Below are 71,815 nucleotides of genomic sequence, written 5' to 3'. Positions count from 1 at the left end.
CCCTCTCTCCTCCACGCCGAAACACCGGTAAGACGGCGACCCGCTTTGCAGCCGCCTCTCCCCAGAAGGCACATCAGCGTTATTCAGGGTTTGGGTCTTTTGTTTTTAAGAGAGCAAAGTTTGCAATTGCTCGCTTTCCCTGACAGCCCACATCCCTTCTGCGGTGATGGCAAAGCGACTTGCACGGCGGCCCACCCTCCCCACGGCGACCGCGGGCTGTGGGGAGGCCAGGGCAGGCTGCGGCGCTCGCAGAGGGACAGGAGAGTGATTGACAGGCGCCTAGGGAGGGGGCGGGAGGGGACCCTGAGCTGAGGGTCGCCTGTATTTGTTACTTGTTGAAATTCCCATAAAATTGAACAAGACCCCGCTCTCATAGGGGTTAAGTCAGGCTAAAATCCTCTTCGGTGTGGTCCAGCCCAGACTGTCTTTGTTTGCTTAACCTCTGGGACCCACGTTTAAAAGGGCTATTTGGAAAAATTCCCCGTAAGAGCCCAACATCTTTTACCCATTTTTGTGCTCGGATTTTTCTGAGCAGACATTGTCTGTAATCACCGGCCGGGGAGGGGGTGAGGGGGTGGGAGACAGCGACCAGAAAACTCTTTCCCTCCGGTTGCAGAAAAATACTCGATCCCCTTTAATCTCCCTAGCATTTTTTAAGATAAGCGGGTGGGTTTGGTGTTAGAGGTTGTTTTTTGTTTTGTTTTGTTTTTTTAATTCCCTTTTTTCCCCCCGTAGGGTATAGAGGGTAATATTTGATGCCTTTATTTGATTACTCCCGCGGCGCGTCTCCGCGGAGCGCGGTTTACCGAGGCGGCGGCGATGCCCGGCGGCGCTCCCCGCGAAGCGAAGCCGCAGCACGGGGCGGAGGGGCCAAAGCCGCTGCCGCCACCGCGCACATGTCGCTGGCACCGGGAGGGGGACGCGCGAGCCAGGGCGGAGCGGGGACGAAGCCGGGCTTTCCTCGGAGTGCTCCTTCTTGGCACTGGGCAAGCAGAAGGGATGCTCGCAGCCGTGCCCACAGCCGCCCCCCTCAAACAGCCCCCCTGTCCCGAAACAGAACAGCTCCAACCCACGCGTATTTTTTTCCCTCTCGCAGACAATGCACCTCTTTTTTCCGACACTGTGGTGGTCCGGGCTTCCCCGCGCGAAACCTTTGTCGCCGGCGAAAACCCCCTCCGGCGCCGCGCTCCCCGCCGCCCCCGCCGCCCCTCCGCGCCCTACCTGAGAGGTCATCGCGGGGGCTCTGGTGCAGGTATCCCTGCTCCAGGGAGTAGGAGGGCACGCTGGAGTGGATGCCGGAGGAGGCGGCATTGGCGGCGGGGAGGCCCTGCTGCTTTATGTAGGGCGAGGCCCCCGAGGCTGTCCAGTGAGCCGAAGGGCTCGTGTAGGGCGAGTGGCACTCGATGGCGCTCGCCATGGCCGGCGAGGAGGGCACGGGGCTGCTGCTGCTGTCGGGGCCGTAGTCCCCGTTGGCAGTCACCGGGCAGCTGGCCATGTAGGTCGAGCCGGGGTTGGGAGACATGTGTGGGACGTGGTGGCCGCCGCTGAGTCCCTCGTAGCCGCTGGCCATGGCGTTGGGCACCATGTCGAGGTTGTAGCCGCTGGAGTGGCAGGCGAGGGAAGCGGGGGGCGCCTGGAAGTCGAAGCCCTGCGGGAGGATGGAGGCGCCGAAGCCCAGCCCGTTCATCATGCGGTACATGGGCTTCAGCGCCTGGCATTTCCTCCTGAAGCCGCGGGGCCGCCGTCGGAAGGAGCCCTCCTCGAACATGAACTCGCTGGCCGGGTCGATGGTCCAGTAGTGGCCCTTGCCCGGGCGGCCCAGGCCCTTGGGCAGCTTGATGAAGCACTCGTTGAGGGAGAGGTTGTGGCGCACGGAGTTCTTCCAGCCCTGATAGGAGCCGCGAAAGAAGGGGAAGCGGGCCTGCAGGAACTGGTAGATCTCGCTGAGGGTTAGGCGCTTGGAGGGCGAGCTCTGGATGGCCATGACGATGAGGGCGATGTAAGAGTAGGGGGGCTTCTCGGGCCGCCGCAGCCCCGAACTGGCCTTCTTGCTCTTGGAGGACGCCGCCGCCGCCGAGGAGGAGGAGGAGGAGGTGGAGGTGGAGGAAGAGGAGGTGGAGGTCTCCAGGGCGGAGGAAGGCGGCCGGCTCATCTGGAGAGCTCCGGGAGCCGGGCTGCAGGAGCGGAGAGGGACGGGGGGCTCCAGCCGCTGCTGCCCGCTCTCGGTGGTCATCTGGCGGAGGGAGGGGAATGGGGCAGGGTGGGGTGAGGCTGGGAGGGAAAGGGGGGGAGCCGGGCGGGGTGGGTACCGGGGCGGGAGGTGCCCTAAGGGGGAGGGGGGGGCGGTGGGAGCCGCTGTCCTCCGGGCACCTCCTCAGCGCGGCGGGCGGCGGTGGGGCTGCGGCAGCGCCCTGCGCATCCCTCCCCACGGTCCCTTGCGCAATGGCTCCTCTGCTTTCCGCCGGAGCCAGACACTGGGCGGGATGGACCGGCCCGGCCCCGGCCCCGGCCCCGGCCCTGGTCCGGCCCCCTCCCTTCTGCGCCGCGCCGCCCGCGGAGGCTCCGCTCAGCGCCGCTCCGCTTCCTCCTCTGCCCCCCACCTGGGGACCATCCCGCTGCCTAATCCGGCAAGAAGAGGAAGCGCAAGAGCCTGCCCCCCGCCCCCCAATCTCTTCCGCACTGTTACTCTTTCATATATACTTTTTTTTTTTACGTAAAAGGCACAGCGCGATCGCCTATCAGTTCCTTCAATCTTGCTATTATTTTTTTCCCTTTCCCCGCAGACCCCCCTAAATCCGGCCGAGAAATCAGCAGAGATAGAGAGAGGGAGAGGGGGAGCGAGAGGGGGGAGAAAGAGACCACCCCTTTTCCAGCTGGCCTCTGTCCACCCGTCATCTGGGCAAGAGGCGCTGCTGCTGCTGCTGCTGCTGCTGCTGCTGCTGCTGCTGCTGCTGCTGCTGCTGCTGCTGCTGCACCAGTCCCGGCTCGCTCCTGCTGCCGGCCTCGCACCGGTCCCTCTTATCGCCTTCCCGGGGTTCCCTCGGCCCCACAGGCACCGCTTTGCTCTCTACTCCCGACACGGCCCCGAGGCGACGCGAGCGGCTGCCAGCCCTTAGTTCCGCCGGTGCGTGCCGGGACACACGGGCGCTGATCCGCTCGGGTGTGGGTGTAGATGGGTGTGAGGGGGTCGCCCACCCTGCGGAGCCCGAGGCAGCAGTGTTTACTGCTCCTCAAGCCTGCAAAACATCTGTTTTTTAAGGCTTTTCGCTCCCCCTTGCCACCTCCCGTGGCCCTGTAAAATGTCATTCATTTTATAGAGCAGCAGGGGTAGAGTCCGAGGACCAGGGATGCGCCCTCCCTCCACGCCCCGGGGACGTTCCCCCCGGTGCAGCGGGTGGGTCACGCGTGCTGGCAAACGCCGTTTGCCGGAGGAAACGGGGCGCCGGAGGGGGCAGGCCGGCGGAGGCACAGGCCTGCTCAGGAATGATGGAGGAGGCTCCAGAATCAAACTGGAGACTCAAGGAGAACGGCAGCAGGACAAGAGGCAGAGCAGACAGGGATGCTGGAGCACAGGAACGGGGGTGGGAAGGACGCGAGCAGAGCGGGACGCCGTGTCAGCGTGCCTGCAGTGCTCTGTGTGTGTCTGTGTGTCCGTCTGTCTCCAGTGCAGCTCCGTGCTGAGAGCTCGCTGGTGGGTACGGGCAAGGAGGGGGTGGGGCTGGTCCCAGACAGTGACCTGCAGTTGAGTGGAAGCAGGCTTTTTCCATCAAACTCTGCCTGGATACCACACACAGAGCCCAAGTGTCAGTTTACTGCCCTGAGCCCGGCTCCTTTTCCCTAAGCTCCACAGTAATTAGACAAAGAAAACCTAAATTAACTGAACAGGCGTCGACAGCTTCCTCCAGATCACCACTGCTACATACATGGGAATGTGTCCGAAAATGGCTTGATTGTATCTGAGGATAAGCTAAGAAAAACACTACCAAGCCCGGCAATGTTTACGACACATTTTTAATAGAAAAAATAATCGCTCGGTCCATAGACCATGTTTACCTTTCCTGAGGCATCGATTTAAATTGTTCCCATAACAAAAAAAAAAAAAAAAAAAAAAAAAAAAGGAAGAAAATTGAATTTTATCTCTCTATCTATCTATCTTCTTACTTCTTATCTTTTTCTTTCTTCTGTTGTTCCCTGGAAAGGCAGGGAGGCCGATGTGCGATTCCTGATCTCGTTGTAACGACTTATTCTGCCTTTTTTTTTTTTTTTAAATATCCGTGGTTTTATATATAAACATCTTTCCTTGCTCTAGATAGGCGAGGGAGGGTGCTTTTTCACCTTCCTCGGCGGGATGTCTGTCTAAATGTCATCTTCAGGTGACGCGTCCAAATAATCTCTCCGATCTTCAGGAGACCAAAGGAATTAAAGGCAAGGGGGAGGATCGTTGCCTGTAAATCACTCTATCCTGCCCCCGATTCAGACAGTTCGTTTCGATCATCACTTTTAGTCGAGCGGGAAAAACACTCCCAACACAAGATGTCACGATGTACCAGGGTGTCACGGGTTTCTCCGCGGTGCGAGACAGGACAGACAATGAAGCAAAGCCGGGAAAGACAGCCGTGTGGCAGAGCCGCGTGCTGCTTCAATCCTGACTCGACACAGCTCTGATACGAGAATCGGGGCTAACACATTCCATCTTCTACCTGTTAGCAACGTCCTCTTCTTCGCAGCAGATGCTTGTTTGAAACACACCATTAAAAAGTCTCCAAGATGTGATCCTGATACTTTAAAAAATGATTTAAATTGCCTGTGATTAAACAGAAGTGCATTTGCTGTTTTGTGGAGATGTTTATTTTGGTTGGTGTATCCATTTCTGAGCTGATCCTAGTTGCGGAGCACAACTGGTTTGTTTTACCAAAGTATACGGAAATTAAACTTTTTGGCAGATTTGGTTACTCAGATGTTGTTGTATAATCATAGTTTTTATTCTAGGAAATCTCTTCATTATTGCGGTTTCAGTTTCATGTTCATAACACAGTTCCCTCTGCTTCGTGAGCTAAATGAAATAAGTTAGACTAAACCAGTTAAGAAAATGGGAGACAAATATGAAAGATAAATGTTTACGGTTATCTTGGAGTCCCTTTCCCCCCCCCCCCCCTTTTTGTTCTTTTTCTGTTCTTTTCCTCCGTTTTTTAACTGCGTGCTCCAGGCTCTTTCCTCTCCTCTGAGGTTCTGCAGATGAGAAGCGTTTTTTCAATTAAAGCCGAGACTGAAACTTAAACAAATCCCTCCAGTATTGTAAAAGTGCGTTTCCTTAAGCCCTGGAGGACTTTCCTCCAACTGTCAGTTCCAGGGTGCCTGGATTTAGATCTCGATCTACAGCGACTGACAGAGATCCCTTTCCGCATCAGGGGCATGCGGGCATTTTAACGAGCTGGAAGGAGCCTTGCGGCCGCAGTGAAACGCCCAATTCCCTGCCCCGGCGGCCCGGGGCGACCACCTGGAGGGTGTGGAGGGGGGCAATCCCACCGCGGCGGAGGGAGCAGAAAGGCCGGGATGGGAAGGGACTCTCAGCGGTCTTGTCCCGTCCTTTGTGCTGCTCCCGGGACCTCTTGACATCTCGGGACCTCTGGCAGTAGCCGTGCGATCCCGCTGTTTGTTTAGAGAGGTTTTTCCGCTTTTTTTTTTAACGTCCCCCCTTCCTTTTTTTTTTTTTTTTTCTTTGCATACGCAATGGGCAGCAGGCGTGACTCTTTTTATAGACGTCTCCCTGAAGGCTGCCATCAGGACCCTTCTCCCCAGGTCCTGTTGGAGGGTCGGTCTCTCCCGAAGCAGAGGAAAAGGGGAGATGATCACGGCAATCCGAGGTGTTGAGACACCTCCCATCTCAAGGGCAGACAAGGACATTCAGTGCAAACGCACTACATTTTTGCATGTGGAAAAACCCAAAACGCCAGCCCGACTCCAAAAGCTCCAGACACGCTCCTTGCACACAACGGGCGCTTCTCGTGGCGTTTTACAGGGGATCACCTGGGGTATCGCCACATGGGTTTGGTTGGCTTTCCGTGAAGTACCTTAAGAAATCTTTCGGCAGTATCTGAACATGGGAGAAAGCTAAGCCTGGCACAGAACATCTACATGAATGTGATAATCGTAAAATCGTAGGGGCGCACCTTTCCCATTCCTCCCTGCTGCACAACTCTCAGGGCCGGGGCAGCTTTGTTCAGTGCCCGAGGACGGAGAGAAAGACCAGGCGGGAAACAAAGTTTGGGCGAGAAGCCAGCCGAAGAGCAGAATCTATTTGCCTTTAGGGGGCTGTGTTCCAGGGGAAAATCGGCCTCAGCAGGTGGGAGAAGAGACTCCACTCAACTCTCCCACGCTGGACCCGCAGGACCCTGGCTCCTGGGGGCGTCCCGCAGGGAGCCGGGACTCCACGGGCCTCAAGGGCCGGAGGACCCCGCGGAGGGGAAGTGCAAGCATTGAACACCGGGAACGAGAAATATCCGCCCCCCGCCGCCCACCCCATCCTCCCCCTCCGGACAGGTCTTGCTTTCACAGAGGTTTGGTCTCTTCAGCGGGCTGAAAAAGAGTTTCTCAGCGTTTAGACTTTCCGGGGGACACCTACGCCTAAGGTTTTGCCGCACTGTTAACCCCCCCAGCCCTGCCTTTCCAAGACCGCCTGCATCCCCTGCATCCCACCCCAGCCTCATCACTGCCCGGGAGCCGTAGCAGACAGACACCCTTCGAGTCTGAGGTGCCCGCGTTCCGTCTGAGCTCCCTAAACCCAGGATTCAGCCAAGTTGAATTCCACCAAGTTGCGGGGCTGTGCCAGGGGTACCGCCGGTGGTCTGCTGGGTCCCAGGGAGCAGCTTGTCCCGCACGCCCTTCTGTGCTTTCCCCACCATCCCAGGATGGTGGGACACGGGAGAAAAGGGGCCCCCAGATGCAGGGTAAAGCAGGGGCTCCGACTGATGGAGGGGACCTGGCCGCCCTGCAAATAACTTGGGTGTTTCTGCCGGCCGGGACTGCTCGAACACCGCGGTGAATAAACCTGCACAGAGACTCGCTCCGCGTGTTATAACAGCGTTGGTTTTGTGTCAGCCCCGAAGTACTTCCACCGAGTGATTTTGTGCGTAGACTTTGCGTTTCCTATACCAGATGACAATGTTAAAGTTTTTATCCCCTCCCATCTCTGCACAGCTCCAACTGAACTTCCCGGAGCATCAAAATAAACCCCCTACAGCGGTCAGGATATAGGTCACCTCTCTAAAAGGAAACACAACCCTTCCAAAAATATAAAACATCTTTGACGTAGAAAAAAAAAATACTCTTTTGTCTCCGAGCATCCTCTGTCGGTGTAAATAAAACGTGACAGGCGCGGGGTAAAATAAGAAGCGGGATGTTTCGAGATCAGAGGAGAGGTGAGGTCCTGGCGCAGTGCGGGCAGCCGGGCGGCGGCAGCAGAGCAGGCGGCTCCGGGCAGGTGGAGGCTCTGCCGCGCTCCCGGGAAAGAGGCAGGCTGAGGGCTCGGGCAGACCTCCGAAGGAAGGCTGCAAAAGACACGGGTGCGGGATGCGATACCCTCCACCCCTTCACATCCTGCTCCGCTCTCAGTGGTAAAGGTCGCGCAAGTGCCAACAGCGCCAGTGCAAAAAGTGTTAGCGGCAGCCCTTGTAGGGATTCATCGTGTCTCTGCAAGGCTGTAGGGAAAGGCCCCCCCGTCTCCCGATCCTGCTCTGCATACCCCGTTGACAGCCGCGAATATGGGCAAACCCGCTTTGGCCCGAGATCTGAACACACGGCACCTTTTTGACTGGCTTCTCCCCCGCCCAAGTTTACATTCCGATCAAATGAGATTTCTAACTTTACACATTGTCAATAATTTTCATACATGCGCCGACCTTAATTACTTTCCATACCATTTGCAGCAGACAAATAGTTTCAGTGGGGCGAGGGAGCCAGCGGTGCCCCCGGCCCTGGCAGAGGGCTGCGCTTTTCTCCCTGCTCCCCGCCACCCCCCCAGGAACTCCCCCCTCACGCCGAGCCCTTCGGCCGCCGCCGCCCCCGGCGGGCCGGCATCCTCTTCCCGCAGAAATCCGCGTGAAAAGCTCCGCGGGACGCCCCCGGCGCCAGACAGCGGGGCCCTTCGGGTGGGCAGGAGGGGGGAGCCATCGCGGGGGCTGGCTGGGACGGCAGGCGTATCGGCAGCAGCCGAGGGTGTGTGAGGGTGTTTTAATTTCGGAGGAAGAAGGGCTCGGAGCGATGCGCGCAGCCACCAAGGCGGCCCCTCCGGGCGACCCTGCGAGCCCCTCACCCGCGGCGCGGCGGTGCCCGGGGGCCACGGAGAGCGGCTCGCCCGCAGCCCCGGCCCCGCTGCTGGGGAAGGCACTAATCAGGAGCAGGTTTCCCCGCTCTCTCCTTTCCTCCTCGCCGCCTCCCCCCCGTGCCCCGCTCTCCTTTCGTGAGAGGTTTGCATTAATTTTTAAGTAAAGCCCATAAAACATAACGACCCACTCAAAGGTAGGGCAGAGTTACTGAGTGCCGGATTATTACATGATTTACGAACATAGTTTGGAAAAAAGTAATAATCCAAGATCGCACCTCAGGAGCGAGCCTGCTAGGGCCGGGCACGGCTGCTGTGGCCGCGGTCCCGCTACCTCCCGCCTCGGCGACCCTCAGCAGGACCGATTCGAGGCGCGGGAGCAGGAAACCATAAAACCGATTTTAAACTTTTTAAATTTTAGTATTTTTTGTTTGTTTGTTTTGGGTGTGCTTGGATTTACAGGATGCATCTCCTCTCCTCTCCCCCCTCCATACACACCTTTTTACACCAATACCTCCAAAGCCCCGTGTCTGCTACGATCCCCCCCGCCACCAGATCAAAGGGGAAGGGGGGAGCAATAGTGCCTCCAGGGTCCATGTCCTCCCCACACCCACCACCCTTTCTCGCTTTCCCTCCTCTATCCGGGAGGCTTTTATTGATGAGCTGCCTCCGAGCCCCCGCACGAAATGTCCCTGAAGGGTTTAGACAATTCATCAGCCATCACTTTCGGTATCTGCTTCCTCCCTTTCAAATACAATCCTCGCACACCACGCTGGGAGGGGAGGGGAGCAGACTTGAGACCAGAACAGCTACATAATCAATGTCAAAATTATACCACTGACCTTGCGGCTCATGGAGTGCCGGCCAAAAAAACCCTCCTCACGATTTATTTTTCATTTTTAAAATTTTTTTTCTAACTTTCACTCCCACACCATTTACACCATTACTGCTTACTTTCCCAAATTCATTAGGGCTTTGCAGCTTGGCAGATCCAGCTCCTCCACCGCACTAGAGGAGCAGGAAAAGGAAAACACAAAGTGAGGTTTCAAAACGATGTCCTTGCAAGCTGTCCACCTCCTCCCCGCAGTGTGTCCGGGCGGGGAGGGAGGGACCGGGGGACCGCCGGGGCACCCGACCTACCCCGGGAGGGGACCCCCGGCCCCGCGGCGGCGGCCCGGCCTCTCCGCTGGGTGGCGCTGGGATCCTGGGAATGGGGGCTCGGGCGTCCCTCCCCTACCGGGACAGGGCGCCCGGGGACCCCTGCCGCCCCCAGCCCACTGCTCCCAGCCTCGCCCCCGCTGGGCACCTTCACACAACAGCTCCTGAGCCCCACCGTTTTAAAGATACGTCTATATCGATATTTTTTGCCCCCTATTCAGATGAATTATGCCACTCCATGGAGAGGAAGAGCAGGGACCCCTCTGATTTCAAATGCCCCCTTGTTTGGCTCTCATGTCATCCCTACCGATAACGCCAGCCATGCCTGCTTCTTGCCACGAAAATAAATTCCCAAGCTGACAGGCGGAGAGGGGCGGCCCCCACTCGGGTCCCGGTCCTCCTAGCCGCCAGGCTGGGTTTAAACATCCCACATCACTCCAGAAGTGAAAACTCTCGCCTCGGATTTGTCCCAGGGCAGAGTAATATCCTCTGCTTATAAAGACCTGCTATGCCTTTTAAACACGAGGCTGACATCACACATACGCTGTATGTTCGTCTTTATTAAAACTGCGAGGGAAGTTTTTATTGTTTGGACCGAAGGGAGAGGAAGGGTGAGATTTGTTGGGAGGAATGGTGCTGGTTATGTGGACCTAAGCAAACCTCTTACTCTGGATCTGGGTGGTGAGCAGGGAGCCTGGGGCTCCTTCTGCCATCGCCAAAGGGGGAGTCTGGATACCAGGCACCCTGGGCACTGCACGGCCTGGGCAAAGGCTGCTTCTTCCCCAAGGTCTCTCAGGGGCAGCCTGGCACCGACTCTGGCTGGAAGGAAAAAACGCTTGTGGCTGCTTGGGTGCAAAAAGCCATTTGAATGGCACCAGAGAAGAGGTAAAAAAATGTCCAAGTCAATGAAGTCATGAAGGCATTTTACTACACTTCTGTAAACCCAGACAGCCTTTAAAGCTGCATGTGACATGCAAAGCAGTGGATCTCTTCCAGCAGTTAAATTCCCTTCTCTTCCTTCTCTTCAGTCTTCAGAAAAACAAAAAGGCAAATAAAAATAGGATAAAATGGATTTGAGGGACAAATTTTCTTTACCCTTTCTTTATTTCCTTTTCCTTGTCTTCAATCTTCCTCATGAAGAGAAAAGAAATGAAAAGAAAATACTTTCATCTTCCCACCCTGCTTGAGGGTTGCTGCTGAGGGAGCCTGCAGACGATGAAGACAGACCTCCCCAGAAGCAAAGCAGGGTCTGCATCAGAAGGGGCAGCAGGGTGGGCACCCACAGGCATGCTGAACTGAGGGAAAATGTCAGGCTGAGTGACACAAGGAGGTGGCCAGAGGTGTGGGAAGGAGGTCTGGCCAGCAGATCTCAGGATGAAGGGTTAGCTCTCATGGTCAGAACCTGGCTCCATCTCTAGCTGTCACCCCAGAAATCCAGTATCATTCACGAAAGAGGCTAGGAGGGCAAATTAATGCTCTGGGAGTTTACAGCTTTCTGGACCTCATCACAGTGCTTCCCAAGCCATGTCCAAGGAAATACACTCCGTACTCATCATGTAGAGGAGTCCTCTCCTAGTTGTATGTCCAGCCACAGGGCAATGCAGCTACGGAGAGCAGCGGGAAATGACAGATGCTTTTGTAGCACAACAAATACACAGTGGGAGAAATTGCTTGGAGTCTCTGATTCAGTCTGCACATGAAAACAGATCTCTGTCCTGTCCCCCCTTTTCCAGAGACTCTGCATTGGAACAACCAACCTTCATGGCTTAGTTTCCTGCATTCTGGGAAGACATTACCTAAAGCATCTTATAGCTAACCATGCACGTGATTATTTCAACATATCAGACATACTGGCTGGGAGGCTCTGAAGATATGTAAGAGAGAGCCAAGAAATAAGTGAAACAACAGCCGTGAAGAGGATGAGAGGTAGAGATTTCCCCCAGGGAAGGCAGCTCTGCTGCGTCATGTGGTACAGAGGATAGAAAGTCCTGTACTTATTCAAATTCAGTTATTCAAATCTTGCTTAATTTTAATTAGGCTTTTCCCCCCCTTCTACTACTAACTCTTCTATTCTTTCTGTTCTCATGAAAGTGACAGAAAGAAAAGAAAAAAAAAAAAAACCATGGGCCTTAACAGAGCTGGAGTATATCTGTTTGACAGAAAACATCATATCTTTTGCTCTCCAAATTGAATCTTATTACAAACTCACTCCAAGAAACACCAGACCCAAGAGGACATGGCCTTTTCTCCGGGATAGAAGAATGCTAGTGAAGCAACTGATTGGGAGATGAATCTGTTGCCAAAGTTGTCCTGCCAGTAACTAATTTATTCTCCAAAGCATAACTTATTCCAGCTCTTGAAATCTGCAGCGTAGATCCAAGGGGAAATTGGCTCACAGGAGGCAGCAGGTTCAAGTCTCTGAGCTGCACACAGAAACATGGATCTGGTGCTGAGGGTGAAGACATGTCATTTTCTTTAAAAACTTGAGCACTTGTATCACTCTGGCACATTCATCCCACCAGAACATCTGGGTGTAGAAATAACTAGCAGTGATATTTGTGCACATCCGGATCATGTTTCAATGGCTATCTTTTCAACCTCTCTCTAATTTTATCTTAAAGTTATTTGTTCTCAGAGACTGGACCTAGCCCTACAGAGTGGCACATTCCCAGCTGAAAGTCATGAGCAACAGGATTGTTATCAATTACTATGCTCCTAAATGGAAAACCATAAAAGATTTTATATATACTGATGTAAACACATACGTCTGCATGCACACACAACCTTTACCTTTGTATCTTTATATAGGCATACTTACAGCATATACCTAAAACATTTGTATAAACTCACCAGCAAGTGCAGTCCAGACAGGCCAGCTATGTGTTAAAGGAGCAAGTGCCATGTACAATTATCTTTCTTTCCCTGATGTTCCCCTCAGCTGTGGCTCACTCCAAATCCAACAGAACTACTGAGTAATGTCAGAGTGACCAACACCAAGGTGAAATCTTAGCTATCCCATTTTGAAAATGGTATTCATGCATGAGGTGGGCCTGATATGACTGCATTTGTCTCAGCAGACTGGATGCATTGGTGATCTCTGCTATAGGTGAATAAGATGTGGCAGCATAAGTATTTTCTGTGTAAGTGAATGGGTGATGACTTCACAGGGTTGGAGGGATGTGATAGAAACTTGCCTGCTTTGTGCCTTGATCACCTTCTCCATGCATACTCTTGCCTTTTGAGACTTCCATGTTTTGATGGAACAGAGGAATTCTCAGATCTGAAGGACTTTTTAAATCTTGACTTTCATTTTCTGTTGCCATCTGAGTGGATCACTAAGTACCTTGAATTGCTGACAAATTGCCTGCTGCCCCTGGGTAGATCTGGCGAAGAAGGAAGCCCAGCAGCAGAAGGAGGGAGGAGAGATCAAAGACTAAGAAAAGAGTGAACTTACCAAAATGGAGAGCAAGGAAAGGTGTAAAAGCCTATGTGACCAAAGAAGCCAGTGATAAAACTAAACCTCAGTTCTAAAACCAGAGCAATCTTGATGGACAGGATAATAGGATTGTTTCTTATCCTGTTGACCTTGACTTTCTGGTCAGTCCTGCTGCAATAAACAAGGAGTAATCCAGATAAATTAATGAAGCTGTGTTGGTGCTAGTCTGGTACACAGAGCTTATTGAAGCCGATGGAAATTTTACTGTGAACATGAGTAAAAGCAGGAAAAAAAAGAAAAAGAAAGCATAAAGCTTTCCTCCGTTTTGCATATTATTTATACAGCAGAATTAATCAGTAGTAATATCTCAGTGTGATTGGAACAATGCAGGCACATTGAAAAGAGTGGAAGTGGTGGGGTTATTTTTGGGCTCCTGCCATTGGGTGCAGTCCATTTCTGAGGCTGTGAGCTGGTTCACCATGAAAGGGTGTTCGATTGGCCTTGCTGTCAGGAGTTGGGGTGGAGTTTGAAGTAGCTGACGAGTGCATTAGAAAAAATAAATATAACTGGAATGCTTTGGAAGTTACCTCATCCAGAGCTAGAAAATAATTTGGACTGCTGCAAGAAGGAATATTTGAAAAAAGATTATTCAGTAGGGAAATGCTTGGATTGGTTAATAATCCCCAGTGCTGAGCATATTTTTCTCTATTTCTGTAATTATATTATTGCCAGCTACTGTGGGACAATTGACAAATAACATCTGGTCACAAAGCCTGTTCAGGGTGATGGAAAAATCACTATAGCAGCAATTAAAATGCTTAGAGCCAAAGAATAAAACAGCATGCAGCAATCAAATGAAACAGAGCATACTCTACAGTCAACAGTTTTTCTCCCTCAGTTTTAAACACAGCAGTGCCAGCCCTGGTTGCAACAGACCCAGACTCACTGCTTTCTCAAGTGGTTCCTGCAGACTCTCCTGACACATTAAACTAACCAGCACTTTTGCATCAAATTCTGCTTGATCCTAGATGGGGCTTCATGCATCCACAGTTGTTCTGTTAAGAAATACATGCTTCAGTCTCTTTGATAAAATTCCTTTAGATTCAGAAAGCTGAAAATATGTTTGCTTGTTTGTTCGTTTCTGGGTTTCATTCTTTGCTGTCCCTCTCTTTTCTTGATTTACTTCTTTTTTTTTTTTTTAAGTGTGTGAATGGGGAGTGAAAAGTGGCCAGTGAAAATTGCTTTCGGTTTGTCTTATTTCTAAACACCTTATGCATATGCTTAATTTATAAGTTAGCAGATAACTTGTGCATAAAAATAAATATCTCAGAGTTACCCCTGTAGATATATATAATTCTATACGTAACACATATGAAGAAACATGAGTAGATGTTTACAACTCAAGCCATATGATTTTTTCAGTTTACAGGAACTGTTTCAAAGATCTGTTCAATAGCTGAGGTGTATACATCAGTAGAATGATTACCTTTAAACTTTTGAAACAATATTTCAGCAACAATTTCCTTGTCTACAACTTTACAAGGCTGTAAATAGCCCCCGTGTGCATAATGAATTCTGACATCATAGGCCAGGGCTCTTATACACAGCAGGTTTTCCAGGACTTTTATGAGTAAGTTACACCTTGAGGCAAAACTAAACCCCCCAACTTCTATTATAAATGCTACAATAAAATGTTCCTTTGAGTTTTCCTAGAGCTCAATGTTCGGTCTTTCTTCCCGTTCCAAGTCATTCTTTCTGTGTCGTACACGGATTTGATACATGAAAAATGTGTTTTGCTGCAGACATATTGGATATTAGGTATTATTACAAGGTGTTTTTTATGGCTAGGCTTGCAGGACCAACGTAACAAGGTGATAAAGAACAAAATCTCTTGCTCTTACAGTACTGTACTCATGGCTGTTGCTGTTCCTATATGATCCATTTGTGGTGATTTTATTTATCCAAATACTGGATGTAACAAAGCCCCAGTATGTCACAAGCAAGGACTGGGAGAAGAAGGAGTCAAATGATTTTTTCAAAAGATTGAATAAAGACAGGCAGAGATAGGCTTGCAATGAGACTATTCCTTGTAGCCTGTGTTTCTCTTCACCCACTACTGTGGTGAGCCCACCTAACAGTGCTGTTCTAGGTTCCCTCATATTTCACCACAAAGCTGATGCAGCTGTAAAGCTCTTTCTTTCTCCTCAGTTTTCCCACAGTAAGTCCAGGCTTTAAAAACACAAATTGAACTAGACAAAATACTGATGTTTGCAATCTCCTTTTAATCACTAGAGCCATTCCCAGCAGCTAAAAGTGATCCTGGTTTGAGAAAATGAAGGAACATCCCTTCTGTCCGCTGCATTGTCACTGGGCAAGTCACTTCAACATAGATTTCTGAGCAGTAGACTAGCTAAAGGGTGGGGACAGTTGAATTAGCCGAGAAAGCACTTCAAAAAATGCAAAAAGACTGCATGCCTAGGTGAAAAATGCAAATGGTATCACACCCTCACTGTGTAGCATCCCCTCACAGAAAGGCTTTAGTGTACAGTGTGACCAACACCTGACTGTGCACAGGAGAAAGAAACCTAGGCAAGGTGAACTGAAGGTATTTATACAGTCAGGTGCTTACTGAATGTGTGCTGCTGTCAAATAGCCATGCAAACAATGCCATTCCTGCTTTTCACCCTAATTTCCCCTTCACTTTCAATTCTGCGTCTGCACTTACATTTCTGGTATCCCCTGGTATGAATTACCATATTCCACACAGGGACTGCATATCTAAGGCAGAAGAGCTTGATTTGCACGCTCCCTCTGTGCCTCCAGGTTGAAGAGCTGTGGACAATGTGGAACTACTTTTCTTTGGATTCCATTTCACCTTGGTCTGTGGAAAAGCAGAGTTCTCAGGTAAGAGGATCAAGGCAAGTGGAGGCAGCACCACTTCTCAGTGATAGTGCTGCTAGGGCAGAAAAATTCACTGCAAATTTCTGTCAGGAAACAGCTTTTTTAGCAAGCTGATACTCTTCTCCTTTTACAGACTCATCAAACGAACATCAAAATGATGACAGAGTTTTCCTTGGCCCATTTCCTATGGCAGCAAAGCATCTTCCCAGTGTTGCCTCTCCACCTCCCCAGCACACTGTAAGTCTCATTGTTGCTGAAATAGGTTATCTAGAGGTCAGTAGGCTAACAGGGTGTTTGGATTTCCTAAAATTGTGCCTGTCCTTAAACGTGGCAAATTGGATTGTTTACACACCACTCCGTGAGCCTGGACTGCACACTAAAAGCTGCATACAATGCTGCTATTTCTGCTTCCCTGCTCCCTTCCCCCTCAGCATAGGTATTTTGGCTTTCTGTGGGGGGGCTCATTAAGGTTCGTAAAACACAGTAAAGAACCTGGCTGGAGACACTTGTAAATCTACAGGTCCACCATGTGGGATATGCAATAAAAAAAATTGCATGGCTGGGAAGAGATGTCCTCAATGAAAGACTTAATTGAAAGCAGCCCTGATGGTCAAAGTGGTATCAAGAGGAAGGAACTACCATGACACTAAGGTTTGAATTTGTTTCCTCTGACACTGATTTCCTGTATGGCTTTCAGCAGCAAGGCACTTAACTTCTTCAGAGCTCTGTTTCCTACCCATAAAATGGGGATAAGAAGATTGATTTTGTTTTATTGCATTTTGTCTTACCTATTTGGACTGTGAATCCTTCAGCACAGAACCTGTCTCTAGCTAGCTAACATTATCCATGTGGAAGGCTGTTTAAGGTGCCAGCATTACACTGTCAAAAGACAGGCAATATCTCTCTTGTCTTCTGAAATTTTGAGGTTCAAGAGGGTTTTATTATGATGTGCAGGAGTGGGTGTTACATTCTACTCTTCTTCCTAGATCAGCAAAAAAAGCCCCTTTGCAAGAGCTCACTTGAATTATTGAGGGCCCTTTTGGGACTTCATTAAGAACACTTTGTTCCTATTTACCCCAGTGTACTTCCAATGAGATAATTTCACTGTCTTCACAGGTATTTTACCTTCTGTTTTTCGTCAATAAAAATATACTCATAAAAGAGAGACTTAATTCATATTCTAAATTGGAAGCTTTCCATTAATCTCAACAGCTTTAGACTGAGTATAAGAAACAAGGAAGAACCTCCAACAATAATTTTTTACTTCTAAAGTAGCAATAATAATAAAACAGTCCTAGTTCTGGTTGAAGGGAGCGACATTTCTATGGCTTTTTCCTCTTCTTAAACACAATATTCAAATTAAATCTTAACTTTGGCTGCTGTTCACTGAAAATACAGCATAGCATGAACACTTAATACTCCTACTACATTTTCTTGCCCATTTGTGTCATGTGGATAATATTAGAAATCACACGTTACTTTGCTTACACATTGACAATAAAACATTAAATGTAAGACAGGCCTTAGGTGCATGGTGAAATTTTGGGCCCGAAGAGGACAGTTTTAGAGAGGCTGAAAAACCACACAAATTTTCAAAACTTTTATGTCTACCTCAAGGGTACAGAAAGTCAAGGAACTCTTACTGGAATATTAAAATATATATAACAAACTGAACTTATAAAGTATATACCACTCTGTCTTTTTGTCATGGCTTCATATTCTCTCCCTCCTTCTGTGCATGCCTGGCACCCATCCTGGAAACCACCACTGCAGCAACTAGTGTGAGGGATCCATCCACGTGTAGAAAAAGTAGACAAAACAACAGAGTAGAAGCCATTCCAATAACTAATGCCCATCACACCACTTCCAATTGTGCCTGTATCAGACATCTACAGGAGAGATACCACGGCACTAAGAACTACACTGGGGACAACAAGCCTGACATCCATCCCAAACCCATGCTTGTAAAAACATGAGAGACCACCTGAAGGATGACCAGAACCTGCCTGCTGCTCTGAGGGAATGTGATGCCAGGCTGAGTGCAGCAAATACTGCGAGCCTCAGCAGCACAGTTATTTTCAATATACTGATGATTAAGGCAACCATAAAAGCAAGGGTGGCCCCATAGGTTGAGGTAGTGGTGATAGTTGGGTGTTTTCTGTGGCTTGCACATAGGGAGGTTGCTGTAGCACTTGCTATGTGGTTTTTTTAGAACAACTAAATATTTGATGAGTAGCTGTAGTGTGAGTTGTTCCAATCCCTTTAGGGAAAGCTGGGAGAGAAAGAAGAAAAGGAGTTGTCACCTTTAGCAGAAAGCAATCTGATGTATGCTTGAACCTTATTGGTGTTTGGCTCTTGTAACCCATGGGTTAGATCTTGGTGTCTTTGAAGTTAAAGTTATGTGATTTTTTTTACCAATATGCTGTTAATTAAAAGCAATTGAGGCAGAGGGCATGGATAATACAAGTTGCGATTTTGTATATGAGCCTGTGAATGACTTTTTCTAGAAGAAAAGGCAGAAGGTACCATGAGTGCAGTGTCTACAATATTGAGAGATGAGAGGTCATTGGTGGTCAGAGAAGTTGTTGATGATCAGTGGCAGGCTTCTGAAGGGCACAGAAATGGTCCTCAGATTGCTTCCCCTGTTGATTTGTGCAGTAGGAAGTGCTTAAGTTGGAGACATCATGGCAAGGTGAATTGTGACAGCATTTCTCTGACTGCTTTTTCTTCTGTCAATACAGAGGAGCCACAGCCAGGTGTGACCTTACCCAGACGGAAAATAAGTTTGGGGCTTGTGGGAGTCACAGCTCCTGTCACTGCCATAAGTAGAGAGATAGGTTGGTGCCAGAGGGGAATGTGTGGCTGAGCAAAGGGATTGGATGGAGTTTCTCTGTGTCTGCTGGTCATGAACTTTGTGTGCTTTGAGAAGGAAGAAATAAAAGATGATGTCCAGTTGGTTAAGCAGGGAGAAAGTATTTCTAGACAGAAGTAGGCTTGAAAAGACTTGGTGAGAGTCCACCAATAAATGAGTGTCCTTACACCTGTTGAGGGTAGAATAAAAGCCATCAGAGAAACAGGACTGAGAATAATAGGGCAGTGAAATGAGCACTTGGGATCCCTCTACACTAATGCTAAGGCTGTGGCAAATAAGAAAAAAAGTATCCAAAGCCTTAGACCATAGCCAAAGATAAGTTATAAGAGGTATTGCAGAAACCTGGCAGATGGATTCCATGACTGCTATATCAGAAAAAATTGCTGTGGAAGGGAGACAGGGAAACAAAAGAGAAGGATTGCAGTGCATGCCAAGAATTTTAGACTTTCTCCAGAGAAGAAGAGATGAGTACCTACTTTAATGGATGCTTCTGGGAAATAAAAATAAAGGTCCATAAGCCTTCAGAGGTCACAAAATTGAATGGAGGGGTTAGAAGAGAATCTGGTTTTGAGTAACTACTAGAAGGATTTAAAAGGCAGTTCATGGAGGAGTTTTTAATAAAAAATACTATAGGACAAAGCTAGTCAAAATTTTGGAGTGTGCTGAGAATATTTAACTTAAAGTTTAAAAGTAAAAGAAGATGCTCTTTCTGACTTTTATTTGAAGCTGACAAAGGATCTGAAGTTCTGAGGTAATTTAAGTGAAGAGGATTACCTGAAATAGCTTGAAAATGGTGGTGGTAAAGCACCTGAGCTCCAAGGAGAGGAATATATTAAAGCAATGGAGGGAGACAATAGACTTGAAAAAAGCTGCCCTCACCAGGCTGCTTAATGGGACCTTAGCAAGGTATCTGGCTTCTAAATCAAAGAAAGGTAATGAGTTTTAGCTGGTTTGGTCCCCACTTGTGTGTTCTTTTTCAGTCCTAAGTCTCTATTTCTCTCTTATTCTCCCAGTTCTGTGTACAATTACACTTATTGCTCATAATCTTGAGGTATTTAGTGCTTCCCATACACATAAACATCCAAGGTTAAATACAGAATTCTACAAATAACCTTCACCAAGTCCTTCAATTATTGAGAAAGGCAGAGGGGTGGGGAAGGAAAGGTAAATAATGATTTCCTTCTAGTTACGAACACAGCCTGAATAATTTATCGTGGTGTACTTAATACATAGCCCATTAAAGTGACTTCAGAAGATCCTCTAGTCTGTCACTGCCAGTGTGCTGTTCTCTGGGAGTGGAGAACAGAGGAGTCTCCAGGTGTGTCCTGGTGTTATCTTAAAAGACACCTGCAGGCTGCAGTGTTGCCTTGATTATCTGCACACCTCTACGAAGGCCCTGCCTTGCTTTTGCTCTTAATGGGGTGCTGATCACCGGCTGTAGAAACTGAAGTCAAGAGAAAGCCAGCAACCTCACTCCAGGCTAAGACAATACTAGTTAGACACTTCGATCGGAGTTGCTAAGGCTAATGGTGGAGAAAGAATAATGTGGGTGTTTTGTCAGTTCTGATAGTAATGTGCCTCTTCCTATCAAGTAGATCTAAGAGACACAAGGTTTGTAAGGGCTGCTGATCTTTCTATTGAAAGATAAACCCATCTTGGCTTAGAAAGTGCCTTTTCCAACCAGTACCTACAAATTCCCTCGTATTAAAAGATGTTTAGCTTTGTGTCCAAGAAGTAATATAAAATTCTGTCTTATCCTTTCATTTGAAAGCATGTGTCTCAAGAATAGAATGAGGGCCAAATATGTTCTGCAGGAATAGTTCCTCCTTTTGTAAGGGTGGATGATAGAAAAGGGAGAGTTTTGAATCTGAGATTTACAGTCTGTGTAGAAAAGGGTTAGGATGTCCGGGGACTGTTGCTGAAGAAGAAGACAGGCTCTTAGGAAAGGCAAACTGACATGCTAATTATTTGGGTAGGGGGAAGAGAAGAATCTCTTCTTAATTGGGGTTTATGTGGGTGTGAAGTTTTTTGGTCTGATCCTTGATTGTAAAGTGACTTTGCCTAGTGCACGACACAGATATCACAATTGCTGGGTCAGATTTGGGCATCACAGAACCAGAAGATGGGGCACCTCCAGTGCCTCTATGGAGGTGGGCTCTGAGGCAAGTCCTTGGTAGATTCAGTTCCCAGACCTACTGCAGGCATAATTCAAGGCATGCAGACCAGTACCTCCTTGTGTTACTGATCTCTGCTGAGTTCCTTCTAAAAGGATTTAGAAACAGAGTTTGGATGCTTTGGCAGGACCCTTGGCTGTTCAGAGCTATGAGTCCTTCTATCTAGAAAGCAGTTAACAAGAAATTGTGCCCTACTGAGAGGTGCCCACTGTTAGTGTTGACCTGATTAATTAACCAGACAGTGTGTCTGTGGAAGGACAAAGTGTGTGTTGGAGAAACACTGTGCAGCTCTTGGTTGATGCTGGGCTTAGGGCTACAAACTAGGCTGACAGAGCCATGGGCTAAAGGAGAATTATGAGCCTGGAGAGACCAAGGGTGCTCTGTCAGTCCTGGGTGGTGTTACTGTCAGATGGGGACCTGGAGATGTGGATGTTGCAAACAAGTTCAAGGCACAGAAAACAAGCAAAATTCCAGGTTAGTCTGCCCACAGGGACTGTCCTCAGTGGCAAGGAGACTTCTCTGGGATATATTAAACTTTTTCATTTTTTCTGGAAGAAAAAAAGCACCTGGATCCTGCAAGCCTCATTTAATGGTTGTTAAGTTTTTAGGAAAACTTAACAATTAACAACTGGGCCGTGTCCACATTCACCCCTCATTTCAAGACTCTGTAGATTTCTGTTGTATTCTGAGGTGATTTTTCTCCCCCACCCATTTGTTGACTCTGGGTGAATTATGTTTAACTGCTGCAGAGCAGCACTTCCACAGTGAGATATTTTTGAACCTGATCCTGCAGACTGTTCCCTGTCAAGTCAATTCAAAGTCTTTGTTTTGCTTCTTACGCAGGAGTCTTATGTTTCCTAGGTCAATATATATGACTATATGTGGGAGAATTTTCTTATTTCTTTTTCTTTTTGCTCATAGTATCTCCCCACTGAGTTGTGTGCTCTCCACAATCCTTTAATCTGCCTGGAGGAAGTGAACAAGTAGAGTCCTCACCTGCAGCTTTACAGATAAACTGTCTCACTAGGGTGTCTGCTCTTATCCAAAGGGACTTCCTGATGGATAGAGCTAGTCTTCCAGCTGAGGACTCTATTCCCATGCTACAGATGTAATTTTCCTCTTATAACAGTACAGCTGGTCATGTGTTTTGCATTTTTCTTGACATAAAAGTGCCTAGGGATAGATATATCCACTTGTATCTGAACTGCTTCAGATGCTGCCTGCAAGTCTTTCTAGGGCTGTCTGCATAGGTCAACATTTCCAGAAGTGAAACACCTAGAAAGAGTTCAAACCTATATTTGGGATTCTGAATTGATGGCCAGCTTTTTTTTTTTCCCCCCTGGAAGGATGTCAAACAGATGCTACCACCACCAAAATCATTGCCAGCTTTGATTTCTCAGCTCTGACAGGAACATATGCCTGCTTTAATTTGCTCTGCAGTTCCAGTCCTTTAGTTCCACAGAAGCAAAAAAGGGAACATGGAAAACACTCAACGTCTGATCCAAAGCATGTCGAAATGTATGCAAATCACTATCATGGGCTTTGGATCAGGTCCTAAGTAAACTGATTCTTGGATTGTCACCTCTGGTCATAATGACCCTTTGTTTTGCCTTTTTAATGATAAATGATTATGTTATAAAAAGACTTATGTAATTTCTGGCATGGTTAGGCATCATAAGCGAGGTGTGTAATCTTAGAAATGCACTAGCTAGTTTCTTGGGTTGTGTAACAAATAATTATGGAATCTCGCTGAGTCTTGCTTTATTATTATACAGCTCCAGGCTCTTACCCCCAGTGGCTTTACATGCTTGTTAATATTTATGCTATCTTGTAGCTTGGGTAATTTGTAATGAGCTTTTTTTTGTTGGTGGTACTGAAGCTAATATTAAACAAAAGTAGTTGTTGGGGGAAAGGGGGAAAAGTGTGATGGATGATTTGTTCTTCTGAAAGTGCTTCTCATTGTTTTAATACCTTTTGGCTCATTCACAGATACAAATATGAAATAGAAAGCTCTTCCAAAGCCTTCCTTTGGTGCTTCTCCAGCTAATCAGGAACACACAGCACTGCTGCTTCTCAGCAGATTGGGCAGTGGTGGGCATGAAGGTTTGACATGAAGAATACTTCTGTATAAAATATAGGTCACTCTTAAAGATGGTGGTTTTGCCTACTAAGACTAAAGCTCTTAGACAAAGACTGTTAAAACAGAGGAGGTCTTCTGACTACAGACAGTATTCAGTCTCATAGAAAGGACACAGAGAATTTGGCCAACCTTTGCTGTGAAAAAGATGGACACAATAGCTCTTGCTCCTGATGTTTTTGCTCCATCCTGCATAACCATTAAATCTTTGCCAGCTCTAGTCAAAAACCAAGAAATTTCTAGTTACTTATTCAAGACATCTGTGGTCTGTCTTTAGGATCAGAAGAACAGATCAAAACCAGGAAACTTTTGTATAGAATTGGAGTTAGTCTTTGGCAGGCCAGTGCCTCTGCTTACATATGTGATAGATGAGGTTTCAAGAATGGAATGTGCTACTCCTGGTATGGATGGAGCAGTGGGGGATCGCCTGGCGGGGTTTCAAGCATGACTTATTGTTAACCTCACCCTCTTCTACCAGCTTTTGTGGTCTTCACAGGGACCTGAGGACAGTGTGTGCTGCATGATCTACACGCTGCTTACTCAAAGGAACAGAGCTACACAGCCTAATACTGATGATGTACATAGGTCCAATCTTACCTACCAAAGCTGGAGTACATCTGGCTTTTTGATATACAGCAATTTTAATGGTGAAAAAAAAAAGCTTCAGGTAGGCTCTGAAGCAGCACTTACTGCACAGGAGTGCTGCTTTGATTTTTCTAATGAAAAACAAGTCTCACCAGATTGAGCTGCACTCAGAGAAAACAGTAGCAACCAGTAAAGATATTTTGTTCATGACTACTGGTTCACTTGTGTTTGGATAATATGGGTCCATGGTATACTCAGTTCTCAAATCCTGTTTGTGGTTGGAGGCCTCTGCCCCCCGTACACTTGCCAACCACCTCTACTTCACAAAGCAAGGTAGAGGAAAGGCAGAATAAGGTTCACAAGTCTGATCAGGATAAGGGATGAATTTATTACAATTCTGCAAGAGATTTCCCATAAGCGGATTCAATGCAGGTCTGAAGTTGTGAGTGAAGGGCTTAGGGCAATTTTCTCCCAGATGACTACTACTGTTGATCCTGTGGCATCTTATCAAGAGGCACTTTCAAAACAAAATAGCAAGAGGTGCTTCTTCACATGACATGAATCTGACTGTGAAATTGAATTGAAAAAGTTGGCATGGGCTCAAAAAAGTGACAGGACAGATTTGCTAAAGAAAAATTTTTCAGGGCTATTAAACAAAAATATCCTGTTTTGATTTAGGAATATCCTAATCTTCATGCAGAATTAGGAAATACTTTGGGACTGTGTTTACCTGTTGTTGACCATTTCCTAAGCTATGGAGAATAGGTGTACTGGAGGCAGGACCTTGGGCAAACCAAATTTTCTCTTTGATATAGGACAGGCAGATTTTCATATCGGACATATCTGAAGGGATTTTGGAATTACATGACTTCCTATGAAAAGATGCATAACAATCCTCACAATCTGGCTTGGTGTTCCTCATGATATTTTTCCACCAATTACAGGTCAGTTGGAAAGCTCTATATAGGTTGGTTGTAAGTTTGGATTTTTAGTAAGATGTATTTGAGCTGCATGGAACGTGCTGGAGTTCTGGACAAAGCAACCAGGGAAGAGGTAAATCACTTGGCAGGGCATGCTGGTGGTAGTCCAGCAAGCCTGTCTGCCCTGCTTGGGTCTTTCAGCATCCCATATGGGTACAGGCTGGGAGATGTCGCCAGAACTCACCGGTTCAAGTGAAGTTTTTGGGCCCCTGGGGTGGTGAACAGCATAGTCTCCCTTTCATTTGTGGTGCAGGTGCATGCTACTGTCCAGAAAGAGACATTCCCTTGCTTTCCCACATCAAAAGGATGGATTCCTTTCCTCCATAGCGTGCAGGTCTTTCTCTGATTGCAGAATCAGAAACTGGCTCTACAAGTCTTTTCATACAAAACCTTTATTTTTCATGCTCCCATTTGCATCAGTGAAACTTCGAGGTGTAAGACCTGTTTTTTTCTTAGCTTTGAGCCCTGTGTTCATAGTGCAAATGTGGCCAAATGTAATCCATATTTCTACTCTGTCATATTATACAGCTTTTCACCAAGACACACTTGTTATTTCAGTGAATACCAATATGCATTTATCTCTGCAGCCATAAAAAAAGTTGGTTTTTTATATAAGTGTAAATGGTAAATTGCAAATAATTGAGGATTTTATTTGTAGATAAAATTTTGATGTACTATTCAGATTGCATATTGAGTGGCCCTTTGCTATCAATTTTAGCAGATGATATCCATAAAAAATTTTTTTCTCTTTATTTTGTGCTGTTACTAAGTAAAGCAGGTACTGGAGCAAATCAAGCAAATGAAAAGCAGTACTATGTTTGACAGTGTTGATCAGGTCTCTGAAAAATAAACCAAATTAAAGTTGAAATGTGAATAATTTCAAATAAGATTTTTTTTTTCCTTCCTGATTGAAAATCAGATTCTGGTTTTGTTCTCACTATAACTTAATTTTAATAAAAAATGATGAATTCTAGTTAAATATTGAGGTTTCCTGTATGTTCAGTCTGTAGAACTAATAGAGTAAGGAGAGAGCCTTATGCAAGCAGGGCCACCAGTCAAACTTCTCTACCGGTCTGTACACATAAACATCTTGGAGTTCAGGTATGTTTTCAGCCTGATATGGATGATCAACACTGTATGATTATCATGCATCAGTGCAACTTGAGCAGTAGTTGAGTTTACATGATAGCAAATGATGATAACATAGCTATGCATTGATGGGCAGAAGGGAACCCCGGGGCTCAGAGCTATACATGGTGATAAGAGTGTTTAGGTTGGAAGCTTATAAACCTTTAGACTTGTGAGTGATACGGTGTCAGGCAGAGCTGCAGCAAGGCCTTCAGGAGACTAAGTTGTTTCCTCCTTCTTTCCCAGGCTCCTTCCAGTTGCTGCTGAGTTTGCCAGTTGATCGTCCTGAGAGGCAGCAGGGATTGGCAGGGCTTGGACAAAGCTTCTATCTCTGCAGACATCCTGTGGAGTAGTTTTGGCTGGAAGAACATGAATCCATGACTCTCTGGACCTCAGGATTGTCTCCAAGGTCCCAGTTCTCATAGATGTGGGAGCAATTTTACCCTACTTTACTAAAGAATAATGTGCCCTCGTCCACGAGTATCTGACTAACTCCTGCCTATCATGATCCTCCCTGAAGAAATAGTGTGTATTTTGAAGGCTTAAGGGGTTTTGTTCTGCCCATTAAGGGGATGTGCCCTTGCAAGACCTGGTCTGTCAGACATTCCAGGTGTTGCTCATTGATTTCACCTCCCACTGGAGTGAAAATGCTTCTTCTACCTAAGGTAAGGATGGCATTGCTTGTAGTTCTGGATGGCATTGTATGAGACAGAATTCTCTGTTGCATGCTGAGAACCTCAGAAGAACTGGATGCTACCTGGTCCATGGCAAGCTGAGCACCCTGAAATTCCATTGGACCCTCAAAACTTACAGCAGCTGTGGCCTTAAGGTTCTTTGAAATAAGTTGAAGATCAAGGAAAACAGTTACTATGCAAGTATTCAGCCTGTTCAGTGTCTTAAGATCTCAAATATGGCTCTTATAAGGCAAGGTTAAAGAAATGCACTGAAAAAAAAATGGAAATACACAACAAACTATCAGATGAAAATGAGTTTTATGATTTTTTGGCTTTATGCCAAAATAAGCCTCTTGCTCAAAAAAAGAGTTTGATCTCAGTGTTTGAACCTTCTAATTTGAACACCTATTTGGCCTTTTAATAATGCAGGGGACACAAAAATACCCCTTCATGCCTCTGGTTGCTCAATTTGGCTGGGGTTTCCCATTACCTTCTCTGCAGACTATTTATAGAATAGCAATTAAGATTAATGTATATCTGCTCACATTTAGTTCCTGGCTCAGCTGGGTTTTGAGCCACTCCCAACAAGAGCTGAATGACTGAGATACTTAATGTCCATGAGAACTCCTGCTGAAATCAGCTGGAGCCATCTGTCATGTAGATAGATATGTACGTATCTTGAAAATAAATAGACCTTTTATTTTTTCTCCATTGTGAAATGAAATTTTGAGGCTGAAGTCAAACAGAACATACTTCTCAGTCAATATATGGAAATATGTTTTCAGTTTTTCTCAGTCTGTTCTTGCCATTGAATGGGAAATTTATCAAATAAATAGGAGGGAGCCTATTATGTGCATCCATTCCTAACCCAGCCCTTTTGAGCGGAAATATCCATACAATTGAAGCATTTTACAGATTTTATGAAGTGATGAAATACAATGATTGGTTTGTGAGATTTTCTTTATTGTCTGCAAGCTTTTTTGGCTTGTATTATGAGCTCAGATGTGACTGGTTATCAGTAGACACTGGTATCACTGACTGGTATCAGTGTAGGCATGGTCTGAGGGCTGCATGCGCCACTTTGAGGAACGTACTCTAGTAATAAGTGTACAACACCAACCTTCTTTTTGTGATGGAGATCCCTGTGATACTCCTGTGTTGCACTTTGTGTAGTGGTGGCTGATAGATCCAGGCTGTTGGCACAACCCCTGATTGTAGGATGTTACTTGCTGGCCTTGTGTCAGAGGATGTGGATGGATGGTGCTTACAAAAGCAACCAACCAAAAGAAATTGAACTCAAGCAGTGTTCAATCCTGTTTTGCAAGCAATTAAATAAGAATGAATATGATGATATGGTTTTGTCAGACCTCATCACATCTGGGAGACCTGTAGGCACCAGCCTGTTAAGCCAGACTTCTTGTTCTGGTAAAGAAGAGGAGAACTGTGCCAAAGGGAAGGGTCCCACGGCTTAGATTATTATCTGAGTTAGATTCAAGTCTGGGTGCATGTGACTCCTCAGAAATTGCAAAACCTCATTTCTTAAAGGATACTATGACAGGCTGTGCAAGTCCACAAAGAGTCCTGCTTTTCGATTGCAGTGTCCTCTGTATTAGAATAGATTCGGGTAAAGTAACAACTGCCTGTGTTGCTAACAAAGCTAACTACCAGAAGTACTCCAAATGTGAAAAAAAATATGTCTTAGTTTACTACAGGTTTATATACATCCTGACACCGAGCTGGCTGAAAAGAATTAAAGACTTTAGTTCTCCTGTGTACATGCACATCTATAATACTATGACTTAAAAATTTAAAGCATTTATTCTTTCCCAGAGATTCTTCTTCTCACTTGGAATAAACCTCCTGACTTCCACTGAGTCAGGGTCCTGAGAACAATTTTCCTTTTAATTGCACAAGACAGTTGCCTTTCCAAAACAACTAGTTATATTGGATGATGCAGGAATCCTATAGGAGGAAAAAGATTGTGGTACTTTAATTTAAATAGTTCACTATAGTGATATGTGCACTGAATTAAAGGTGCTAAAATAATGGTGTACAATGGTCCAGTTTTTAATTTATTTGCTTTAAGATGTTTTATTGTAGGGGCTTTTTTTAATGTAATACACATATATGTGAAAATAATTACTTCTTGCTAATACCACACTGTGACCTGAATAAAAAGGCTTTTATGGTGTCTTGGAGTAAGACAGTAAACTACAGCTTTGGTTAATTAGCACAAGCACCAGCCCTAGAACTATATCCCATGCTCTTCTCTGTTACATAGATTGACTCCTCCAACTAACGGGCCTTTGGCACTCTTGCAGTATTCCCAGACCTGTGGGTGACCTGATTGACTTCTAGCTGCTTCAGCTGTTTCCCAGTTTAAGGAGTCATCTCGGCCCTGTAGGAAACCCCAGCATAATTCCCCAACATCTAAATCAAGCTATGAAAATGTATACCTTTCACTTTCTTTTCACACAGAGGGTCTCTTGGTCTTGAGATTTCAGTTGTACAAGGAACAAAAAGGTGTCTAACATAAATCTTCCTGATGCAAACATTAATAGAAGTTTGGGTAATCTTACAGTCCTTGCCCTGGTTCTTTGCAGTGGAGAGGAAGATACTATAATTACAAGACGATAGTAGGTGCTGAGCATGTCAAGTCCCCTGCTCAGATTTGAACCTCCCATCTGTGGTGCTAGAAATAATAATGCAAAGGGGAAATTCTCCCTTGTAGCCACTGGTAACAGTATGAGATAGGGAAAACTTATTCCCAGCAAAGAATAAAGCCAATCTCTGTTGTATGGAATAAAGAAATTGGGAGAAGTCCTTAGTTCCTATGAAACAGGAAAATTCTAACCTGATTTTTCCTTGGGAGCTCTAACAAGTATTCTATCTTGCCACCTGTGGAAGACCAAAGAATTGCCCAATGTCCTTAGGAAATGGCGTGGCCAGTGCTATACTTTAATTTTGTTTTGGCCAAGGTCTCAGCAGTGACTTTGCTACAGGATGAGTGGGCTTTGGTTTAGGAGCTCTGACCAGGCAAAATACAGTTTATATGCTTTATCCTCTCAATTTAGGATCTGGAAGAGATGCTGTTTGTAAGAGACCTGGGGCAAGTCCTCTTAGCAGAGGATTCTAAGGCATCAGAAGAGTCTATGGCAAGTTCTGTCTTTTTGTGCTCAGTATTCTGTAGACTAGATTGGAGGGCAAACATGTTTCTGTTCCCTTAAGGATAGCTTTGGATAAGGGCAAGTAAGATAAGGGAGCAGAGGGAAGTGAAAAGGTAAGGCTGTTTCTCTGACTGAACGAGGCTCCTTAGACGTTACACTGAAGGGGGTTTTTTGTGGTTATTGCTGAGAAGGTTGAGTAATTGCAGTCTGCACTCTGTTGTCATGCGTTAGCCTTGCTGCTTTGAATATAATTTATAACGTCTTTGTCCTTTTTTCACCTGCTTCTTCTGGAGCTGGGGGGCATGGGAAGAACCTGACATGACTCCAGGTATTGTGACACACAAAGCTATGCCTTCACCGTGTTCTTACGATTAGTCAGAAAGAGATGATCCAGAGAAGTTCAGAGAAACACAGAAATGACTTGGGGGCTTCCTGGACTGACTTACGAGGAAAAAATTGGGAAAGTTGCTGCTGTACATCTGTACAGTTCTGCTAAATGATTAATGGGAAATGTGATGATAACATACAACTAATTAAGGCTTGCATATGCCAGAGAGGGGAATTACTTTGGTGTTGTACGAGGATGAGTACTGGACACATGATACTTTATTGAAGATGGCTGCATGAAGTGCCCAGCAGTTGTTTGATGGTGAAAGAGAATTGCATTAGACTCTTGTTTTAGGAATAATACTAAAAATCTGCTATCACCTGGTTATGCAACTTAGCTCATCTCACAAAGAAAACCATATCTTTGTAGGGTTCCTTCTTTGTTGCTTAAGTTGCTTTAAACAGAGCTACTAAATACTGCCTTGCTTCATATGTTATTAAAAATAAGCAAATAAACTGCACTGGAGAGAAAGTGAACTGGGCAATTCCAGAAGACTTTCATGTTCACATCTTTATACATTCTTATTAGAAACCTTGTGGAAATATTTCTGTAGAAAGATGCTGTGATTTTCAACAGTAAATACTGTGATTTTCAACAATAAATGCTGTGGAAGGAACTGAAATAGACAGTTTGGTGTCATAGATCTGGTTTGAAAGACCATAGGTAATCTCTGAGGTTTTACAGACAATTGTCTTTTCAAAGACTAAAATAAGATTGACAACTTCTACTTGGAATGTTGAAGTTCATCTGCCTGCTTGTAACAGCTACTGAATAAAGTAATAGGCCGGGAAATTGGAGTCCCAGGTTTCTGCTGAAATGTTAGGATATTTAAGGCAGGTACCTGAAAGAGCTACTAAATAAAAAAATGAATTTCACAGAAGCAGTATTGTTGAAGAGTCTTCCCGGTGAGGTATCCTGGGACATCTCATGGAGCCACAGAATGACTGCAGTTAAGCTCTGTTTGGCTCAGGTATGTTATTCGTTAACACTGTTTCTCTACAGTGGACTAAAAACACTTCAGCAGTATTAAGGATAAACATGAAGTACACTATTTATGTGAAGGGTTACTAGATGACTGTCAGATGTTATTGAAATTACACTCCAGTACCAAATAATTGCTTAAAATAATAACAGCAATTCAAACACAGCTAAAATAAACCCATTGGACCCTAAACCAGCTAAATATACTTATTAAAACATTTATTAACACATACTTCTTATAAACATGTACTCCATGAGTAGTTATGATCAGGAAGCAACTACAGCAGAATTTGGAAAACTAGGTGTCACCTATTTTGCCTATTTTTCCCCTCTTATGTGTTTTCCTACCTTGTGGTTCTGGGTGCCACATACTCTGCTCAAGACTTTGTACTGAAGAGTAGAGTTGTATTGCTCCATCTTGAATGTTCTCTGCTATTAAGGAGGGGAAAGAACCCACAAAAACATTGCTTTTCCCCATAGCAAAGGAGGCTATTAGTGTGCCATGCTGCTTGAAAGAGCTCTGAAATTTTGAAACAGGCCATAACAAGGAAAACAATAGCATGGTGCAAGAGCACAAATGTGTAACGACTGTGTTTCTCAAGCCTTCCTCATACTCTCTCCCTCTGGCTCTGGAAAAGGGGACAAAGGCCAAGTCCATCCAGATGTGTGGAGGTATAACTTCCTGAAGGCAACAGCAATGTTTAGCTCCTATGCAGGGCTGGAGACTATGAATTAGTAGCTTTCTGAAGCTATCAATAGATAACCTGAACAATAATGCATTAATATGTTTGGATGTTTAGAAAGGACTAGGTGCTCTGTAGCCATCTGTCTGATTTTATGATGGGGTATTTGCACTCCGTAGATGTCTTTTCTGAAGCTGGTTTTGAGACTTCTAAGAGTCAATGAGGATAGAAGAATCCAGACAAGTGGAAAATGCTTCCTCTTCAGGATGTAAACAAAAGATGGAACCATATCCACCCCATCATTAAAGAGCTGCTGTGGTGCTCAGCAAAGTTGCAACAAGCACTCTTGCCAAAATCACAACTTAGTCCCGTGAATTTGGCTGGAGCTAGATTTCAACTTTGTTTTTGTTTGCTTCAGACTTAAAAGGCAAAAAGCCAGGCACAACAAAGTGACTGACTCTCCTGCTTGTTATTAAGTTAAACACTTCCCCTAGCCCAGTGAAGAGTTGTGCAAAATCTGGACTTTGGTGAGAAGCACTACCCCCCCTATGTAGGGCTGTGGTTGTTCTTGCTCTTGTGTAGGAAGTTTCACCTTGAGCTCCTTAAGGCACGGTGTGAAAAATCAAGGGCCTATCAATCTGAGTCCCTCATATGTGCCTTTTCTGGGGTGAAATTTCTTTTTGCTAAGTGTCTTCAGTGCCTGAAACATCCAGCCCTTAAGAATCCCCTTCTAGAAAAAGGGTTTGGGGTAACAAAAACCTGCAACTTCCCAGGAAAAAATTCCATCCAACTTCTTTCAGTCTTCTCGGCATCTAGTGTGATACCAAGGGCTGCACTTTTTTGCTTAGAAGCTTTCACTAAGGATCTGCATTGAACTGAATTTCGTAGCTAGCACTGCTGTGCTGAGATGGCTGTTGAATAAAATGACTGATTTCAGTGGATTCTTTCCTAAGTAGCATTATGGATACTGACGGGCTGCTTATGCCACCTTATGAGTCATTTGGAAGGCAAGCTGAAAGCCAATTTCAGGCTTCATCAGACCTGGTTGGTGAAAATTTGGGTTATTTCATCTGATGGGAAAGTAACGAAATGCTCTCCTGCTGGCATGCCTCCACTGAGATACAGGAGTTTTGCCTCTACTACAAAGGAGAATAGGCACAGTATTTTTATATTGTCCTGCTGCATGGACTCTATGTACTATATGCAAGCTGTTATCTACAGAGCACTTTTGCAAGCTTATTTCTTCTGCAAGTTCATGTTTGGCAGCCATTAACTCCTGAAGTGCACAAACTTCTGCTTAAACATCTCCTTTGTATTAATTTGGTCTTATTCCACTAAGGTGAAGTTTATGCAGTTCTGCTGCTCAGCAGGTTAAAATTTGAAGAGATTTAGGAAAGTGGTTAGGACTGACATTATTCAGGTAACCATTTTAATCACTATGTGCCACAGCTGGGGCAGGATGTGGAGAAGCTGCTGAAAATGTTTTATGAATATAAAATATTCATAAACTTTAAAGCAAGTTAAAACATTCAGAGCCTAAAAGAGACCAAAGAGTTGGGGGGGGGGGGGGGGGGAAGTCTCAGGAACAAAAAATATATTTATTTGGACAGCCAAATCTCTCCTCAGAAAAGCACTTAAAACCAGAGCCCAGTCTGAATCTGAATTTATGTGCAATTCTGCTTAGGCTGGTGTTTCCAGCAGGCATATGAAGAAACTGCAGCAGGGTTGGAGCAGCCAGAATGGGATGTTTTCAGGTCCTCTCACATGCTGATAGAGATTTGTTTTGCTCCCTGTTCCTGCCAGGCTTTCTGTGCTACTGACCTAATTTTTTCCTGTGCAGTGTGTAAAAATCCCTCAAGTATCACAAACTACACCCATTCAACAAACATGCTGTGGGTGTTGCAGACACTGGTATGGCTGAAAGGCCATGGCGCCGAAGTGTTGGCTTGCTGCTGATGTGTCAAATATCACAAGTCAAAAGGCTTTGTCTCTCTTCTGTCATCCTGATTTATTAGACGTTAAAAAAGACAAAGTACCCAGACATACAAACATCGCTGTTTTGGGAAGGTCTGTGAAATGGTTAATGCTCTTGTTCCACACAAAAATGTAAAGTGTCGGTTCTCTGATTACCTGCTGCTGGAAAGTGTTTGGACAGGTGCTGTGTTTCAGCAGCCGTCTGTCACAGCTGACAGCTCGGATTTATGGCTGTGCACCAGGGCCGGCCGTCCCCCTTGGCCGAGTCCGCGGGCTGGTCCCTCTGGCCGCTCTGCCCGCGCGGCGGGGCTGCGTGCGGTGCCTCTGCCGTGTGCGCGGGGCCAGGTGACAGCACCCACACAGCCGGCTTTTTCCTCCCCACGCGTTCATTTGCTCGGAAGCGCCGGCGAGGTCTGAAAAGTAGCGCGAACGGGGCAAATTCCACCCAAAGGTCAACAGGGATTCATTCGTCCTTCGCCTCATCTTAGGAGGATGATGCTCAAACACAAGGAAGCGGAGAAGACCCTACCTTTCAGCAAGAGAAAGCCTCACAGCCTCGCCGCCGAGAGGGCTCCGGACAGCAGGCAATACCTGCCCCCCGCCCCCATCGCCCCGCACCGGGGACCACTGAAATCCTCATCTCGACCGTCTGAGGAAATCCAAACAAGAGCTAGGAAAGGACCGCGAGGACACAGCTATCCCTGCTACTGTAGCGTTGACATACTTTCTCGATGCATCCAAAAATCGAGTTTCATAGAAGATAAATATGTAATAGAATACTTATTAACAAGGGACATCTCGGACTCTGCCGGCTTTTTTTTTTTCTTTTTTTCTTTTTTTCTTTTTTTCTTTTTTTCTTTTTTTCTTTTTTTTCTTCTTTTCTTTTTTAACGTACTTATTTTCTAAAAGTAAAAAGCTCAATGTCATCCTGTTAAGTATACGTTTACACACAAACCATCCCTACTCGCACTTAAATACATCCGATTAAAATACATACTTGTGGCTATAATAACAAACTCCACTTCCCATCAAGATGCCTTTAACATACCCTGAAATACGACCTTTACAGACCGACAAAAGCAAAAGATACTAGGACATGTGAACTCCTATAAAAAAGAAATGGTAAAATACAAGCCAGAGGAAAGAGCAGATTACAGAAGGGTAGATTAATATTTGCACAGAGCCTTGAAGGCAGAATGATGTCGAAATAGTGTGTGTGTGTGTGTGTGTGTGTGTGTGCATGTGCGTGTGTACATAAAAAGCAATTCCTTCAAAGGTTGGATTACTTCATACATTAGTCACTAATCTCTCGCAATATTCTGATGGATGTTATGGTCTGCGCTAAACACACCGTGAAATCTGCTTGAGCTGTATTGAAACAAATCGCTGTTTTCGGCCGCCGATTGTTCTGTTTGAAGCTTTCCTTTCACAACACACCTTTGCTATTTGGAACAATTTTTGCGCATAGGGTAGAAGCTAGTCAGCGGCTGAATCTCGGCGCTGAGGGAAAAAGAGGTGGGAGAGAAACTCCAAGGTCAGACATACGTCTAATTAGAAAGAAGAACATCCAGTGCCCAAAATTCTCCTTGTCATCGTTTGTTTAGGTAACCTGTGCTTACAGAAGACTTGAAGAGCCCGCCGATTTTCAACAAACAACCGAACAAACGAACCCCGAATAATCATTTCAGCATTTGTATAAACTCTTCGAGTTCGGGAGCGGCACTGATTTGTAATTCAGTAGCACAGGCAGTTAACCCCCCAACCTTTCCTTTTTCCGACTTAGCCTTTCTGAGGCTTTGCTGTTCACTTTTGACAGTACAAATCAGCCTTAACATAACGCCCGTAGGGAGAAGGCAACGCGTGTAAACTTTCTATTACCAGCAGATAACCCCCAGCCTTCACCCCGCTGAGGATTCGCCCGCCGTAGGTGTTAGCGGGGATGCCTCCACCAGAAGCAGCCGGAGCCTGGTAATGCCTACGACCTTCCTGAAGCGAGTTTTCCTTGGACCGAGAGATGACAACAGGATTACATGTCGTCTGCTGTCCTTCGTAGAAAAAAAAAAAAAAAAAATAAATAAAAGGGGGGGAGCGGGAGAAGGCAGGCAGATGTACACAGGATTTTCACAGGCTGCCTCTACATCAGGCAGCTTGCCTGCAAACCTCTCCGCCTGCAAATGGGCAGCAATTCTGCAGGGCTAAGTCCCGACGGGAAAATCTGATTTGACTCGAGGAATTGCAGAGGACTTTCATAGCTGGCGGCAGCCCAAGAGGAGAATCTCTCATCTCCCGTGACTAAAATAAGGCGGGTCCATAGGTGGCACCTCTACCCGCCGGCGGGGATGCGGATGAAAGGGCGGGCAGCCCTGCTGCCCCCGTGGCCTTAGCCAAGCTTCTCGGCCAAGGCTGTCCCACGACAGGCTTCCCTCCCTCACGCCAGCACAGACATCACGCTCTTCTCCTTATTACCACCTTTATTTAGGGGGCAGTTTTTATTCGGGGGAAAGGAGAAAGGAAAAAAAATGGAAAAACATGGTGGCCGAGCGTCAATAAAACGCGCACGTACATATATTACATACAAACACAAAAATAAAATACGAAAAAAATTACTCTTCTTTTTCCAGTAGCAGTGGTCTTGGCCATAAATGTAGAACGCCAGCCAGTACAGGAGACAACATCTGACATTTCCTTGAGCCTTTTCCCCTCTCCCGCCCCCTCCAATAATTAATTTTAAAAAAGCTGCACTCTCTTTGTGTTAAAAACACTACTTTTATAAATAATTTAATATCCTCCCTTCCCACGAAATGCTAGTTGCCGGACAGGAGAAAAGGTTTCTTTTGGCACAGTGATGCATTGCTTTGCAGTACAGACCTACGGCTCCACAGCAGACCCCGGCCCCCTCCCCTCCTCTCTCCCTGCTGTTCCCGGCAGGCTCCCCGGGCCCCCTCCCTCCTCCCCGCCCTCCCAAGCGCACAGCGCATCCCCCAGCGGCCGCCACCGCGCCCCTCCGCGGGGCACCTCCGCTCTGCTGCCCAAGGCTTCGGTAGCAGGACATGTGGGGACAAGAGAGGGGGATAGAAAAGGGGTGGCGAGGGACTGGCTTAAGTCAAGTAGTCTCAACGAACAGTAAGAAGCACTTGAGGCTCATGGCTATGTCCAAACTGACAGTTGTTTGATTTTTTCTTTTTCCCCTTTTTTTTCCCTTTTTTTTTTTTTTTTTTTTTTGGCTTAAGTTAAACCCACTGTCATTTCACTAAGGCACAGTCACCGAGGCTTTTGCTTGGAGGCTGTGGTCGCCTCTGGAGTTAAAGTGCGGGATCCAGAGCCTCCTCCTTTCCCCCTCCACGCCTCCCCGAGCAGGTCCCTCGCAGGGGAGGAGGGGGGCTCCATTAAGCCAGAGGGGTCTCCACGGCGTACGGCTGAAACGAGGCCGATCCCTCCGCCGCCGGCGGCGGCAGTGGCCCGGCGAGCCGGAGGGGCCCGTAGAGCGGGGAGGCGGGCGGCAGCCCCCGCCCGCCCTTGGGGAGGCCGGCCTGGAACAGCGGCGCCCGCGGCCGCTCCGCCAGCGGCGACGGCTCCCCCGGGGCCAGCGAGGGCCGCCCGCCCCCCAGCAGCAGCGGCGGTGACGGCTCTCCCAGCCCGTAGGCGCAGAGCTGCAGGAGGCCCCCGCCGTAGAGGGCGGCGGCGGCGGGCGGGGGCTGCGCGGCAGGTGGGTAGGGGAGCAGCGGGTAGGGGCCGGGCAGCAGGTGCGGGGGCGCGGGCGGCGCCGGCCACAGGAGGCGGGCGTGCGGTGTCGGCGGCGGCTGCGGGGCGGCGCGGGGTCCTGCCGGCCGCTGCAGGAGGCTCTCGATGGCGAAGGAGCTGGAGAACTTGGCGGCGCCGCCGCCCGCCGGCCTCGCCCCGCCGCCCCCCGCTGCTGCCTCCTTGGCGCCCGGCGCGCAGTGACAGGGCGAGGAGGCGCAGCAGCACCGCGGGGAAGCGCCGGGGGACGCGGCGCCCGCTCCGGCCGCCTCCTGCGGCACTTGCGGCGGGGCGCCGCCGGCGGGGCGGGCGGGCTGCGGCGGCGGGGCGGCGCGGCTGAGGCGCTTGCGGCGGCGGCGGAAGACGCCGTCGGCGAAGGTGTACTCGCTGCTGGGGTTCAGCATCCAGTAGTTGTCCTTGCCCCAGGGCCGCGCCGGGTCGCGCAGCACCTTGACGAAGCAGTCGTTGAGGGAGAGGTTGTGGCGCACCGAATTGCGCCAGCCGGTGTAGGCGCCGCGGAAGAAGGGGAAGCGGCTCATCAGGTAGTCGTTGATCTCGGCCAGGGTCAGGCGGCCGCCGGCCGAGTCGCGGATAGCCATAGCGATCAGCGCGATGTAGGAGTATGGCGGTTTCGGCCGCCGCGTGTAGGGCTTCCCCTTGGCGCTCTCGGCCGGCGGCGGTGGCGGGGGCTGCGGCGTGGGGGGCGGCGGCGGGGGATGCCCCGGCCGCCCGGCCCCGCCGCCCGGGCTGTTGGCCGCGCAGTCACCGTCCGAGCCCAGCTCGCTCTCAGCCGGAGCAGGGGAGAGCGAGCCGCTGCCTTCCTGGTCGCTGCCGGCGCCCAGCTTGTCCTCATAGTGCTGCGAGAACACCTCCAGCTTCATGGCGGCGGCGCCGCCGGCCCCCCCGCACCCCGCGGCTTCGCTGGGCGGGCGCGACCCCCGCCCCTCGGCGCGGCCTGAAGGGAGGCGGGAGGCAGCGAGGCGACCCAGGGGCTTTCTGTGCCCTCGCCGGCTTGGACAGCTCCGCGGCGGCAGGCGAGACCGTCAGGGCAGGGCAGCGGGGCTCTGCGCCCGCCTCAGCCCGCCGGCCCGGCGTCGCAGGCAGGGGCTGGCCGCTTTGCGGCCGGTGGGCGCCGGGGACGGGCGGCGGTGCCCTGCAGCCCTCGGGACGGGGGATTCCTCCGGGCTTTCACCTCCTTCTCCCCGACCTGGGCGCTCGCTCTCCTTTCGCCCCCCTTTTTGTCCTTCTCGCTCTTTACTCTCGCTGCTCCATGGGGCCGAAGGAGAGGGGCGAGGCGGCCCCCGTGGAGCCGGTGCGGGATGAGGGCGGGCGGGCGGGCGGCTGCCGGAGCCGGCACTTCTCCGTGTCCGCCCGAGCTCGGTCCTCCTCGGGGGCGCTGCCGCTGTTACCGTTCGGCGCTCCCCGGGCGCGGGGAGAATCTCTCGAGGGCCGTCGGGGTTACTCCGCTCTCTCCGGCTTCGACCCCTGTCAGTGCCGGGACGCCGGGCTGGCTCCTCGCTGCGAGGCGAGCAGGAGACGAGTTATTAGGGTTATTAGTGTTATTGTCATTATCTCTCCCTTCCCCTGTGGTTCTGTGTCTCTCCACCACTTTCAGACCAGCCCATTATAACGCCGGCGAGAGGCGGAGCCAGGACAAAGATCTGAAAGGGTGGTGGGTGGAGAAGCAAGGTAGCAAAAAGGTGGGTATGCCTTAATAAGCCGTATCAGAGCCGTAATTAGGCAAGATGACAGCAAGGTCTTGTTGGAAAGTTATTTTACGAAACTTGTTTGTATTTTCTCCTGCCAGGTCCCTCCCCTTCCCGGGTATTTCGAACGAAGCCGCAGTTCGGCGCGATTAAGCAGAGCCGGCCCGCCTCCCAGGTGTAAAATGCAGAATGACTTATAGGTGGCAGAGCTGAACCTGTTACGCGCGGTGATTTATTTTAATAGTGCCGTATAAAGCAACAAGTTGTAATATGACAGCTCAACAACCTGTTGGAAAATAATACACGACTTCGCAGTTGTGAATTCCTAATGATTTATGTAGCCTGACAAAATAGTTTCAGTCCTGGTCTCTCTTTCCTTCTATCATAAGCACACCTGGTGCAGAGGTAGGGGAACAGGTAGGCAATGCTTTGGAGTTTTGCTATGAGAGAGTTAGTCAAAGCCTTAACCTTAATTCTACGTGTGCTACTGTTTCTGTAGCAGCATTGCTTGACCTCTTCTGGATGGTGTGTTTGTAACCTCTGTCTTACAACTGCCACTCTCTAATAAAATCATATATTGTGTAGGTTTCGGGTTATTTTTTTCTAAATTGTAACTTTAATTTTTTAATCACCGCGAATCGGTAAATTTCCCATAAAACTTGGGACAAAGGATTCTGTAATTTTACCTAGGCACTTTTCTTTCTAGAAAAATTAGTCATCATTTTTGGGTTTGTTTTTAGGTTTAAGTTGTCTTAAGGTCTTGCCTTCCTTCAGAGTTTTGGTTTTTTTTTTCTCCTTCAAAATTATGCTAGATTGACCAACTCAAAGAGAGCTAGCTGGTAGTAGCTTCTCTGAAAACTCCTATCCTGCTCACTGTTCAAAGTCAATTGCAAAATGCCATTTGACTTCATATGGCAGTAGTGCTGGCGTCTGCAAAACAATAACAAAAACATCAGCAGAAATCCAGTGTGGTGCTTATGTTTTATTTCTCATATGTATGCTTCGAATTTTGTGTCCTGGAGTAAGAGTTGGATTGCTCCATATTTTCCAAAACCAGTCTTTCTAAATCAGACCTTATTTTAGAATAAATACATAATGCAGAGTCACTCTGGTTAGGACTATTCCGTTGTGGTCTGGCTCTCAAGGAGTATTGGAGAGGAAGATGAAACAAGACAGGTTTAAAAGACTGAGAGGAGAAACAAACAGCCCTACTTTCTATCTTGATCTCTCTTGAATAGAATATATGTTCCCACACACACACCTGCATTTTGTTTCAAAGCTTTGCCATTTCTTCTGTCTGCATGAGTCTTACATGGTGAATAGTGAAGAGTGAGAGGTTCTTCTGTCCCTCTGTTTGCATTCTTGACAACTTTAATAGAAATAACAATACACTGAATGTCTCACTCTTCTCACAAAAGCTGTACCAGTTAAGAAAAGCAGGCAATTCAGAAAGACAAAAGTAAGAGGAGGGAGACCTCTCTTGGTTCCTTGTTGTTGTTGTCTCCATGTAATGTAAACTGAAATCTTTCAATAAAGTGTTGTCTTAGCTGTAGGTGCCAATGTTTGTGTTTAAGGGTATGGGAAAAAGGTATAATTCCTTCCAAAACTCATATTTTCTATGATGATGCCAATGGTAAGGGTAGGTTTTTTCCTCTTCCTGCTTTTGTTGTAAATAGCAGTGAAGTAGCGATGATTTGCTAGCTTGCCTTTGATGTTTATTTTATTACCGTTCCACTATTTGTGTGGAAAATGTACACATTGTCTCTTATCTTTATTCAAAGAACTTAAAAAGTCATTCAAATGCTGTAGGTAAACAGGTCAGACATAACAGAAGCTTTTTCACAGCCATACTTCAAGACCAGGAGTGGATGGCAAAGCTGGTTTTGCAAGATTTAAGAGGGGACAGAAGCTTGTACTCAAAATAATACAAAGATAGCTATTAATGGCTGGGAGCAGGGAATCTTTCTAAGATCAGCACTGATTCTTGCTGTGGCTCAAGGCCCCTCTGCTACCTCTGAGCCAGCGCCTGTTGTAAACTGTCCCTTGAAATCTCTGGTGGCTCTTACCTGAGAAAATTTATGAAGCTGCTTATGAAAGGTCCGTGAAGGGTTTAAATAGAGCCTTCCGGGCCTGAATGAGAGCAATATCAAGCCCATTGCTAATGCTGCCCATGAAACACAAGCAAAGTTGTAAGAAGTGGTGAAATAATCCAACTGCTCCATCTCTCACCACTGAGAGTATATGTAACCTCAAGTCTTTTCCTGCTATAGTTTTTTAAAAGGCGCAGTATCGCCTTCAGGTTTATAAAGATTAACACAATTATCGGAAAAACTGATTCTGTTAAGTAAACTTCACATCAAAAGCACTTTGATGTGCTGTATTATAGCAAAGCCAAACACCCCACCCCCATCACCCCAAGAAAAACCTCCAAAAACCTCCAGTGAAGCAATGTAAAAAAAATCTAATTCTTTGTTCTAAAGTGAAATGTCTCTTCCTCTTTAGATCAGCAGAGCAGGACTTTTTTTGATGTATGATCCCCTCTTTTCCTACCCAAAACAGTACCCAGTCAACGACAAACGGAGAAATGTGAGTGGTTGCTTGAAAATCACGCAATCAACTTCGCTTCCCATTTTCTCTAGTATTTTACTCATTTAATTCAGAAGTAGTGTGCCAATGGGTATTTGGAGATAAGGTAGTATAGTCCTTTGCAGTTTGCTCAAGCTACCAATTACAAAAATATTCCTTACTAAATGTAGCAAAATGCTACCCTGTCTGGTGATTGTGAGTGTATTTTTGGTTGATCCAGTTATGTTGTCTCCATGGTATTTTAAACCATGGAGACATGGGTTTTTCAGTTCAGCAAACATCGTGCAAAGGTGTGTCACAATATGTTCTTGGTTTAAATGTTTAAAAAAATTATTTCTTCTAATTTCTTTTTCACCCAGTGCTTTCATACTTATCTTTTCTGCCTTCTGTCTCTCCAGACCACTAACTATAGATTAGAGAGGGTTTTCAGTTCAGGTCATGTAAGAACAACTGGTCAATAAAGGTCTCTGTGGTGACTGGGAAAGTCCCATAGTTAGTGGTAGGCAAGCTTATTTGTGCATCTGAGATGTCCAGCACACCAGCGGGACAAAGTGCTCCATCATCTCTTCTCCTCCTCCTGTGGCAAGCTGCAGGAGTGCACTGCCTTTGCCAGGAATGATCAAACTGGACAATGCAATACACTTCGTGAGAAACAATAGACCAGTTCAAAGAGTTTGCTCTGGATGGGCTGCTCGCAGCAGGGGATGTGCCTAGCATGCATAAATGAACTACAGTCTGTGACGGTTGGCTAATTGCACTATGTATATTTTTATAGCTGAAGGAAATCCAGCTAGAGACCAAGCTGTAAGAAAGGAGGTTAGTGGAAATTCCTTTAGACCTTGAGAGGAAGAGTTTGATCACTGAAGCAGAATGCATGTCTGCGTGAATTCCATCATTGGGAAAGATTGGCACTTTTTCACAAGGACAGCCATTCCCTGTGGGTAGAGATTTTCTCATGTCTTTGGCAGGTACTAAGAGCTGAATTTACAACGGGGAGTTCCATTTCAACTTTGTTTCATGCAGTCTTCATTTCCTTGGGAGACGTTTCTCAGAATGAAATTTTCCCATGCTGAGAGCTTAGTATCACTTCCTCCCTGTGCCCACTTCATGTTCCATAAAAAAAGTCTGCTTCTAAGCAAATTTTTTTCTCCAGAGCCCTGGATTGTGACAGAATGGGCAGGGACAGATTTTCTCCTGTGAAGGAAGTGGCATTATTGCTCTTGTTACTAATGCTTAGTACTGGAGAAAAAATTCCAGATTCTTGCACCATTCTGGTCACAGAGAAATCTCAGAGCTCTCCATTTTACAGGTGACAAGGAGTGGAGTCCTGCTGAAAATAATTTGGTAAGTCAGTTGTAACCCTGTCTGTAGAACTGACCTCTCTGGAGCCCTTGTCCTGCACTGTTCCCACTGAGGTATATCCACCACAAGGCCTCACTGGAAAGCACTGTACCATTTAGCAAGGAGCTGTCAAAATAGGGGTTGCTCTGTCCCGAGACTCAGGTAATTTATAGCTAGTTCTTTCTTTTTACTAGTGCTGTGTTAAGCCTTCAGGGCTTGAATGAGGTTCCACACTGGCATAAGGTGAACCTCTCTGGAATATATCGGCGGTTTGCAGTCTGAGAAATACGTGACATAAAAGAGTGCAGGGTGAGGTTAGATCAACACAGTATTTACGACATATTTTGTGATGACTTAATTCAGTAACTGTCCCCATAGGCTTTTCTCATGGCTGATTACCTGGTTTCATGTAACTGCACCAAGAGAGAGAAAATCCAAATGGTGATGGACTTACAGGCTCGTGGATCTCTTCAAGGAAATTTTTCTTAGAGTAAGAAAGCAACTGGCATTGGAAGGCAGAACATGTATTGATAATCCTGGGTATAATTGTCAGGACAAAATTGCTTGCTAAGGGACAGGCTCCCCCACAATTAGAAGTTACACTGTGTTATGCCTGCTATGAAGTTATGATGCAGAAGCCATTTGGTGAAATTCTGTGGCTCTCTGCCAAGCATAGTGAATAGGTTTTGCTACTGGTGCCAAACAAACTTAAAAAGAAACCATCATAGCTTGTTATTGCTGGTGCCAGACCAAATATCTGTTGGCATCAAACTTGGTATTGATGCCAGAGGCTTGCTATCACTGGCCCGTGATATGAGGAAACAGCAGCTGAGCTGTTACAATAGCCTCTCACTGCCTTCAAGTCCATGCACTGACAGAGCAGAGTGAAAAACTTTGTGAGAGAACTACAGCAAAATTAACCCAGGGATGAAGGGCTTTGGATATGTGATGGAGACTCATTGAACTTTGCTAGCACTTGCTGAAGTACACCTAAGCCAACTCAAAACCACATGTATTTTACATGGGTAAACAGTGACTAGAGATATGAAGGATAAGTTTCAATTCAGCGAAGTTAAAGTACTATTTATGGCACCATGAATCAACAAATTAATCACTTTGCCAATAATATTCCAGTTGAACAGCAATAAGTATTTAACATTCTTACTTCTGGGTTGGATTTCTTTTGTTGTTTCTTTGTTTTCAAAAAAGCTATTTCTGGGTGAAATCACATGATTTATATAAGCATTAGCCAAATCTATAAATAAATAATGGTGTGAAAACCTTCCTGATTTTTATTTTTTCCAAGACCAAGTGAAATGCATTATAATGGAGCTATTTGCGAGCAGGCTGCTCACAGTCAGACTTTCCTGTGGTAGGCAGGATTTGGCAGTAGTACTCCTAAATCGTACCTATCTTGTGCATTTTCTGTCCTCCATTTGCTGTGTTCCATTTTCCTTCTCTGCAACCCCCTGGACAGCTCCAGAACCATTGGTACCTTTGAAAATCTGGTCCATGCTGCTGTTGGCTTACTCCTGGAACAGGGAGCACAGTTACACCGAGGGTACATCCACTGCAGTACCCCAGGGGTGGGAGATGGGGATTTATGTCCTGCAGACTGGTTCCAGAAATCGGGTATTTTTTCACCACTTTTCAGAGGGCAGAGAAATGAAGTAAAAGCTTGGGGAGCTGGTCCTTCTGTTGCTGCAGATGTAAAAAAATCATTAATTTGTTGAGTTGCATGCACTGTGTATTTGGTTTCCAGTTCTTAGGTGAGTTCTTAAGGGATTAGCTGAGTTTCAGTCTATTTAAGGTGTGAATAAACATCCTGTTGCCTCACACCCATGAAATTTCTTCCCTACAGATGTCAAAGTGCTTTGTGCAGAGTGTTGCTATTTTGGTTCTCTAAGTAAAGGTTCACAGGTTTTGCATGTCTTGGCCGAACGTACATGATCTAAAATGGGAATAGGACTTGGGTTTCCTAATTCCTACACTACTGCTCTACCTACTAACCCTGTTGTTTCCCTGAACCTTTACATATACTTTAGTAGATTAATAATTAACCTCCAAGTGGGGCACTTTGAAGCAAATGTAAAATGAAACCAAACACTTGTCATGGTTTTTAGTCATACCAGATTTGCAAGTAGGGTGTGTTTAAATGATGCAGGTAGATAAAGTCTTGTTAATTTAGATTAGAGTAGAAGTCAGTGCCTTATCAAAGCAAGTGACTAATTAGGAAAACTATTACCTTTTGGAAAAGAAACAGTTGAACTATCACTCAAAATTACTTTAACTAATTGAACTCTACTAGTATTTAGAATAAAGGCTCATGCAACTGCTGGGAAAGGAGAAAGACAGAGAGCTTTTCCCAGGAACTGCCAGTGTTCTGTTGGGGTTTTTTTGTTTTTTTTTTTTTAATAATTTTGCTTTTAGAAAGTTAACAGTACTTGTCATCACTGTGTAAACATGGGCAAGGGAGGAGAGTCCCGTGAGTCATCAGGGAGCCAAACATACAGAATCTAAGTGAAGAGCTGGAGCATTTGTACTAAATACACTGCCTTCATTCTCTTCACCTTCCCAGGCCAACATTGCTCCTGAATGGTTTGAAATGATGAAGTGACTCTCAGGTCTGTAATAACAGACACTGGGCATTCGGGAACCTGCGAGGGTGGAAACACTAGGGCAAATTCATGGTGTGAAAAGAAAGATTACGATCAGACTGTATTTATGTTCAGACAGATACATGCAATTGTGAAGAATCATTAAATAACTGTTAACCACACCTGCACAGAGCCTCTGGCAATGCTGGCTTATACAGAATCTCAAGAACTGCCATGTGCCTGACATCATACCTTTGCAAGGAGAGAAAAGTCCTGGGTGTTAGGCCAAGACTGGTAAGTAAAACATATTCCACAGCCTTGCACCAGTTTGGTGTCTGCAAGTGATTTTCTGGTGTGTCACACCCAGTATCTTCTGCCCTGTAAACCTGTCAGTAGTCCTGATCTGTTTGCTTATGACCAGGTCTTACTAAACATCTCCAAATCTGCTTTAATGCAATGGCTCCTTCTCTCTAAGTCAGCAAGGACCGTGAGGAGGGAGTAAGTACGTATGCACAGAGGGAGTCTAGCACAAACAGGATCTTAACTTCTCTGGGATTGTAATTGCTGCTGTGACACACAGCTGCTTCTTTGGGTTTCTTTTTATGTGGATCATTTTCCCTTTTAAAAGTATTGCTAAGTTTTGACACTTTTTCATCGTGGGAATGACATTTCAGAACCTTTTTATTTTTACTGTAAAAAATAAATAAATGGAAGTGTATGGGGGAGGGAACCAAGCAGGATAAAGGTAGCAGAGGAAAGGGAAAAGGGAGCAAAGCTGAGATGAAGATGTGGAGAAAGTTGGAGTAGAGAGCTCTAACTGAGAACCCATTGCAGTGCAGTTCTACCTAGACTGTAGAAAGTTTTCAGGATGCCCAACAATCTCCAATTCTTCTGCTTCTGCTGGTGGAATTTTTTGGACTGCTCAACTCTACAGCTTTCCTCAGGCTAGGGAGTTCTCTGGCTTTTCGTTTCCCATGGTGCTTTTGGAAGCAATTGTCTTTCATCTGCATTTTCTCTCTTGGAGTATACTTTTCCAGTCTTTCATGGCTAGGGGTGGTTGAGGAGTGGAGGGGATTTTTTGGTGGTTGATTTTGGTTTTGTTTTGTTTTAAACAGAAAAAAAAATCATTAAAAAATGCAAAAGTGAAAGTTGAACATCAGTGTGTAATTCCTAAAGGGGCTGGGGTGCATCAGTTTGAAAGTTCTTTCTACTTGCAATTTCTGTACAAAATATTTCCTCCTTTTATTTTTTTTCCTAGTGAAAATCTCTAGCAGCTGTGAAGAATAGGAGATTATGAAAGAGAAACAGAGCATGACTGATACACAGAGGGATTCAAAGATTTGCAGACTTCAGTATTCATATCTGAGAAGTGTAAGCTCTGGCACCTGACACTGATGGATCAGGCAATGGAGATATTTACTCATCACTTACAAGAGTCCTTATTCATAGTTTGATTTATTTATGCCATGAAGGTTTGGAAGGCAGTCCATTTTTATGTTCTCCATCTGACACGCAGTCAGTGCCAAGAAGCTTAGCAAGGTCCAGCACAGATTAAAGCTTTTTTAAAGAGTTATCAAAGTGTTGTGGGAAAAATGGCCTCCTCCAATGCTACTTTAAAAAATAGCCATCTCTGTGAGTAAGTCTTGGTGACTTGGACAGAGTTTATTTTGAAGGCAGGATGTGACACCTGGTACCCTCTTACCCCTGCTTTGTCTTTTAAATGTACTGTCATTAAAGGTTGGCCCCTTGAGGAAAATAGGTGTAGTCAGGTGCAGAGGCAAACTGAATAGGTGGGGCTTTCACTCCAGTGGGCCTGAAATCAAACCTTCAAAACTTTGGCCAGACTCATGACTATTCCCAGTTGAGACTTTAATTAAATGGTGTTGGATATGACAGTTAAACGTGAAAACTGTATTCTATTATACTGGCTTGTGTTGCTGAAAGAAATAGAGCCATGCTTCTTGATTGAAGGGACAGAGTCAAGTGAATAATTCGCAACAAATAATTAGTCTAAATGTTTCTAAGTGATTCTTACAGAATCTGAGTATGGTTGAGAAAGATCCCTATTTATTAGTGCCATAGGACTCCCTTTCACAAGGGGAAAGTTTATTTATATAAGATGAATGAGTTAAAGTATAGACTTGCAAGTTCTTCTTGAGTCATCAGACCCAGAAAACATGTATTTGATATTAAGGTTAGTACAATCTTTCAAACAAAAACATTTATGAGCGTGCTTTAACTGATGGGTATATGATGACTGACATTCCAGAACCTCTTCTGTGCACACCTACGCTGGCATACTTTTATACATAGGAGTAATCCTAATTAATTTGGGAAAATTACTCTTGTGCATGAATGTATTCATTAGTATTTGAAACACCACAGTATGGTGAGTCTTCTGGACAGAATCTTGATCTTACACTTAAAGGTGCCCACAGTGTCCCATCCAGTCTTTAGGGCTACCTTAGTGCTAGTAAAAACAGGCCAGTTCCCAGTCCTTCCCCTGAGGGCTTTAGCATGGCGAAATTCTCTTCCTTACGAAGAAGTGGCCTCATCTGTGCTGTCTAGAGGGAGCTGTCCTTTGTCTGTGTTATCTCTTGAATAGAGACCTCTATGTGGCATGAGAAAGTACTGGGTTACAGGGGACAGCCCATGTCAGGAAGCTTGTTGCTAGTTAAATAGCGTGGACAATCGCAGACCAGCTCTTGAGTGCATGTCCTGGCTCTTTTTAGTTTGCAAGGACAAAATGTAACTTAAATGAATATTTGTGTTCACTTTACACCTTGAAGCTTTGAGGAGGTATTATTGCTCTCATCTGCTTTTTACAGCAGGAAGGAGCAGCGCTGTTGTTCCCTGCAGCAGTGTACTTTTGGGGATGTGTTGGTTGGGTTTCTCTCCCAGTGATGTTGAAGAGCTTTGCCCAAGAACATTGCAGGGAAACAGTCTTTCTCAGTGTGTTGTGAGTCTTCCCTTTCAGAAGTAAGATTTGATGCAGCCTAAGCAATTTTTTTTTTTTTTTAATAAACACCATTTCAGTTTGTTATAAGGAAACTATTGGCTAGGGTATTAAAGGATTGGAAATTTATAGCACTAAGAAGAGTGGTTTTATTTTAAACAGTGGAGAACATTGATAATTTCATAGTCAACAAGAAAATAAAGCCAAAGAACCAAAGACATAATAGTGTGTTTGAACTGAAAATTTGTAACTATGAAGATTTCTAAATATGGAAATTCTGCTTTGCAGATAGTGGGTTTTCAGTGCTGCTGCCTGAAATTTTAAATGCCTGCATGTATTGTCACACCAGGGAACTGTCGTAATCTCATCCCAAAACAAGTGACTGTAGTACTGAAGTGATTTTCACCCTGTAGTACCTATTTCTGTTAGCTGAAAGGAAGCCTAAGGCTTCCCAGGTGACCACCTGGCATGTATTACAGAGCTCTGAAAAGTATTTAAGGTGAATTCCAGGCTGTCTGTCTTCTCTTAGGAAGCACCTGAAATGAAGGTGCTCCAGTTTTTAATGGTTGAGATACTCTGCTCATTTATTAAGATTATTTATGAAGAGATTATTTATGCAAGGTAACTGATTGTGAAAAGAAAAGCTACTTTCGTCATTAATTCAAACTTCATCCTGATGCTAAGATAGGATTTAACATACTGAGCTAGACAAAAAGATTGTATAAGGTGAGAGGGATTGCCCCTCAGAATTTATTTGCTGCTTAAAAGCTGCACACTGTGTTCCACCTCGAGCATTGCAGGTATTTTCTTCCTTTACCTGTCTGCCACCCGCTTATCGTCCTTTCTGATGCGACTCGTGCAGAAGAACGTTTCCTATTAGGCTATTTTTTAACATCTTTCTGTGAAGTGCTTGAGCATTAGTGCTTGCTCCAGGAAAAGGTGAGTAAAGACGTGTTTTTATGTGTCCTGATAGCTGCCTTGCTTCATCAATACTGAAAAGGATGTCTTTATTGACACTGAGTGCTTTCCAAAAGTGTTCTTTCCACCATTACTGATGTGTTGCTTAACAGAGCCAGCTTAAGCTTGCCACACTGAGTTTTGTGTTGTTTGTGTTGCATTGGTTGGTTACCTCTTTCTGTTAACTTTCCACGCACAATTTAATTAAGCTGTGAATAATGGGACGTGTTATCAGATGGTATGGCATTATTAACTTCAGTGAAGTGTTGTGTGATGAACCAGCTAAAGATCTGGACAATAATTTATACATTCTTCACATTTAACTGTCAGTGCATTTTGAATGAAGATAGATACCAGCATGTGTGATTGCAACCCTGCTGCTGAAAGAGGTGTGTCTGTTTATGCCAGTGAAGTGCTTGACTGTTGGTATAAATATAATGGCATGGTAATTACTGGCTATAGATACAATGAAGATCAAACTTTTTTTTTTTCTTTCATCCAGAATGCTTTTATTATCCTGGAAGCATGCTTCCTGTCTTAAAGTATGACATTTCAGAGTTAGAAAACTGAGTAAAGCAAGTCATAATGATTAATTTCTGCAAATGTTTTTCTATGTATTAATTGCCCCTGCGCTGTGAACAGTGTTCTCAGGTGCCCTTCTATAAAAGTTATTCATTACTTACTTTAGCTAAAAACCACAGTAACTAAAAGAACCCCTTTATAATGTCTGTAGTGTGCATACTTGCTATTGGTATAAGCAAAATGGTATGGTTTCTTTTCTCTAATTGGATAACTTGTGGAACAAATTAATCTAATGCACATGTGAATAACAGGGAAAATTAGAAATATGCCAACAATATCTGGTTTTAAAGTTGTTTTTCTTATGTATCTGAAAATTTAAGTAGTCTAGTCTGATTTCTTAGTAAAGCAAATAAAATGTACATATCAATAGAAGTCAAACTGCTCACAAATGTTTTCAGATGGAAGTTGGCTTTCAACAGCAAATGGTAATGCAAAGTTTTCTTGGTCTTTTCAGCTCATACTTCTGGCTGAAAGGTGTATGCAGTGTGACACAACATGTTGTGACTCCTCAGAAAAATGTTGCAATTCATATTGGTCAAAGTATGTAGTGTTTCAGAGCAGTGCATAATTTGTGATTGCAACAATCTCAAATAGAATACAAGCAATGAGAACACATAAAATGTGTTCAGTGTTTCCATCTCATTCATAATTTTGACTCAGCAGTTCCAGCTGATTATTAATAGTTTCTCCAACCAGCCTGGATTGGCTAAGGGAATTCACTTTAACATACTGAAGTGTTTTCATTAAACTTGCCCTATGCAAAAGTGGCTTTCTAAATTGAATTCACTGAACTCATCTTGGTGCCTTTGCTATTGTGTATTGCATCAGGAAACAAAATAAGCAAGAAAAAAAGTGGTAAAAAATATTATTTAAACTGGAAGTGAGACAGAATTCATTAAAAGGAGAATATGGACCATGCTCATTATAGGATTTGCTAATGCTCATGAGTTCTTCCAGCTAAATTTAATGTATGCAAATCATTATTTATGAGCAGTTATTATCAACAATACTAGTAACTTAAATAGTACTAATAATAGCTATCTGGACTAATTAACTGTTTTAAATTGAATTTTGTAATATTTGCAAGTTTTCTTACTTTTATGGGAACTAAATAAAATCAGCCCCATTGCTTAACACAAAACTCCATTTCATATAGGACAATTCTGGTTTTGGAGACATGTTTTGAAGCAGATTAAAGTGGTGGTTAAGAAAGTTCCCGCTCGTGCCAACAAAATAGATAGAGGAATAATTATTGTTCAACATGAATTAATTGAGCATGTTTTCTCTATTAGTATGAAACCAATTCATTCTAGTGAAGTGCAAAAGGCCCACGTGAGAGTTTTGTACTGGAAACACTGTGTTTAGATGGTTCCAAATGGTGTGAGGGAATGCTTCTCTTGTGTTGGTTCTTTTCTGTTTTTCTGGTTAGAAAGAAAATTATTTTATGATCTATAGGCAGTTGTTTGTTTGGGTTTTTTTAATTATTCTTTCCTGTTTGTGAGGGAAAAAAAAAAGAGAGAAGAAAAATCTTGACATAGCTATAAACAGAAAGTAGAAGGCAAGTTGATGGGAGCACAGAAAAGGGGATCTCCTAGCTTTTACAGTGACCTATTGAAAATGGTTTAAGGATGGCAATATTGTGTGTTAGTCTGCAGATTCCATGGGATCTTGTTCTATTTGGGCAGTGAGGTACCATGCATATGAACCCTGTGTAAGGCATAAAAATAAGTGTGAATGATAGTGATGCAGATAATATTGCTTCTTATAAATAATAATTAATGCTAATTAATGTTGACTCTATATGTTGTGGCTTGGATGAAACTCTGGCAGGAATTGGCAACCATGCTGATATGAAATCTCCACCCACAAAGATCTGCTGAAAGAGCAGTATCTGGTGTAAGGGGATCTGCCCTTTTAAGTGCAAAGAATACAAAGGTTTTCTAATTGTTTTTCCCTTTTGCAGAAAAAACAAGCTTGTAGCTTTAGAGTCAGTCTGCATGCACATGTCTCCAGAAAATACAGAGGTGGGACAAATGCAAGATCAGATCGTGTTCCTTATGTAAGCTTATAAACAGTGTTGCAAGTTCACTGGAAATAGCACATGCAGTGTTCTCCAATAGAGCTGGTGCCTTCCCATGTGAAGATGTAGATGCCGACGCGTTTGTTGAGGACAGGCGATGCCCTTTCCCGAATTGGGTGGGAGGCTGCAGAGCCCTGCTGCTGTGTGGCTGTTCCACAAGAGGCAGGAAGGCAGGCTACCCAAACTGCTGCCAATAGGGAGGCTGCCGCCTCCTCACTAGGCTTTGGTAAATCAGTATCTGCATGTGTGCCCGCACATACGCATGCTATTTTCCCTCTGCCACTTCCCTCCTACTCTGAGCTGCCTTCCTCCCCACACTGCCCTTGAGTCAAGAGGTCAGTGCTACCACTTCTTTTTTCACCAGTCACACTTTTCCTTCCGTATTTTATCCTATGGTTGTTACTTTCCTTCTTTCCAGTGGAGGGGGCAGCAAGAGCCATTCGGCTGATTTAATGTTTTTCTGGGAAGGAAAGGATAAGACTTAAAAAAGCAGGATGCCTTCAGGCAAAATGTGATTTTCAACCAAAATTCTTTTTCTTAAGGGAGGGGATTTTTCTTACAGGGGAGAGAATTTGCCCCAACAAAGAAGTTTTACCTGCATTCCTCTGAGACACTGGAGTCTGTATGCCGTCGATGTCAGGGAGAATCAGGGACTGAATGACCAGTTGCCATTATAAGATAGTCCAGCTTCCCAGGGGGAGAGAAAAAGAAAGGGGTTGCATGTGGTTAGAAAACAAGAAGGAAAAGGAGAGGAGGAAGTGCCTGGTTGTTCCTGTCTTGGTGGGGAGCATTGCAGGGTCCCTGGTGACTGTGTGACCAGCAAACACCCTTGCCGAGAGCTGTAGACCAGGACATTTGCAAGAGCAGCTCTGTGTCTGCAGCAGCTGCATTTTGGGGGATGTATGCTAGGGAAGAACTGGGCCTGTGGAGCTGTATCAGCTGGCATTTCCAAGGTGAGATATTCTGTTTTCTTGCTTGTTTATTTGCTTCCCACTGGGGGATCAGTTATATGTTGAGATGACTTGACTTGGTACACACCTCCTTAGCAAATACGTTGATTCAACGTTTAGAGGATCATGTTTCTTTGTGGTGCAGAGTTATTTAATACAATATTTATGGTAGGCTGATGACACTCGTGATGGTGAAAAAGAAGAAGTTGTGTACTTTTTAAAGAATGAGTTAAACCAGTTCTGTCAAAATAGAGATAATAAATACCAGTAATTGTTTAGTCAGTTGAAAAGGAATAATTCCCCCCATTTTTTGAAACACGGTAGGTAACGTTTTGGCTGAATGTTTATGAAGAACGTCTACATTTCTGAAGCTGAGCATAGAGTACTGTACTTATTCTGTATGATTTTGGAATCTGAAAAACTGGACTATTTCCCTGGTCATGACAAGGAATGTCTGCATATAATAGACTAAATTTAAATGTTCAGATTTCATCTGCTAAACTACTCTGGCAGGAGTGAAATGCTAGGATAGCAAAGGTAGACTACACCTTCCTTCTTAAGCTGAGGAAGCTGGTAGGAAGGTGGGCAGGGACCAGGGAGATGGCACAGGTTCTGCCAGTTTGGTGGAAGCTTATTAGTGGAAATCCTAACAGACCAGCTTGGGACTGATCTTTCTTAACATTTTCCGTAATGCCTTGGGTGTAGAAGGTTGGAACTGACTGATGAAATTCTCTGCTGACACAAGACAAGGAGGCATTGTTAAGGTAGAGATAATGTCCAGTTCTTCCCATACAGGGAGTGTGAGGGCAGGAGCAATGAAAACTGACTAAATGTTTAATAGCTGAGGGCTTCTGCCTTTAGTGGAAATGGTTCTTCCCTAGAAGACAATGCAGCACGACATGGGAAAGAAAGTGGCAGAGAAAGATTTGCATGTGCTAATTGACTACAGAATAACTGAGCTTCTGGTGCAATCTGGGAAAAGCCAAATGGAAACAGAGTGGTCATTAATGGATTAGGTTTGCAATTAGGAGGTTGCTAAAAATGAGATTCTGTTACAATCTTATAGCTCAAGTAGGGAGAGCAGCCAACTTAACTGGATCTTCATGAACTGATGAGGAGGGCTCTTGATTCAGAAGTTAACAGTATCAGGGGGTAGTATAATGACAAAAGGCTAACACAGACCTTATTTTCAATCGAAAAGGCATCTATGCTTTATTTAGCTGTATAGTGCATGCAGAAAGGGAAATTACTGTAGACATTACAGATTAAAAGTTTGAAATCCAGTAAATTTTAATATTGAATGATGATGATGTACCATTTTATTCATCTTAATTTTCATTAATTTCCCCATGTATGACATATTTTAGACTTTATGAAACTCATTATTTATAATTGGTCTTGTGTCAACAAGCAGCAAAGATCAGCCTGTCTGCCTTTACTGACAGTTGGCTTAATTTAGTAGTAGTACTTAGCAGTTATGTAGTGCTTTAAAATTTCAAATATTAGCTAATTAGTCATCACACCAATTGCTTTGAATATTATCAGCCTTCTATAAAGATGAGTAAATAGCTGTTATCCATATTTCTGAGATGAGGAAATGCAAGCACAGATGGGCTGGTTATGTCCCTGTGCATATTTATATATAGGTATTTCAAAGGCACATATCATTTCAAGGTCCAACAAGTCTTATCTACTTGTTAGACCTGATTTGGTGTCCACTGGAGCCAATGGAAGTCATTCTAGCAGCTTCAAAGAGTTCCCTTGCTGCCTAATTGAATTACCCTGCAAAATCCAGTTTCCAAATATTACCCTAGCTGGTATGGTACACTTTGAGATGGCTTGTGATGAAAAGTACATCTGCCCTGGTGGTCAGAACCCTTAGTGTGGCTGTAGAGGACAAACAGGCACCAAAAATGATGAGGTTTGCTCAGCACCCAGTGAGTGAGTCCTAGAGGTGAGGGTCCATGAGGGCTCTGTTTTCTAGGAAAATAATTTAAGAGCTTGAAAATAGTGGTTATAAAATGATGAGATTTTTCATGTGTTCCTAAGCAAGTATCACCTGTTGATTTTTGGAAGAAGTAGCCAGGTATTTTGACAGTCCCAACATATATTTCTCAGTCTGTATTTCTCATCAGATGACTTTAAAAACCTATCCCTACAGTTCAGTGCTATGTGGGAGTTAAAACTTAGATAGATATGTCTGTTGACCTTCTCCTGAAAACTAAAACTCAGCAACATTAGTTTTTTATATTGCTTTTCAAAACCTGAAGTTCTGTGGAGAAGAGAAAAGGAAAAGGAAGGGAAAAAAAATCTTAACCTGACATATACATCTGAAAGATCATAGAAATCTGTAATGAAGTGGCCAGCAGCTCTGTAGTGTCACCTAAATGTGACACACCTAGTCAAAGTTTGACCAGTTATGTCCAGTCTTATAATTCAATTGTGTCCCTTGAAAGATGAATCCCTTCACAAATTCAGGATTGTATTGTCATGTGAATTAATTGAGAGTTCTCATTCCTTGAGCATTTATGATGCTTTACATAAGAATTGTTTCTGCAAATGTTCCTGCCCTTAAACTTTTTTTTTTTTGTTAGGACTTGTGACAGCATAAAACAAGAGTAAACCATACGGAAAACGCACTTTTATAAAAATATATTATTGAATTCCTTTTGATGTTAACATTTACTTGATCCTAGTAGTCAATAATGCAGAATAGCCCAAGCTTTGAAAGATGAGCTTAGAGTGGGAAAGCAGCAAAGACAGCATTTTCTTCACTGTCCTGCCACATGCTGCTAAATATGTGCTTCTTTTGCCTGCCTTCACAGCCAGGAATATCTCTCTATATAGGGAATATCACAGTAATAAGAACATACAGAACAATCCTCTCTCTCGGTGTAAGCCCTATGCTGTGCTCCCCAACAAAGCTTTTTATGTTTGTTATTTGCTACTCAGCAGGAATTGGGAAATTATTTCCGTAAAGAAAAAATGATGAGAAAGAGAGTCATGTTCCTCCACGTGCCTCAAGGTATCAGATATTATTGGGGCATTGCACTCAAACCGGTGTGTTTACAGCAGATCAAAAGGTGAAATGAGCCAGAGACGAAGGCTGCTGAGCCAACCCCCCCCTGCTGCTGGCGTGTTGACTGCACGTGTTGTCAGCTTTTACACTCAGCAGTGTGGGATCAATACTAATGCAGTAATGTGATAGCTGTAGTGCTCAGTTTCTGTTTTCAGGTAACCTTCAGCATGTGAGGGGTTGTTTCTTTCTCACCTCGTGAATCTTAGAATAGAATAATAGAATACAATAGAATCATAGAATGGCTTGGGTTGGAAGGGACCTTAAAGATCATCTAGTTTTTCAACCCTGCTGCCATAGGCAGGAACACCTTCCACTAAACCAGGTAGCTCAAATCTCCAACCAGCCTGGCCTTGAATACTCCCGGGGATGGGGCATCCACAATTTCACTGGGCAGTCTGTTCCAGTGCTTCACCACCCTCTTAGTAAAGAGTTTTTCCCTAGTATTTAATCTAAACCTGCTCTCTTTCAGTTTGAAGCCATTCCCCCTCGTCCTGTCACTACATGCTCTTGTAGAAAGTCCGTCTCCATCTGTCTTGTAGCTCCCTTCAGGTACTGGAAGGCTGCAATTAGGTCACCCCAAAGCCTTCTCTAGGCTGAACAATCTGAATTCTCTTAGGCTTTACTCACAGGAGAAGTGCTCCATCTCTGTGGTCACCTTCATGGCTCTCCTCTGGACTCACTCCAGCAGGTCCATGTCCTTCCTGTGCTGGGGCCCCAGAGCTGGATGCAGTGCTCCAGGTGGGGTCTCACCAGAGCAGAGCAGGGGGGCAGAATCCCCTCCCTCTCCCTGCTGCCCACGCTGCTTTGGATGCAGCCCAGGGCACCATTGCCTTTCTGGGCTGCAAGCACACGTTGCCAGGTCATGCCCAGCCTCTCATCCACTGGCACCCCCAAGCCCTTCTCACAAGGGCTGCTCTCCATCTGCTCATCCCCCAGCCTTTGTCACTACCGGGGTTGCCCCGACCCAGGTGCAGCGCCTTGTACCTGGTCTTGTTAAACCACAAGGTTCCCATGAGCCCACTTCTTGAGCTTGTCCTAGTCCCTCTGGATGACATCCTGTCCTTCAGGTGCGTCAACCACACCACCAAGCTTGGTGTCATCTGCAAACTTGTTGAGGGTGCACTTGATCCCACTGACTATGTCATTAATGAAGATACTGAGCAGTAGTGGTCCCAATACGGACCTAAGGGACACCACTTGTCACTGATGTCCTTTGGGACTCTGGGCCATTGACCACAACCCTCTGGATGCAACTAGGCAACCAATTCCTTATCCAGCGAACAGTTGTTGAATCCATCTCTCTTCAATTTAGAGATGAATTCTCATTAGCTACACCTCCCAAAAAAGAAATCTGAATTGGACCCAGGGTCTGTATGGCCACTGGCACCAGCTTCCAGCACAGGAGCAGAGGAGGGCCTGGATCTCCTCACCAGGACGGCTGCTTGCTCTCCAGAGCAGCTGCTTTCCCTGTTTTCCCTTACTTCTGGCTATGATGTTCCTGTTTCTTGGTTGGTGTTCCAGAGGAGACCATGCAGTGGAAATTCCGTATGGAAGATGTTTTACTTTGTGTTTGACAGAGGAGTGGCAGCTATGGTCTGGCTATGCTGGCAGTTTTATTGGCTGTTTTGCCACTTCTAACCCTGTTCTCCTTGTTCTCAGCACTGGAGGGGAGATACCCCTTAATCCTTTTAGGTCCACTCAATTCCCAAATTTCTCCAGATACCTTTACATTCTTTCCTTACAGCTCTTATCTGTTTAAGTATTTTTGTCTGTTTGGCTTAGGAATAATTTAAATCCAGGTTTCATTTCCTCAGTCCACCATTCTGCCTTTTTTTAGCTGTGTGGGGTTTGTTCCTCCTCCTCCTGTGTTTTCTTATTAGCAATATTGTTGCTTTTTGCGTAAAGGGTATTTAGGCAGTCAATCTCACTCTTGTCACCCAGACACAATATGCATTTCAGACACCAGAACCTTCTTCCAGAGTTCCCCTCTCCCCTCGTGTTCCTGTCCCTGTGATAAATAGATTTGTTCAGACACAGCATCAGAATTGCAGTGGTGAGACAATTTTTAGTTTGGCAATGTGATGGTGTATGGATGATCTAAGGGAAAAGCATGGCTTTGGAACATAGCTAAGGCACAAGAATCTGTTTCTTAAACCTGGCTTCCTGTTTCTCCCACTCCTTGAGTTGAGCACAAAGCCTAACTCTGTGCCCCACTTTTCCAACAACCAGAGGATAATGGTAAGGATTCACATGTTTCACGATGCTTGGAATGAAAGTACAATACAAATGGCTCCTTTTCCAAATGAAAAGGAGATCCAAATCATCTGATCCTTCTATGGCCAGTTTTAGATCCTTCTATGGCAAATTTTGTGCCATTAAAAACCATTGAAATTAGGTTTATTTTTCCTATGAGATCAAAGTCACATCATGAATTGTAGGGAGATGCATGAAAAGTCAGGTGCAGTTCTTGCCCTGGCATACTGTGAAGTTAACAAGATTGGGTTTTGAAAAAATTGGCTATTATTCCAAATTGTGCAAAAACTGTTAATGGATAATAATTTCTGGGTTTCTTTGGAATTAAACTTGCTGAGGGCAGTCTCAGGCTGTCTTCTGTAGTCAAGCAAATTTCTTATTAAGAAAATGAATAGGAGTTTATTGAAATTACTAGATTGGAGTCATCAGTTCTTTCTTTTCTGGTAGTCCTTCAATTCCTCTCCTCACAGTGCCGGAAGCCATACTTAAGTTTCATGAATCTACATATGCAGAGAGAGAAATGAGATTATTATGCTAAAGATCACTGTCTCCATAGAACACAAAGAAATCTTACACACATACACATACTCTGAGATGAATATGCATAAAGAAAGAAGAGATGATGGCTTTCTGTGAATTAGCGTAGCTTAATTGAAGTCAATCAAACTGCTAATTTGATTTAGTCAAACAGTACTAATTTACACCAGCAGCTGAGATTTTGGCCCGTACTGGTTTAATTTTATACTAATCTGTTTATAGCTTTCAAATATTTGGAGCCAGTTGATTGCTAAACTGTTTATTGGGTGTGGTTCCAGGATTACAACAGTAATTATTTTACTGAAGCCCTTTATTTTCAAAAATGCATGTTTCAGATTTACATAATAGGACTAGACAATGACTAAGGGGCAAATTATACCAAGATTATTGCATGCACTTACGCATGTGTTATGTTTTTATGACTCAGAATGGAGCTTGTTTGTGTTCCACCTTTGGACAGAGGTCTCTTTTGGGGGGGGGGAAACAACATGGTAGAGTACAGAATTACAAAAGAGTCTCAGCCTGGGGAATTCTGTGCCAAGATGCGATGCTAGACGATAAAATATTTCTTAAGTGTGAAGGTGGGGGACTGGGTTATGAAATGCCAAACGGTTTTCCACAGCTCTGCTCCCTCCATGTGGTGTTTATTACATCCTTAGAGCTGAGGCCTTCAGTGCTAATCCTCACTGCAAAACACTTCTCTTTGCTACCTGATATCAAGTTCTGGCACAGGGGCATTCAGAATGGTATTTTGGATGGTGTTTGCTTGGAATTGCCCACTACGAGTGCCTTTCCCCATACCAGAGGATGGTGTTGATAAGGACAGTGGCATGGTGCTTTAAAGAAGCTCTGAAATGTTGTTTTTCCTCATTTTCCTTTGGTTTGCTCCACAGAATAATTTGCATCCATTTGATACTGAGGAAAGCTGCCAGCAATCTTGTCTGAAGAACCATCACAGCAAGAAGAGTTTCAGTTCAGCACAGTTCCCCATGCCTGCGTCAGGACTGGTGGATCCCAGTGCTCCGCCCTGTGTGGTCCTCCACTTCCCTGTGGAGCCTTGTCAGTCAGTGAGCCAGTGAGTTGTTACTGGGTTTGATGGGCACTGATGGTGGGAGGACACTTCAGTATAGGCCTGATACTTGAATAAACCTGTTCAGCCTGGTTGTTGGTAGGATCTGCAGTCTGAAGGTGAAAGGCTTTAGACTCTTATCTTTCGAGCTGCTCAGCTTCTCTCCTGGCTTCTTGGTGTTTACAATAATTACCTTAATGAAACAGATCATCATCTGCTTGCTGTCATCAAGTGTGCAAAATGTTTGTTGGAGAGTTCAGGACTCCAAGATTCGCTTTCTTGCAGCCAGAAAAGAAATTAATGAAAACATTGTTCTAATAATCCCCATCCCTGACCTCTTTAATGCATCCTCAAAACCAAATGCATATAAATAATTACCTGGGTTTTGTAAACAGATCTAAGTAGAAAGATACAACCCACTTTGGGTTCACCAACTCTGACAGCACTTCTTAAAAAAAGAAGTGTCTGTGAAACAACTTACTGTAACTTACAAGTTTGCAAGATGACCTCAATCTTCACAAATGCTTGTTAAATGATTTTCTAAAAAGAGCAGCAACACCTGGAGACTCATTTATCACTGTCTCTGCCTACTGGCAATCCCACCTACACGCTGAAGAATGACTGCTAACATAATATTTATGCAATAAACCAGCTGAAATGTGTAAAAAGAAAAGTCTTCTGTAGGGATCGTAGAGATTAAAGAAGTATTTGAAGTCACTGGGTATTTTTTACTGCTTGATAAACAGGGAGGATTCTTTTGGTTTCATGGCACAGTTCTTTTGAAAAGAAAAAACTTCTTGGTATTCATTCTGACATAGGAAAGCCACCTAAGACCAAGAAGATTTTTCTATTATGAAAAAGGTTCTTTTTTCCCCCTCATCTTCATGATTATAAACTATAGTTTAATCTTCTATAACTCAACTATGGAGCAGGGCCACTGAAAATTTCTTGAAGCCATTTGCTGTCTTTCAAGCCTCTTCAGTAATATCCAAAGGTATCCACCATGCAAATACCAGCCTCATAAATCTTATTCATATTAAACTTCTCTAACTGAAATATGGTGTGAAGACTTCACCTAAGACCCAGGTGTTTAAATTTTCCACTATCAGAGGTGCAAGGCTTATAGAGGATCAAAGCCACAGACAGAACTGAAACCCTGGAGGTGCATTTAGTAAGCACAGGCTCAGCCTGAAACCTACAGAACTGAGTGAAATGATCTGGTGTTAACTTCAGTCAGTCCAGTAGCTTTGATTATGAGTGACAATTGGGTTTGTAGAATACTTCTTTCTGCTTGCAAACATAAGGCCTCTCTCTCTAGGCTTCTATCTCTCCTGTTCAGTGGCCCTGTGCATTGAAATTCAGGAATGTTCATGGAACCCAAATTTTATCTTAAATCTCTGGGTCATCAAGCTGTGGAACTCTTAAACAATGAGTACTGTTAGTACAAATATACAGTAGCTATGATGGTCAGCTGGTTTAAATGAGGACTACCACCTAGGATCACATTGGCCAGTCTAGAAAAAAAAGGACTTTCTCTTCAGATCTAAGAAGCTGGTCACCACAGGACTATCACTTTAAAGTCATGTATGATAACTCTGTTGGGTCAAGCATTCATGCCCAGTGCAAGTACATGGATTGTACAAAGGAGGAGCAATTTGTATGCAAATGGTCAGCAAAAAATGGTTCTGTCAGAGCAGAGGGAACAGCCACCAAAGATGAGCTGAGGGACAGAGTCCTCATGGCCTCATGAAAGAGTTTGGGACTGAGCATGCAGCAGCTATGCAAGCATGTTGTAGTCAGCAAGACCACTTACTGAATGGCATGATCCTTCCTCTGTATATTCTCCTTGCCCACCAGCTTTGTTCAAATAGAATGCAAAGACCCCAGTAAAACTAAAACAAAGCACAATAACAAAAGCAAACAAAGAAACCTGCCAGGACACACAGAAGTAACATGTTAGATTTTTGCATCAAGGTTTTGACCAGGGTTAGTTTGCCCTTTAGTTGTGTCACTTTAGCACTGTTTGTTAGTGAAGAACACCACCAAGTCACTACCTGATGTAAGTAAGTGTCTGGGAAATACTTCTTCAGAATAAAACCTTGCAGCTTGTAGTGGATCACATGTGTGAACATGAGTTGGGAATGCTGTTAAAGAGGAAAAATAAAAATAATTGCCAACCTGGGACATACAAACAGGAATACAGCTGACAAGACACATGAAGTAATCTGCTTCACTCAATACTGATAAGGCATCAGCTGGAGCACTTGAACTGATTTTGGGCTGTGCCTTCCTAATAGGATGTGAGCTCATTGGAGAGAATCCAGAGTGAACAAGGGAATGATCAAAAATCTGCAAAATCTAATAGTAAGAAGAGATTGGGCCAAAACCCCTAATTCATTCAAAGAATGGAGGATTTCAAAGGGAGAGAGAGTTTAATAAGGGTTCTCAAATATATAAAAAGCTCTGCCAAAGAGGGGACTAATTGGAATATAATTTTATCTTGTATAATCCTACTCTGTTCATATCAGGCTCTAATAGCATTTTTTTAAATGGTAGAGTAGGAATTTAGGAATAATAATAATTTTATTTAGGAATACTTTGTAGCAATAAGGATAGTGATTGCCTGGAGTAGTAGCCGAGTTTCTGTAAGTGGAAGGAAATAGTTTAGAAAAGGTGGGTAAATATCTTTGAAGAAGGATGTAGGAGCAGATGCTTTTGCCTTGGAGCACCAAAATGAAAAAGTTGATTAGTTTGGTTTTAGTGCTGCTTTTGCTACTATTTTATGGGAAAACTAAACAACAGAGAAGATAACAAGACTACCAAAGATGCATTTCTAACACAGTGCCATGTTTATAGACAGCCTCATCATCATGTTACGTGATGGCAATCCACACAGACCTATCCCTCTGATGCACCCAGCTGTCTGTAGGGGCTGGTGAAGGAGTATGGCAGGGTGGTGCCTGGCACAGCACAGAAGATGTGGTTTGGGTTAGTCTCAGTATGTTGTAGCTCAGCCAGTTTTGTCTAGATCATCTCCATGTGGTGTAACTCAAGGGATTTTCTTTTTCCTTGTAAGAATATAGATAAGGATTTGATTGAAACTGGTGGAGAAGAGATTGACTAGATACTGGCCACATGTGCATGAAATGCTACTTCCAAGTGCTACTAGGAACTCGTGTTAAATGCATAGAACCATCAATTTAATGCTTAGTGTCAGCAAGTAAGGGAAAGGCAGAACCTGAAACTAAGCAGCCTTAGAAACTTACCTTCACTTCTTTTTTATTGCAAGATTAGGAATAAGGAGAGGAAGAAAAAGGTGAGAGAAGTTAGGTTTTGATTAAAACAGAAAGAATTGAAAATTTACTGGAAAAAAAGGTTTAATAGAAATCTATTTGAGTTTTCATTTTCAGATAATAACAGCAAATTGACTGAACATGGAAAATGTTATGTCATATTCCTCAGGAACTGTGGGGGCAGGTACTTCAGTATACTCCATTATCCATTGGAGTTGAAGTTTCTGGACAAATGTTTCTGCCCTATGGTGCCTTATGATGTGCCACCAGAAGGTGAGATCATGAGGGGTTACCAGAGAGGGAGCCTGGCCAGCCAGTCTGATTGATAAAGCAGAATGCATACAAGTACCAGGAAGTATAACCATAAAGTTCGGTGTCAATAAGTCAAAATCTTTAGTATTCAGATATAAGCTGGAAGGTTTTGGAAGATGTTATTTCCCGTAAGGAAAACAATTCTCAGGTCAGCTCAAATGGATAAGAAAAAGTGAAGATAATGTGGCTGGCTTGTAGGGCAAAAGGCTTCTTCTGCATGTGTGACTGTTTTTCTCTGGGAGACAGTGAAATGGGCATAGTGGGCACAGTGCTGCACAACCGTTGTCAGCTGTTCTGTTTCTCTTGAAAAACATACAGGGGTGAGAGTGAGCTGTTAATTTTTTCACATTTCTAAATCATTCTGTATCGTGCACTACTGCTGGTGGAAATAACTATGTATCATCCTTAGACCTCTGCTTTTCTATGCTGAAGAGATGCATTTGTCTGGCCTAACAGAAAATGCCAGATGGGTGACACCCATTACAGGGGATCCTTTGGAGGGTTAACCCTGGCCAGCAGCCCAACACTCACCCTACCTCTTGCTCGTTCCTCTCTTTTGTGTGATAGGAAGAAAAAGAAAGAATGTGAAGAGACTTGCAGATTGAGATAATGATAGCTGAACATGGAAAGCAAAAGCCGAGTGTGCAATCAAAGGGAAAAGAGGAATTCATTCATTACTTCCCATCCAAGAGCCTCAGCACGAGTAATAGTTGCTTGAGAAGGTAAGTGCTGTGACAGCCAATGACCCCCTTCCTCCTCCTTTTCCCTGAGTTTTTATATGCTGACCACGGTGCCATATGTAGGGAATATCCCTTTGTTCATTTGGTGTCCTGTCTACATCCCCTCCCAACCTTCTGCCCACTCGCAGCCTACTTGCTGTGTGGGGAAGAGAGTAAAGCTTTGATGCTGTAGGCACAGCCATCACACTGCTGCACATGCAAAAGTGTGGCACCACAAGAGTAGCTGTGAAGGAAGTTAACTCCATCCCAACCAGAACCAGAACAGATCCTAAGAAGAACACTGGTCCTGTGGCTACGTACGTCCTTGCAGTGTTTGCATCAAAGTTTCAGTTGTTTGGTATCATACTTATAGCTTTTAATTTTTTTTTTCTTTTTTTGATGAGGTGTGGGTGGAGAGGCCTTGCATCCGTGCTAAAGATCTATTCACTACGAGTTCAGTATACAAAATGTATTTTCAGGACGCTCCAAATGTGATGAAATGGCAGAGACAAAAGAAAACCTGCTGCAGAACTTGTCCTTTAAATAAACAATTGGGAAATGCCAGATACTGAAACACTCTTGGTTTCTTCAGGGATTAGAATAACTTTTTAAAATTAAGAGATTTGTTTTGGTTTTTTTCAATAAGGAAACAGTTTGCCTTGCAATTCTCTGTGTGCAAAAGGAGAAGGGAGCTTAGTTTTAACCTCAGTTTCTGTAGCAACACTGCTAGCTTTTCAAATTGCTTGAGCTCTGAACATGATGAAATGCAATTATCCAAAGGGAAGCAAAAGTGTTCCAGGAAAGGTGGTGTGTGTATGTTTCCAATCCTATGGCAGAATGGAGTTGGACTCAGCATTAAACACCAGCAATATCATGATGTTATCCTCTATAATTAAGTGGTTATGGTGCTAAATGTAAGGATCTACTGTTTTGTTACTGTTTTAGCCTCCCTAAAACAACTTCACTGTGCGGCTGAGATGAACCAATTTATCATATTGTGCCAAAAATAAGCAGAAACAGCCATATTTTCCCAAAAAGGCAGGTTTTGGTAAAACGTCAGAGCATTTCAAATAAGTTTTTTCTCTCATTTTTCCCCTTAACCTTTCTGTGAAGGTATATCATGTATTGTAGCTTTTGTCTAGAGTTTTTGAAAATCCATTATAAGAGAAGAAAATTTTCAATAAAATCTGAGACTTACACATAGAGGGCAGAAAAAAGGCTGGTGGATACTTAAGGAGCTAATGTAGGACATTTCTGCTCTGCCTCAAGCTTCACCTGTGAGTTTAGTCAGGGAATTTAGTTTTCCTGTGCCTCCGTGCTCGATCTGTAGATGGGATAAGAGCTTTGTTTCCTCATGATCATCTACCTGAATGTTTCATGGGGTGATGACTAGCAAATCTCATTTGTCCCCCTGAAACTGCTACACTGCACATAGATAGGTAAACAGTGGAAATATTTGAAGACTGTACTCACCTATGTGACAAAATGGGATTCTTCTTTAGAGCAATTTCAGTTTGATAATAGGTCTTTTTTTTTTTAATTGCATGATTTACAATTTGCAGCAGCAACAGTGGGTATTCTCAGGCCATTATTTCTGATGGAAGTATAAATGGGGATATAATTTTAATCTCATCATGAAATGATGACAGATAGACATAAACATATAGTAACACAGTAAAAGTTCCCACAGAATTTTAAGTCAAGTGTCATCTAGAAGAGGCCAGGAGAGTGAGCTACCATGTTATTACAGGCAGACCAGGTAATGACACAGATAATTAAGAATGACTAACTTTATTCATTATATGATTTTTGGTGCAATGCTGATAAGATTGCCAAAGTTTAAACCAGTGGGACTCAGATTTTCTGTGCCAGTTGAGATGGATTTTTGTTGTAATTTTTGTAACATTTGGTAGAAAATGATTCAACCATTTCTGAGAATGAAGTAAGGAGGAAAATACACTGCTTTTGAGCAAACACTTGAATCTTAACTTGGAAAACTGGCCTGGTCTGACATATGTGTTTAATTGACCTTGTAGGAAGACCAAATAGAAGAATAGGGATGAAGACAACCTGCAGTAGGACATGAAGGTTAGAGAGCCTGAAGACAAAAACATGGACAGAAAAGTTCTTAAAAATTTGACTAAGCCAAACTTGTCCTAGTCCTCTGTTATCCTTGAGTGGCTGCATAACGTGCCTGCAGAGAAATGCCTTGATAACCAGCCACCAGTTATCCATAACTCCCTGCTAAAATTGCAAAGGTTTGAGCTGCAGGCTGCAGAAACAGAACAGATCTCTGGGGTAAAAGTTTAGTTCATATCATGTCTCCAGAAGCACAGCCTGTACAAAAAGAGGAAAGTACCAAAAAAATAAAAGTTAAAAGTATGGAGGGTTGCAAAGTTAAGTGCTGGGGAGGTAGGGGATCTTTGAGCAAGGGTTGTCGGCACAGTGCTACAGCAGTACCATGACATATGTGTGTTCTGAAGTAATTTCTAATCCCATGACTGTATGCTGTTCTCTTCTAGTGAGTGTCCATCACATGAGACAAGGTGTGTAGAGGTCCATGGAATGGAATGCTTCCCTGGAGTGGTCCCTATGGCAATAGCAGATAAGCTTTAAACATAGGAAATCTTGCAAAAACATAGAAAAAAATGTTTATGAGCAGGGAATGCCACATTAGGGGGCAATTTTCAGATACACCAGTATTTCAGCTCTGGCCTATATGATGGATATAGAACAACTCTTCCTTTCTCAAAGGAAAGGTGTTTTGTGATTATAAATCCATCAACATTTGGTTGCTGCTTTTTTTCTTTTCTCCTTGGAAAGCCCTTAGATGCTCTAATGAAAAATATGACACAGAAGCCTATTAATCCATTCATGAATGCTGGTTTAGTGTTGTTCTAAGAGGTTGTGCTGGCAATTCTGGGTACTGAATGAGGCAGAAGTTCTTGGGAAAATCAGCTATCATGTCACTGCAGAATGCAGATGTGCAAGGAAGGCTGACATGAATTTGCATGAGCAACCATTAAGCCTGATGCTCTCAATCCTATTAATTTTTGCACCTTCATCTTTTCTTTAATGCATTTTATCATTTGTGGCAGGGAGGTTACAAGAAGTTTTCAACACGACATTGTTGTGTGACAATTGAATAAAACCCTAGAAAGTTCTCTTCGTGGTTAGGATTAATAGAATAATATTAAAATAGCCTGCAAGGGTTCCAACTCTGGCTAAATTCCAGTTTCAATTGCATGTGATGGGGAGGTGAGGAGTGGACTTTTGGAGAACCTCTACAGATCCCACCTGTTTCATGTAGTGGTTTTGTGTTGTGTTATGCCATGTATTAGGTGCCTATTTGGTTGTAACTCACCCATTGATGGATTCCCATCTGTGTATGTGAGATCAGAATAGACCTTCTCAGAAAGCTTAGAAAAGCCACTCAAAGGCTGTCCCTTTACTCATTGCCTTTATTACTGCAGCTTGCTCCAATGGCTTGTGCTGTGCACAGTGGAAAAACAGTGAAAGACAGTCCTTCTCTCAAAGATTTCTTCTTCTCAAAGAAGCAAAAGACAAAGGGCAACAGGTGGACACAGATCAGAAAGTAAAGAGCAGAGGACAGCTGTGGAGAAAAGACAATGAGGTAGTCCTTGCAAACGTTAGAGAGATCTTCTTAGAAAAATGCAGCAATGTGAGAAAGCTCTGAATTATTGGTTTGAAAACCTAGCAAGTACAACGGTGGAGTCTGGGCTCCTGGGCTAATGGCAGGCAGAGCCCTTCTGCATGAGAGTGATGAGAAATCTCTGGTGAAGCTTTCACAGCCTGCTAGTAGCTTTCTCCATGAAAAAGAAAAGGTCTCTGAGAGAAACAGCTTCTTTTCAGTTTTATTTTGGAATTACTTGATCTTGCTGCAGCAGGCTAAATCCTTCTGCTGGCATGAAACATGTAATAGTGGCACTGCTTTTCAGGAGCAGTGATACGACAGACATTGAACACTGTTGGTTTTGAAGCAGTGCACCACTGAATTGTGTTCCAAGAGGAATGAAGAAGTGTTTGCAAAAACGTGGCAAGCAAGGAAAAATACAAGAAAATATATGAAAAAGGAACAAACATAGATAATGCGGAAGGTGTTGTGAGAAAAAGGAGTGTGTCAGATCTTCAAAGAGTACCATGCTTTGTGGAAGATTAGCTTCTGGAGGTAACAGAGATGTAGAACATTTCATTTTATTTACTTTGATGTCTTTCATTCATGTAGAAAAATGTTGATTCTTCCCCTTTTAATTGAATCACCTTTGTAAAAAATACAGGATTAAGTTACAAAAATAGGGTCTATTGTAGTCAAACAAGTTTTGCAGACACAAACATTACTCAGAAGGTTGCAAAACCTGGAACTGTGAACGATTCATATGTCTAAGTGAAGACCTTTGCAGTATCTCTTTTGCCTTCTGAGTACAGTTTCGACTCCTCTGCATGGTTTTAATGTGATTATCCTGCAGACAGAAAAGTCTCTTTGGTCATTGTCTCAAGTGATGATGAATTTTTTTTTTTTTTTTGACCAATCATCCTCTCTGTCTTCTCTGAAATATTTGTATCATAAATCATTTCAATGAGCATTAGCTTTATCAGTCAGCCCTGTGCTGCATTGCTTGGAGTTCCAGTTCTGTAGCCCCAAATATTCCTTTACTGTTCCTCTGTTTTGCATAGCCTGAGTGAATCAGGCCCATGTCAGTTATTAGGCACACAGCACTTACCAATGTCAAGGTGACTTAGTTTCCTATATTCCAGATTCTGAGATCAGCATCTTTTTCTGTGCCAAGGAAGACTGGCAGGTATTTGTAAATATATTAAATTGAGTTGACCCTGCTTCTGTTCCATAGAAATCAGTGGCCAATCCCATGACTTTCTCGCACTCAGATGCTCCTATGGAAAAGTTTGTGTTTGATTTACTTCTGTGTCCCATACACTGTCTAGAGCAAAGAGAACATTAGAGCTGCTGCAAGTGACTTGTACCTCCCATCTGCCTGTGGAGTTACCAGAACTACCAGAGCTGCCAAAAGTCATGACTCTCATGAGAGTGGGTGTGGGCTTGGGGGCTCAAAGGATGAAACTGAGAACATGTATTAATTGTTTCATAAGCAGTCTCAAAAATTTCACGTAGAAAATGGCCAGACTTTCCTTCCTCCTTCTTCAGTGCTTGCTATCACTGACCTGTGTTCTGTTGTGCACGTATTCATTTGTTTCTTTAGCACATTCTTTCATCAGCTTGGCATACACCCTAGCTTCTGGAGCACTGCAAAAATTACCTGTTAAAGTGGCTATAGGAGGAGAGCTGAGGCAAATAGGTTTGTGCTCCTGTTTGAGGCTGAAACAGAAGAGGGTAGAGGAGGGAAGGAGATTTAATAAAAATTAAGCCTGATTTAAATAAAACGTTAAAATACATTTTAATTAATTGTAATGTGAGAGAATGGGAAGTGAGAAAGTATAATTTCTTTGTTTAACTTCTTGTGCTTTTAAATTGGTAGACTGAGTTCTATGTGTACAATCTTTAGCATCATTTAAAAAAAAAAGTATCAAACTGGATAAACGTGTCACATTGCCATGACAGGTATAACCAGGCTATTATTTTGCATTAGAATTAACTGGAGTAGTCATAGGTAAGAAGAAAGTTCAAGAGCTGGGAGCAGAGCTAAACAGAAGAATGGAAGGAGGGACCTCATACGAAGATGCAAGAGAGAAGAGGCAGAGGAATTATGAATTTGTCCGTCCACAGCGATGATCTCACACTTTCCCTAATAATGCATGTAGTGTCTTTGTTTTTCACGTCAAATGTGTCATTGCTAACAATAGGATGAACATGGTATCAGTCAGCAGGGTTGGACGGGTTTTTTTGCTCACCATACTTTCCACCAATGCATCTTTGCATATGGCTTATTTTGTAGGAACATGGGGAATGAAACATTCTGGATCCAATTCACCCCAACTATAAATCTGGTTGACATTAAGTGATTTACAGCATGGGTGTTCTTCATTCAGTATAGCTACTGGAAGGAAATTATTTGTTTATTTTAGACTTATTTTTCTAAAAATGCAACAACCTTATCCTGACAAGGGGAGGTAAAGCATGATTCTCTACCCACTTAAGTCAAATGCCTGGTTTTCTTTTAGTGGGTACTAACTTGGATTTAATTTCTTAGAGGAAGAAATTCCTTGGTAACCTAGGTTTGTTCATTGGTTTGCTCAGAGGAAAGTTTTTTTCAAAAAGAAGTGCTGTCTGCTTTCCTTGTCTAATGTGCTCTATCTCTAAGCAGCTCTTTAATTTCAACCATCTGTTCTTCTGCCACTACATCAACAGACAAGGGGAGGAAATGACTTCAGATTTTCAGCTATATGTATTTTTTGATTAGTATGTCTGTGTAAGCAGCTATTAAAAGCAAGAAAGAATATAGAAATGTAGCAAGATACTAATACGATTTAACTAGGTCATCAAAAGAGATGAGTTTTCCCTTAGCCACAAAACTACCTAGAAGTCCTGTTTCATTTTAGAAGGAAAGAAAAGAAGTGCAAGTTGCTTCTTGAGACATTAATGGCCCATATATGAAGAATAGGTCTAAAGAAATTTATTTATACCTAGTAAGGTGGTGGGTACTTGCACAACAGAAAGTTCAGCTGATGTTAGAATATTTCATATATGCCTCTTACCTTCTGAGAGGTTATTTGACTACTATTACCACATTAGATATTCTCCTTTTATTATTTACATGTACAAGCACATGTGTAGAATCCCATGCTGCCCAGAAGGGGAAAGTAAGTGGAATTAAATGAGTGTGTGAGCTCTATGAACTGTTGGGATGGGCAGTGGCACCTCTTGCTTCCTTGGGCGGTAAGCTCTCCTAGCACTTACTCAGTGCATAAGTCAAGCATTCAAGACTGTCTCCCCCCTTGAGTATCTTCTGAAGTCACTAGCTTATAATTTGTACCTAACTTTTGAAAATTCATTAATTCATCTAGTTAGTTCACTGGAGTAATGCATTCACTGGCTATTCTCCTTTATGTACAGCAGAGATGAGTGTTTGCAAAATCAGTCTTAGACAGGCTAGGACTTCTTTATCTCAGCCAGATTTTCTGGTGCTGCATGCCCACTCTCCACGTTGACTCTAGTGATGGTTACAGGTAGTTGATTTGGGGGACTGTATTAGGAAGCAAACTTATGGGTTTGAACTGATGTGTAAAAACTAAATTTTATCTGAGTTTATTTGAGAAGGTCAACAGGTTTTCCTGCCTGACCCATAGACCAGTCTACTGTTCATCATCTGTTTCTTCTGAGGAAAATGCAAGTTAAACAACAGCTGTGATTACTGTTAGTAGTCCCTATTAGACTTGTGAATTCGCTGGTTTTGCTCATGGATCTGTGGGGAGAAACAAGAAAACAGAAGACTGTACTATTTCTGGGTACCTTACAAAAATCTTTGGAGTTCACTAAGCCTTACTCACTAAGTCTTTGGAGGTGAAGT

General features: G+C 44.3%; 2 protein-coding genes across 2 annotated transcripts in view; both read right to left on the bottom strand.

Moving 5' to 3' along the window:
• The window catches only part of FOXF2 (forkhead box F2), a gene marked incomplete at its 3' end in the record, with an annotated part of 5,262 nt that extends 2,872 nt beyond the window's left edge, over nt 1–2,390 (bottom strand). The window contains exon 1 of the mRNA XM_082277222.1: nt 1,222–2,390. Within this exon, the coding sequence (XP_082133348.1) occupies nt 1,222–2,233 (1,012 nt within the window). The 5' untranslated portion in view covers nt 2,234–2,390. The remainder of the gene's footprint in view (nt 1–1,221) is intronic.
• A 34,554-nt stretch (nt 2,391–36,944) lies between these two features.
• On the bottom strand, nt 36,945–38,177 carry FOXQ1 (forkhead box Q1; the record flags this gene model as incomplete). Its single annotated transcript, XM_082286689.1, has 1 exon — nt 36,945–38,177. One exon carries the CDS (start codon nt 38,175–38,177, stop codon nt 36,945–36,947), a length of 1,233 nt encoding a protein of 410 aa, XP_082142815.1.
• Between the last annotated feature and the right edge of the window lie 33,638 nt (nt 38,178–71,815).

This window comes from Coloeus monedula (assembly GCF_965178545.1).
Source record: "Coloeus monedula genome assembly, chromosome: 1".
NCBI classification, from domain to species: domain Eukaryota; kingdom Metazoa; phylum Chordata; class Aves; order Passeriformes; family Corvidae; genus Coloeus; species Coloeus monedula.
The sequence above is the reverse complement of the archived record's forward strand: the minus strand, read 5'-3'. Positions and strand labels throughout refer to the sequence as shown.